At 38.0% G+C, this 72,089-nt stretch overlaps 1 protein-coding gene across 1 annotated transcript; it reads right to left on the reverse strand.

Moving 5' to 3' along the window:
- Positions 1-19,722: 19,722 nt before the first annotated feature.
- LOC109216304 (chromosome transmission fidelity protein 18 homolog) lies at positions 19,723-40,853 on the reverse strand. Its single transcript, XM_019380449.1, has 23 exons — positions 40,192-40,853; positions 38,926-38,987; positions 38,026-38,163; positions 37,610-37,879; positions 35,544-35,630; positions 34,842-34,943; positions 34,624-34,689; positions 33,721-33,831; positions 33,565-33,626; positions 32,642-32,686; positions 27,207-27,280; positions 25,302-25,369; positions 24,626-24,694; positions 24,401-24,501; positions 24,248-24,329; positions 24,060-24,138; positions 23,897-23,984; positions 23,665-23,818; positions 23,047-23,232; positions 22,859-22,918; positions 21,332-21,621; positions 20,191-20,293; positions 19,723-19,980 (listed from the first exon to the last, which is right to left on the reverse strand). The coding sequence occupies exons 1-23, from the start codon at positions 40,730-40,732 to the stop codon at positions 19,927-19,929; spliced, it is 2,892 nt and encodes a 963-aa protein (XP_019235994.1). The 5' UTR covers positions 40,733-40,853; the 3' UTR covers positions 19,723-19,926.
- Between the last annotated feature and the right edge of the window lie 31,236 nt (positions 40,854-72,089).

Below are 72,089 nucleotides of genomic sequence, written 5' to 3' on the forward strand. Positions count from 1 at the left end.
TGGCGCCGGCTGACCCTTAGCCCAGGCCTGATGCATCTCGGCCATCTGCTGCCTCAACTTATACATCTCTTCCCTCATTGCTTTGACATCCACCACGTCTACCTCTTTTGACGGGTCCATGATACTGGTATTTGATTCTTGGCCTGTCATGTTCAGTTTGTTTTTTGACCGGGTGTTGTAGGAATGGGTTGCCAGGATGCCAACCAACTAAACCACCTGCCTGGACTCATCATCAACGGCTTTGTTAGCAGTTAGAGCGTTAACAGATAGATAACCGCACATTTGGGGAATGAATGCACCTAAGCAGTTAACCATTTCTACTATGACTTCGCTTGGTTGCATGCGTCATCCCGGCTTTCATTTTTCTTTATTTGCCATGCCTTTCCTCTCATTCTTCCCTCGTGTTTTCCATTGTTTGTTTCTTGCCTTTCCCTCTTTTCTTTTGCTTTTCTCTCTTATTTGTCCTCTTTTCTTTTCCTTCTTTTTCTTTTGCCTTGGTTTTTCCTTGTTCCTATTCGCTCCTTTCCTCAAAATTGTTTTTCCGCTCTTTTCTTTCCTTTGCTCCCTTTTTATTTTCTCTTGTTTGCCTTCGTTTCTTTTGTTTGGTTTCTTATTTTCTTTTTGTTTTTCTTTTTCCCTCTTTTGTTTTTCTTTCCTTTCTTATTTTTCACCTCTTTCCTTTCATTCTTCTCTTGCTTTTCCTTTTTTTTCTTTTCATTTAGTTACGGTCGAATCCTATGGAGATTGCCTACATATCACGACCCCGCGTGAATCAGACCGAGCGTAGTTCTTGCAAACAAATGCGAAAATAAGGAAACAATTTTTGGGGAATTTTTCTCAATTTTTCGTTAATAACAACTGCGATTACAAAAGCTACCAGACTATTTATTTTTCTTTTTCTAAAAAAGGGGAGTTACAAAAACAGACTCAAAAACAAAAATACAGACTCGATTAACTAGGAATACATCAAAGCTTCAACCCCTGGGGCCCGCGGGGCATCACTCGGCATTGCCATGGGCCTGCGCAAGAATGAGAAGGTTTCAATGTCAACTGGGTCATCCTGGACAAGGAGTTCTAAGGGAAAGTGTGACTATTTAAAGAAAACTGACTTATTGTGACTTAAAAGAAAAGTGACTATTTTTCAAAAATTTTATTTAAGAAAGCAGAGACTTGGTTTTGCAAATACGGCCTCTCAGCACTTCCGGGAGGGAGATTTTAAGGCTGTGCCCGCAAACCATTTAAAAATGACTCAGGGTGGCTGTTCTTGCAAAAACAGCCTTCCGGCGCCCTTTTTGGGGACATTCGGCTTATTTTAAACAAGAATGGCGGCACCCGACTTATTTTGACAAAAAGTTAAAGTCTTGGTATTTTTGGCTATTTTTGAAAAAGGGTGGTTGGAAATGATGAGGGTTGCTACGTATCTCACATCCGGTGAGAATCAAACCAGCGTAGTTCGGTCAAATAAAACTAACTATTTTCGAAAACAAAACTCTTTTTTTTTTGGCAAATACACTATTTCTGAAAGCAAGACAAACTAACTTGAAAATAAAACTCTTTTTGTTTCTCTTTTCCATTGGGCAAACAAAACAAACTAAAAAAAAATACTTTTCTTTTTTCTTTCATTTTTCTCAAAAATCCGGCAGAATTTCGGCACTACTTGGACATTGATTTTTCTAATATAGGTAATTAACTCTCTACACTGCTATTTTCTCCTTTCCCCTTTTTTTTTCAATTTTTCCAGATATTCAAAGCCGGTCAGCATGCGAGTCCAAAACAGATAAATGCACAAGTAGGATGCATCAGGATGGTCCATTATTTCGGGTACACCTGTCCTAGACGGACCCAACCTGTAACGACCCGGCCGGTCATTTTGGAATTTACGCCCCGATTCCCCATTTACCGCTTCCCCTAAGTTCATTTCTGCTATTTTGATATGCCGGGACGTTCGGTATTAGGATTCGGAGTGTTTTGGGACACTTAGTCCCTAAATGAGAGCTTAAGTGTTGAAAGACGATCCGTAATCGGAACAGTGTGAAGAGGACCTCGGAATGGAAATCCGATGGTTCCGTTAGCTCCGTTAGGTGATTTCGGGGTTGGGAGCGCGTTCGACATGTTATTTGGAGGTCCGTAGCTCATTTAGGCTTGAAATGCCGAAGTTTGGATTTTTGAAGTTTCCGGTCTGATAGTGAGTTTTTGATCCGAGGGTTGTATTTGAATTCCGGAAGTTGCTATAGCTCCGTCATGTCATTTGGGATGTGTGTGCAAAATTTCAGGTCATTCGGACGAGGTTTGGTTAGGTTTTTGATCGAAAGCGTATTTGGTTAGAATTTGAAGTTCTTAGGCTTGAATCCTTGATTTAATCGGGTTTCCGGTGTTGTTTGGGGTGTTTTGAGGATTGATGCAAGTTCGAATAAGGTATTAGGTGGTATTGGTGCTTTTGGTTAAGGCCCCGGGGGCCTCGGGATGATTTCGGGTGGTTAACAGGGAAATTTTCTAAGTTGTTGCAGCTGGTATGTTTTCCCTTCTGGTATTTTCGCTTCTGCGGTTTGGGAACTGCAGAAGCGGCTTCCTCATCGCAGAAGCGATTATTTGGCTTCCCCTCAGAGACCGCAGAAGCGGATCCGCTGGAGCGGTCATGCGTCCGCAAAAGCGGAATTTCCCCCTTTAATGAGAAACCGCAGAAGCGGTTATTTTGCCGCTTAAGCGGGACCACAGAAGCGGTCCCTTGTCCGCAGAAGCGGAAATGTCTGGGCAGAAATAGGAAATTTCGAGGGTTTAATTTCATAAGTTTGAAAATCAATTTTGAGCTCGGGCAATGGCGATTCTGAGAGGATTTCGGAGAGGAGATTATTGGGTAACATTTCTATGATCCTTTCTAATTATATTCTATCATTTAGTAGTTAAATCCACCATTTAAATTCGAATTAAGGATCAAAAATGGAAGAATTTAGGTGAAAGTTCATTGTCTAAACTATTGGGTTTTGCGGGAGCATTCGACCTCCGATTTCTGAGATTTTTATATGGTTAGACTCGTGAGAGTACGAGGTTTCTGAAAATGTAAAAATTATTCGGTTCCGAGACGTTGGCCTGAGGGGCATTTTGGTCATTTCACCTATTTTCGCGCCTTAGCTTTAATTTCAATAGTGGAATCAGTTGTTTGCAATATTATTTACTATTTGTAATTTAATTGAATAGATTTGGGCCATTTGGAGTCGGATACTCGTGGCAAGGGCATCGTTCCCTAGTTGACCTCGCACCGGTTCGAGGTAAGTGGCTTGCCTAACCTTGTGTGGAGGAATTCGTCCCTTAGGATGTGTTAATTGGTAATTGAATGTCTTGTACGTGAGGTGATGAGCGCGTACTTGAGCAAATTGTTGAAACCCGGATTTTTTACTTGAATACTTGATTTGGATTCTTTTTCATATTTGCCTTACTTTACTTGCTTTTATAGCCTGTGCTAGCGTAGAAGAGCATGTTTAATTGATCCAAGCTGCCTTTTTGTTTAAATTGTCTTAACTGTGATTACGTGGAGCATGTTAGGCCAGTATTATTTAATGCCTTGTATTGTTGTACTTAAATTTCTGAATAATTCGTTGATGTTGGTTGCGCATTTATATTGGGACTACGGATGCGGATTCCGGGAGTTCCCCCTTGATTGTTTACTTTGGGACTACGGGTTTGATTCCGGGGAAATCCCCCTGTACTTTTATTTTGGGACTACGGGACGGTATCCCGGGAGATTCCCCTGCACTTTTATTTTGGGACTACGGGACGGTATCCCGGGAGATCCCCCTGCACACTGATGATTGGATTACGGGACGGTATCCCGGGAGATCTTTTGATATCGATATGAGATTTGGACTACGGGACGGTATCCCGGAAGTTCCATTGGACAGTTGAAAAAGGGCTACAGGACGGTATCCCGGGAGACCCCCCGTCGGTATTCTTGTAATTTTGCTGTATTTACTCTGTGTTTCTGTTTTTGTCTTGCAGTTCTATAATTCATTGATCTGTCTTATCACATCGTTGTGTTCATTAGTTTTCTTCAGACTTCGATACTATTAATATCTTGTTATTTTATTGTTTCTGTCTCAGTAGGGCCCTGACCTTTTCCTCGTCACTACCCAACCGAGGTTAGGCTTGGCACTTACTGAGTACCGCTATGGTGTACTCACGCCTCTTCTGCGCATAATTTTCATGTGCAGATCCAGGTGCTTCTGAGCAGGCGTACCGCCAGTAGCTGTCAGGGAGCGTATTGGGGACTTGAGGTATACATCTGCTACGTCCGCAGATCCGCAAAGTCTCCTTCTCATTTTATCCATAGTTGTTAGATGTTATTTCGATCCCTCTTTGTATTAGACTATTCTGGTGACTAGAGCAGTGTAAGATTTCTTATAGCCTGTGTTGCCCGTGGGTTTCCGGGTCTTGGAGGTTATTTCAGTATTTTGTATTAAAGTGTATGTGCCATGCGGCAACTGTATACATTACTCATGTTATTTAGCTTCGAATATAAATTTCGCAAATGTTGTTACTTCCGCAATGTGTTAGGCTTACCTAGTCGTGAAGACTAGGTGCCGTCATGACGTGTTCACAATTGGTGAACTAGGGTCGTGACACAACCCCTGTGTTGAGTCCCCTAAGTCATATGCACGTGATGCAAATAAGTGTTCCTACTAGGGATCCGGCATGAGGTCAAGTTATTCTAGGTTCAAAACCTGGGTATAGGTTCTAGACTGTGTACCCGAGCGGACAACTCGAGTCGAGGAGGGGGCTACGTACCGGGAACCAAAAGGCCATCCGGCTTAGTAACTTGTCCGGCCTCTTCTTATTTTAAGGTATGACACTAACAGAATAGGGAGTCTCCACCAGTGAGCACATCCCCGGAGGTGAGAAGAGAAGGGTTTCGCCACAGTTTATATACAATCCAGATAATATCAAAGCGGTAAAAAGCAACATTTTGCACGTTAGGCCCAAACATGTAATAAAATCAGATAATAAATAAAGCCAAATACAACAATTATTCCAAGCTCGAATTCTGAACCCTGAACCAAAGTTCTGGGTTCTTGTACCCAGCAGAGTCGCCAGAGCTGTCACACCTCCTTTTTCACTACACCCGCAAAGGCGTAAAGGAGTTTTTGCAATTAAAGGACAATCGAGACGAGATTTTTTTATTAAGATTCAGAGTCGCCACTTGGGAGATTAATGGTGTCCCAAGTCACCGGTTGGATCCCGAATCGAGGAAATTATTGACTCTGTTTAATAGTCTGCGATCCAGAAATCCGAGTAAAGAATTCTGTTAACCCGGGAGAAGGTGTTAGGCATTCCCGGGTTCCGTGGTTATAGCACGGTCACTCAACTGACATATTTGGCTTATTTATTTGATTTTAGTACATGTTTTGACCTATGTGCTTTTTAACTTTGAACCGCTTTTATTATTATTATTTTTAAAGAGAATTGCGACGTCGTGAAAACATGTCTCGAATCATGTCACATAAATGCACCCGTGATTTTTGGCACATTTCAACTTCATTGGGATTTGGATTTGGGTCACATAAATGTGCACCCGAGTTTTAGGAAGGTAATATTATTAAATACCGGGCCTAAAGAAACTAGCGTATTATTAACTTTGCGTGAGGCCATGAAACTCGCTAAACAGCGCGTCCCGAGGACTAAATATTTTTGAAGAAGTAGTTAAAGAGGGCCGCGCAATTTGTGATGTTATTTGGCGTGGCGTACCTCATTTATTTTAAAAGAAAGTCCTAAAGATGACTATATTTTCTATTAAAGATTGTCTCTAAAGTCTATTTAACTAACATTACTAGTAAATTGTATTGGGCTTGAAGATTAGCCCAAGAGTGAAGAAAGTCTGCCAGCTGGGGGGGGGGGGGTTTCCGCATTTAACTTCAAATCAGTCCACCAAATATTACCTATAGACTAGTTCAAAAGGGAAATCCTATTGGGCTTTCATCATGCAGCCAAGCCCAAGTTTCACTTACGCAAAAAGCTGTCTGGTTTTACTTCATGAATAAGCCTAAATGCAACGTTAATTTCAATTTAAGCCTGTTAAACACTTTGCTAACGAATAGATAGTTTACCCTAGCCTGAAATCTGCTAATTTTCAGCTCAGTTATCATGCACAAATCACGTGGTTTGCATATTGACCAATAATAATCTGGAAATCCAACAGTCTACATCTTAAAACATCTAAATTAAGATTAGTATCCAACAACAATAATTACTAGTATTCTCTCTGATTTTTTAACAAAACACGATAACAAATAAAGCTAGAGGAGAGGCCTTCAGTTTCGAGTGCCGTTGAGCTATGAATTCATTAATTGAATCCAAGCTCCTCAACAACATCCATGCTTCACAATTACTCTAATGTGGAATGTAAAGGCTAGTAACACAGGTTCAAAGTCATCTTACTAACTGTAAGGAATCAACTCATATCAGATTTAAACTAGTGAACAGAATGGAACCAATAAGAGCAACTCCAGTTTTAACAGTCCACTCATTACAATACCAAAAGGTCTAGGTCATTTAAATTTCAAATCCTACTACGGTATAACCTAACATTCAAACTAATGCATACAAGTAAACTAAATACGAATGTAACATAGGTAATATGTCGTTTATTCAATAATTTAAATACATTTGGTGATTCAGCTCTTCACACATCATTTGAGATTGAATAATACCTGGAAGTAGAATAGAAATGGAGGAGAAGAGGTCAGCTAAGACAATAATGAGCAGCAACAATAGATAGACGAGTAATAATAGCCCAGAAAACAGAATTAGCCAGTCCAGAAGTAAACCAGTGATTCCAGAAATGTTTAAAATCAAGCAGGACTGATATATCACCCAGAACAGCACCAAAATAACCCAAAAAAAACTTGAAAATGAACACAGAACACCTCTGAAACCTCCAGCAGACAAAATTCAACTCAAACTAGCTTAATTGGACTCAAAATCACTCGAAATCAGTCTTGTGAACCTCTGAAACCTCAGCCATCAGATTGTGAACTAGAAGATGTGGGTTGATTAACTAGAAATCGAAATTAACCTAAAGCTTTTCAATGGAATAGTGTTTTTTGATTTTTTGAAGATTTTTTGTTGTTTTTTGGTTTTTTTTGAAGAACTAGATCTAGAATTTAGATTTGAAATTCAAACTTGGAAACTCAGATTTTCAGAGAATGGATTTTGGGGGGAATTTTCAGGCTCCAAAAACTTCTGACTTAAGGCACTAAAGGCTGCCTTATATAGGCAAAGCTAAGGGGCCTATCAGATTTTTGATTTACCCCCTATAGTCCCTCTTTTATTTCAAATTTTAGCTGTTTAATCCCTTACTTCTTGACTTGTTACCCAAGTTACACCCCTAAGTTATAAAAATTCTGATTTGAAACTCATCTTGAATGTTCTAGAGCTTCCAATTAAGTTATTTGAAAGATTCCATGCCCTTGAACTACCCCAATTACCCTTAGCTTATCCTGAAATTACCAAATGACCGCCAACTGACCCAGCCCCCATAGTTAACTAAAATCCATATTATTCAGCTAAAACCAATCTGTAACAGAGCCTCTAAGAATCAAGGCTAAAAATCATTCTACTAAAATCAAAGAACAATTAACAGGAAATCCAATCTAATTTCTAACTAATAAAACCAGAACTTAACAAAATCTAACTATCACAAAACAGGATCAATACAACGAGTTAAACCAAATGAGAACACATTCAATTTGAAGCAAAACTTAAATCTAACGGGATCATCATGAATAGAGTTTAAGCAAAAAACTCAAACTAAAAAAAAAGGCAGAATGTTTACTACTGAGCCATGAACTATTGGACTAAACGAAGCTAAACAACTAAGACACACGAATTAAAACTGGATTTAACCTTAATCAGCATCAACAATTAAAGGAGAAAAAAAAGAAAACATAGAATTAAAAAGTGAAAGTAAAAACCAATAAACACGAATAAAATTGTGGACAAAAGCAGGCACCAATCACACAAATAAAACCACACAAAGTTAAAACGAAATTAAACAAAAACTAATCATAGAAACTCACTGATTCGACTTCAAAAATCCGGCTAACTCTCAAAGTTCAAATCCGGCCATCTCCGGTGAGACTTGAGTGCAAACGACGATGAATTCACCACGAGGGAGGCGAGGGGGTCACGTGGTGTCAATTTGGCAAAATTTGGGAAAACTAGGGTTTGGTCCGAAATTCGATTTAATATTCGAACAATTCTAGTGAGATTTGAGGGACGGGGTTTGGGGGATTTGATAGAGAAGATCAAGGCGGTTCCATGGTGTAAATTTGGTTGAGTTTGGAGAACTTCGAGTCTTGGCCGGAATTCTTTGATCCGATATTCGACGGGCTGGGATGGGATTTGAGGGAAACGGATTGTGGATTTGTAACGGGGAGGAGAAAAGGAATAAGGGTGTAACTTTGGACAGAAATGGAGGCCGACCGCCGCCGTGAGGCAATTTCTGGCGGCGGAGCACGGCGGCGTTACAGATTTTATTTTGGGGTGAAATGAGAGAGACAACACGGGGGGGAGGGGGGAGGGTAGGGGTAATCCGGCCATTAAATATTAATGACTCCCCAGTTCCTGGCCGTTGATCTGATCAACCTCGACGGCCAAGATCTTCCCCTGGATGAAACGGGGTCGTTTTGGTCACACTGGGAGACGGACCGGGTAGGGGGAATTGGGCCATGGACTGGGGGTGATTTTTGGCTTGGGCCAGGCGGAATTAATTGAAATAGCCCAATTCGAGTCAAAACAGCCCCTTCCTTAATGGTTTTCTTTTCATTTTCAGTTTTTTCTTTTGTTTCATTTGTATTTATTTTCTGATCTTTTATTAAATGCTAAATTAAAAACCAAAAAACAAATTGACCCTAAAATTATATTTCTTAATTTCCAATTACACTAACTCCTAATTTAAATGCAAACTAAGACAAATTAACTATAAATGCGAAAAAGAACCATTTTTGACATTTTCTTTATATTTTGTTTTGAAAACAACTTAACTACTAATTAATCCTAAAATATAAAATTAAATCCTAAATGCAAATGTCGAGTGTATTATTTTTTATATTTTTCATATGAATTAAAATGCGCAAATAAAATGCAAACAATTAACATAAAATATCGCAAAAATCCACAAAATTGCAAAATAATGAAAGAAATTATTTTGTTTGAATTTCTGGGAGTAATTCATATAGGGCAAAAATCACGTGCTCACATATGGCATGCTTGGAAGACCAGAAGGAAACTCATCGAAGAACTCCCAGACTACTGGTACCGAATCAGTCGCCGGGGACTCTGCAGTAGTATCCCAAACATAAGCTAGATAAGCCAAATAACCATTCCCGACCATGTGTCGAGCCTTCATAAAAGAGATAACCTGACTAGGTGTACTGACAGACGAACCCTTTGACTCCAATCTAGGCAACTCTGGCATCGCTAAGGTAACAGTCTTGGCATGGCAATCAAGGATGGTGTGATATGGAGATAACCAGTCCATACCCAGGATGACCTCAAAATCAGTCATATGAAGCAACAGAAGATCCGCTCTAGTCTCGTAACCATAGAATATAACCACACAGGACCAATAGATCCGATCTACAACCACGGAATCTCCCACGTGAGTGGACACATAAATGGGAGTGCCCAAGGACTCACGAGGAATATCTAGAAAGTTAGCAAACAGAGAAGACACATACGAATAGGTAGATCCTGGATCAAATAATACTGCAGCATCCCTACCGCGGACAGAGATAATACCTGTGATCACGGCATATAAGGCCACTATATCTGGTCTGGCCGAAAAAGCATAAACTCTAGCTGGAGCGCCACCTGGCTGGTCTCCGCCTACCTGACCTCCACCTCTGGGACGGCCTCTACCCACATCCCCTCTGCCTCTAGGCGATGGAACAGCTGGTGCAGCTATTGAAGCTGTAATCATGGGTTGCTGACCCTACTGCACTGCCTTGACCCGAAGTCCGGGGCAATGTCTCTTCATGTGACTAGGATCCCCGCACTTATAACAACCTCTCGAGGCGGTGGTCTTCTACCCTGAAGTCTGACCCTGGTGGCCTGAATACCTAGCGGAAGAACCCTGAAGAGTGAGTGGGCAATATCAACTCTCTGGCATGGCACTGAAATAGGCACGAGAAGAACCTTGATGACCGGAGTACCTACTAGAAGGACCCGGAATAGCCGGCGGTGGTAGAACTCTCCGGCATAGCACTAAAATAGGGCCACGCTGGACTCCCCAAGAAGGTGGTGGTGCTGAATATGGGGGCATGCTGGGCTAACCCCTCCCAAAATAACCTCTACCCCCAGCTGAGGCACATCTTAACTCACAAGAAAAATGGGACCTCTTGTCCCGCTGCATCTGCTCTCTACCCCTCTGACGGTAACCCTCAATCCTACGAGCAATCTCCACTACTAACTGATAGAGAGTCCCCATCTCAACCTCCCGAGCCATGCTAGCCAGAATACTAGAGTGTAACCCCGCAACAAACCTCCGCACTCGCCCCGCCTCAGTAGAAAGTATCATAAGTGCATGGCGAGACAGCTCAGAAAATCTCGCCTCAAAATCGGTCACTAACATCTGACCCTGCTCGAGCCGCTCAAACCAACACCACAACTTTTCCCTCTAAGAAGGTGGAATATACCTGTCCAGGAATAGGTGTGTGAACTGGTCCCAAGTCATAGGAGGAGAATCTGCTGGTCCGCCAAGAAGATAAGCCTTCCACCACCTACGTGCGCTGCCCTCCAACTGAAAGGTAGTGAAATCCACCCCGTGAGACTCTAATATGCACATGTTGTGTAGTCTGTCCCTACACATATCAATAAAGTCCTGGGGATCCTCATGTCGCTCACCCCCAAAGACCGGAGAGTGAAGCCTAGTCCATCTGTCCAAAAGTTTCTGCGGCTCGCCGGTCGCATCAGGTCTAGGCTCAGGTACACCCGCTGCAACTGGTTGAGCCCCGCCTACGGGTAGTGTACCCGGGGTCTGATATACAGCAGTTGTATGCTCAGGTGCCTGAGCAGTAGGGGTATGTGCTCCCCCTCCCTCCTGAGATGTGGCAGGGTCTGCTGTAAATAAACCATCATGGGTTATAGAATCCATGAACCGCAAGCATACGGCCCATAACCTCTTGCCCGGTGCTGACGTGAAATTTACCGGGGTTGGCTCTGCTGCGGGCACCTCGCCCTGCTCCTTAACAATGGATCCTCTATTAGATCCACTGGTGGTATAACTGGGGCAACTATTGGACGTCCTCGTCCCCTACCTCGGTCTGGTGCCCTCCCCTGACCTCTGCCTCGGCCTCTCGCAACAAGGGGAGTAGCTCCGGAGCATCTGTTGTGCGCGTTCGCACCATCTGTGAGAGAGTAAGAGAAGAAACTTAGTACATCATCAACTGCACGATAAGATACTAATAAAGAGTGGCTTCCTAACACCTATAGCCTTTCGAAGATAAGTACGAATATCTCTGTACCGATCCGCAAGACTCTATTAGTCCTGCCCATAACTTGTGAGACCTACGTGAACCTAGTGCTCTGATACCATGTTGTCACGACCCCAATTTCATTATAGGCCATGATAGAGCCTAACACCATTTTTAGGCAAGCCAACACTGATCAATCTACTGATTTCCACTGTTAGTATGTTCGCTAGGTAAATAGCATTCCTCATTGATAAAAGTTTTAGAAATTTACAGAAGTAAAGTAATTAAACGAAAGTAACTGAGTGAAAATCGAAGTCATAAGAATAAATCCAAAACCATAAGTCTACTGGTGTGAGTTCCAAGACCTGGTGTCACAAGTATATGAGCATTCTAGTAGAATATACAAAAGAATACTAGTCGACTGTCTAAAAAGGAAATAGACAGAAAACATAACAAAAAAAAGAATCCAGCTGCTGTAGGACGGCTCGAAAATGCAATTCATAGTGAAGTCTCGCAGTGCAAGTCAAGCGTGCGCGCTGGATGGATAACCAATTGCACCTGCCTCAGATCCTGCACATCAAGTGCAGAAGTGTAGCGTGAGTACATAAACAACATGTACCCAGTAAGTATCTAGTCTAACCTCGAAAAAATAATGACGGGGGTTGATTTCGACACTCACTACGGGCCAATAATATAATAATATAAAGTTCTAATTACACATGAATTATACAATGATAATAGAACTCAAAGCAGGAAATAAATAAAGAATGATTTCATTCATGTAAGGACCAAGTCATTTCTTTCATCTAAACCTTTAAACTTCATAGTCCGTGGAACAACACCAAATATATAAGGGGGTTCCAACATCGTTATGCACGAGTTATGTCGAGAACGTACGGCCCGATCCATATATATATAAATATACTGCGCACTGCCGAGGGTCAAATGGCTCGAACCATATAATATATCAATAAATCCTGCCGAGACGAACGACCCGCTCCCATGAGAGTAGTGAAAATTTACCCCGCTCGCGCAATAAATCAAGCAACAGTATCAACAAATTATGGTGTAAGCCTAAATCTACCCGAACATAAGCATGAATAGTAGCTACGCACGGAGTCTCGTCACATCGTGCGTGCGTATCCCTCACAAATAGAAGTACATATTGATTTAAGTTCACCTATGGGGTTAATTACCTCTTGCAAGGTTAGAAAAGAGACTTACATCGTCTCAAAGCTTACTTCCCAGTTCAAGAATGCGCTCACACCCTTAAGTCGGTGCCAAATCAATCCAAAACTAATCAAATAGTGTATAAACTAATCAATACATGCTCAAGAGTTCGCACTCCAACTATTAGAGAGGTTACTCAACCCTAAATGTAAGATTCTTAAAATTTACCCCCAGGCCCACGTGCCCGGATTCCGGAAATTTTCAAAGAAAGTTGTGACCCATAACCTTAGGAACATAAATATATGATTTTCACTAAGTTCCATAACCATTTCCGTGGTAAAATCCCATTTTTATCAACACCTAGGTTTTTCATCTAAACCCATGATTTTCATAAATTTTCATGTTAAAATCTACCCATAATCTATGCATTAAACTCACATTAGGTATAAATTACTTACCTTCAAAAGCTAGGTTGAAATTCCCTCCTTAAAAGCACTCAAATCGCCCAAGAGTGAGAGAAATGTGTTAGAAATGGTCTAAGTCCCGTATTAAATGAACCCTTCTACCCGGCGATTTTTGCACATGTGATGCATTGGCCTCATCTGCAGTCCCGCACCTGCGGCGAAATCCTTGTAGAAGCGCATTTCTCTTACCTGTCCAAGCTCCGCATCTGCGGACTAAAGGGGTCGCTTCTGCGCGCCCATCCACTCTTACGACCACCTCTCTCGCACCTGCGGTGGCCGGGCTGCCCTCATTGCTTCGCTTCTGCAGCTCGTGGCTCGCACCTATGGTTGGCTAAGTGCAAGTGCAATTATGACAACAATTGGGAGCTTCAATTGTTGCTTCCAATTTCCAACTTGGCCCGAGCCTCGTCCGAGGCCCCGCCCGAACATACCATAAGATTTGGAATCAGAAAACGGAGTCGCTCGAACTCTCAGAACTCCCTAAACAACATTAAAACTAAGAATCGCACCCCAAAACCAATTGAATCAAACTTATGAACTTCAAGTTCTTCAATTTACTCACAATACGCCGAAACGTACTTAAACTACTCGTATTGACACCAAATTTTGCATGCAAGTCTTAAATGATGTTACGGAACTACTCCTAGTCTTGAAATTTGGTTTGGACCTCGATATCGCCAAAACCCGCTCCAAACCAAATTTAAAGAACTTCTAAACCTTCAAAGAACTAACTTTCACTATTAGGCGCCGAAATGCTCCCGAGTCATCCAAAACCCGATCCGAGCATACGCCCAAGTCCGCAATCATCATACGAACCTATTAGAACCGTCAAATCTTGATTCCGAGGTCGTTTATGTTAGGTGTTTGCCATAATTTTCTTACCATATTTGGTTTTCCTATTTGATGAAGGAAAGGGCAACATGTTTACCTTAATTGGGTTTTCCTTCTTGTAGAAGGAAATTACAAATCTTCCATATTTGGCTAGTCCTTTTTTTAGGAAAATGTTTGGACTTCTATAAATTGAGGATCCTTCCTTCTCATTCAGTAGCATCCACAATGTAGCCACATGGGGTTAGAGAGTCGTGTTTAGGGGGAGAACTTTACGGGACAAGAGTTAGTATGTCACTTATGTTTGCCTCTTTGTGAGGTTGTTCTCTCGATATTTTGTACTCTCTTTTTATATAGTGGATTGCTCATCTCCACCAGTGAATGTAGGTCAGTTGATCGAACCACGTTATATGTTTGTGTCTCTTTTGGTATATTTCTCTTTGTTGTATGATTTATCTTCATTCAAGGTTTGCTTTGCTAGCTTCCGCATGACACCTGATTTTTTCGGTCCTAACAAGTGGTATCAGAGCCAGCTTCAAGCGAGGTTCAAGACAGGTTCATCTTGGCGGATTCAGTTCTAGCCGCAAAATATTTAACGATAATTGTGATATTTGTCAGAGAAATTTGACTAGTGTGCTACGCACGTTGAGACAAACTTTGTGGTGGAGATTTGGGGATGCGACATGTTGACGGCTATGTGAAGAAGGTGGATCAAGTTTATTTTGTCAGAAAATTCAGGCCAAGGGGGAGAATTGTTAGGTGTTTGCCATAATTTTCTTACCATATTTGATTTTCCTATTTGTTGAAGGAAAGGGAAACATGTTTACTTTAATTGGGTTTTCCTTCTTGTAGAAGGAAATTACAAATCTTCCATATTTGGCTAGTCCTTTTTCTTGTAGGAAAAGGTTTGGACTTCTATAAATTGAGGATCCTTCCTTCTCATTCAGTAGCATCCACAATGTAGCCACATTGGGTTTGAGAGTCGTGTTTAAGGGGGAGAACTTTACGGGACAAATGTTAGTGTGTCACTTGTGTTTGCCTCTTCGTGAGGTTGTTCTCTCGATATTTTGTACTCTCTTTTTATATAGTGAATCGCTCATCTCCACCTGTGGATGTAGGTCAGTTGACCGAACCACGTTATATGTTTGTGTCTCTTTTGGTATATTTCTCTTTGTTGTATGATTTATCGTCATTCAAGGTTTGCTTTGCTAGCTTCCGCATGACACCTGATTTTTTCGGTCCTAACCTCAAAACATTGACCGAAGTCAAACTTGGCCTTTTAAGGTCAACTTAAGGAACCAAATGCTCCGATTTAAATCCGAACCTTTCCAAATTCTCAAACTAACCATCCCCGCAAGTCATAAAACAGCAAAAGCACATACGGGGAGTCTTATTTAAGGGAACGGGGTTCTAGAAAGTAAAACAACCGGTCGGGTCGTTACACATAATATATTGGAAGTTCATGCACATGTGCACCAATCTCCAGTATATTATGCTGGAACTTTTCCTGTTACAGCAAAATAGTGGTTATTTTTCAATGACTTTGCAAACGCTGGCTATTTTTTAATCACCAGCCCAAAAACTGGCTAGCCCATGCTATTTTTACAACCTCACCAGTAGCATATCAGCTCCCGCTATATATATATATATATATATATATATATATATATATATATATATATATATATATATATACATATATATATATTAAAAGCACGAAGGCCCTTAGCGAAATGTTGTTTGCAACCATTTCCATCCCCGAGCATTTTTAATTTCCCATTTATCAAAAAAGACCACTATTGGTTCATTCGTCATCTAATTAGATAGATTAGATAAATGATCTAGCAATGATGGAATTTCTATTTTGTTTACCGAATCCTTTTAACATAAAGTTCATACAACACAAAATAGTCATTGATTATTTTTCTAATATTTAGACTTTCAAATTAATTTAAAGTTCGACTATTAAATCTTTCCTTATTTGAGTTAGGTAAAAAATAGTTAGGAATTATGTATAAGATTCTTTCCTTATTTAGATTACCTTTTTTAAGAATTATTAGTTAAGTTTTTTTATATCTTCTAAAACAATAGTAATTAATTGACTTTAGAAGTCATTATCCAAATTTTGAAAAATTGTTTATGAATGCGAAACAAAATGTGTGTGCCCGTCAAAGGAATAAAAAAATACTATATTAATTATTCTATTTACTTAAACAACGTAGTAGGTAGCTTTTAAGCATTTCAAAAAATACTGAGAATTTCTGAAAATAATTAAAACTCCGTTATTTTGGTTCTACCTTTTTACTTAAGCAAGAAAATAATAAAGCTCTAGCCAAGTCTTTAGCGTTTTGACCCAAAAAGAAAAATACAGAAATAATATAGATACTTATTTGCATCTAAAAAATAACAAATAGTACACAATTGGTGCTTTAAAATTTTAGCTAAAACTATTTTATTTTAGCTAATGTGGTGGAGTTCCAGCTAAATCTTTTATAAATTTGACTCGAAGAGATAAAAAATTACAATTGGATCAAATAGACATTATATCAAAAAAAATTAAAAATACAAATTGGAAGATGAAGCAAGAAGAACTACATAATTATACTGTAATAAATAAATTATTATATTAATGATTGAAAAATATTACATCTAATCAAAGTTAATTTTTTAATTTTTTTCATTTTCACGCGCCTAAAAGAAAGTGTATGTATCTATGACCTTTACTACGTTAACATCCATGAGTAACAACAATCAAATAGCCAACTTCGGCTAACTAAGACTACATTTTGTTTAGTATTGTAACAGATCTCGTGCAAAGTTTAGAGGATTTTTTAAAATGAGCTCCATATTTTAGCTCATAGATTAACAAGGTACTTTTAGAATCCATTGACGATAATTATTCCATTGCAATCTTAGACTGTTACTTCCATAAAACAAAGAAAGAAAACTCACTCCAAAATGAGGAAATAGTGATTAATCAAAATGTAACGGTTAAATAACTTCTTTTGCAATAGTAATTTAGTCTTTTCTAACATGTTGAACACAATTGATATGATATTTGTTATTGATCATAGAAATAAAATAATTGTATTTTTGTCTTGAGAGTTTTTTCCTTCGCTGAAGTTAGTTAATTAGGATCAATAATTTTTAGAAACTTAATTTTTTTTTCTAATTTTTATTTTATAACTCAAACACAAATTTTAATATAATATTTATGTAATTATCTAAAATTTTGTATTTCATCGAGATAGGGTTCACGCACATATCCTAAAACTAGTCTTTTAAAAGTTCTATACCTTGTAGGATCACAATTAACTAGTAAATCATGTGAAGATATAGAGTGCAACGGAAGAGGGAGAGACATTTTAACTTAAAATTTTTGGATGCAGATAATACCATCTAGGATAATTTCTTATAACAAGAAGATATAAGTGGAGAAAAATCCTGGTAAAAGTGATTTGATCTGCATATATACATGTGCTCTAATTCTAGCTAATTTTAAATTTCTTCCCACCCCGAAAACAGAACCAAACAGAAAATAAGACAGTAAAAATGAATAGCTAACTCGAATTGAAATAACAAGATTGTAGAAAAAATAGCTAGCTCGAATTAATGGATAAAAAGAAACAGAAAAAATGAACTTCTAAAGTTGAGTTGTAATCCTACAGGAGAGATTAAAGTCTCCACATATGCTAGTGCAATACATTGATCAACTTTAACTTGTTCGAACTTTGGTCTTTTTGAATCATAAATCAGGAACACAAACTCGATCAAATTTGTTCATCAAAATCAGCATATCTCCATCCTTACTAAAGCCCACAGGGCTGGTCCAATCTACGTACGTCACTCCAATGATCTACTTACTACAAGCTTTGTAGTAATTGGTATCCATGCGCATTCCATTCTTTTTCATACAATACCAAACTTTTGAATCTTTCATCAAACTAATATGAGTCGAAGAGACAGCCAAAATATTTTCTCCTACAGTAAATAGAGCTGGATTTTTCATCATTAGAGTCCCATCTGGATATATATTATTTCCTGAAAATTTTCATTTTTCAAACACAGACATTGAATAATGCTCCTCATGGGGGCAATATCATATGTGATTATATAAACAAACCCATCATCTGCAACCATTTCTCCCTCAAAGTAATCACATGGAGGTAACTTGCCAATCAGTTTCCACGAATATTTCAACATTATAGCCTGGATCAGTTATTATAACCCTAACTATTTTATAATCCTGAGAAGAAGAAACATAGCCTAAACCATACAAGTCCCTACTGTAAAGCTGCTCCTTCCCATCATTAGAGATTGGACTAGGGATTCTTCTTGATTCTCTGCATGATGGTCGGGTTCCACAGAAGAATATTGACAGAAGAGAAAACTAGAAGAAATAAACCATTGCAAGAATTCACAAATACACAAACATATATAGTGCACTAAATGAATGATTGATATCTGGAAAAAGTGGAAGCTCAAGATGCGAGACAACAGAATCATGTTGAAGTGGTGCGTCTATGGAGTAGCAGTCGCAATGGTCCCACCGGTTCCGGTTCCGGTTCCAGCAAGCTAAAAAGATTTTGTGACAATTTATATCATTTTGGCATCGGTCACGTACGGTGCTGCATGATCTGAGAACACCATGACTTGCAAACGAGTTTGAACCTTAGAAGTGATTAGACAGGAAGTTTTAGCAGTATATCAATGGTGATATCATGGGGTAGTTGTTTGGCTGTTTTTTGATATCAGAACAAATTTTTCGCTTTTGATATTGGAACACTGTCTTTATAAGTGAAGCGAGCAAACTACAAGGACTCTTATATCTCTTTTGTTCATTTATTTTACTTCTTTCACTCAACTTTGTCATGTGCCTATTTTTGCCTTTTCCTGGTGGGAGTTGGATTTCAAGTTTACCTTCTTTTTATTCGATTGAGCCAATATTTCTCTGTCAATTTGCTTTGATACTTCTCATCAATTCCCAAGGTATTCAACTTGATGTTAGGATATTAGTCAAAACCAAGATCCTTACCTCCTCCTATAAGTATAATATCTACTTTAATTCTAGAACACCAACAAATGAAGCGTTAAGAAAAATTTGCACTGGTATCTTAAATAAGGCGGAGAGTAGCATGATAATTTCCAGTATTCAATAGATGAAGGGAATAATGTGTTGCCATTTTATTTATTTAGTTATTTACTATCTTTTCGGTTTTAGCCAACTGAATATTTAAAAGCTTGTGCTGCAAAGAGTAAAGTTTCACATAATAAATCTAAAAAAGCACAATTTATTTGGAAAAAAAAAAATTCCTTTTTAAGAAAACGGATACTGATATTGCATAGTGTTCACTCAGTTTAGAAAAAGTTAAAAGAAATTCGCAGAGGATATTTGAGTCCCAAATAAGTGTGCTTTTCAAGTAGTAAAAAACTCAAGAAACTTTTCAGAATAGTACTCTCGCGTTGCCGTGACAGGAAGTTATAAGATATTACATGAATTAATCATGAAGATATCAATCGCACATAACATAAATATTACTACAATTTATTGAAACTTTCTCGAAACAAAGGTTAACGTGGAACCTTACTTAAATAAGTTGCATCTTGACTTTAATGCAGCAGGCAAGCAACAGTGAAGACATATATACAAGATGGGTGTTGATATGTGTGCAGCAATTGTGAAGACACTCCAAATTAGTTAATATTCATTATATAGTTATTCTTTATACTTTTCCCTTTTAGTTCAAACCAAATTAAGATATATGACATTGCTAACAAAATTTGAAAAATGCAAAACCAGCGGACAATTTGAGGATCATAAACTATTAAGATATCTTTCCACTGTAATTTTTGTACAGGCTTTGATGCATTGATAATTTGTTTTACTGCATGAAATACATGGCAGGAGTTCTGCTTTTTTCTACCCTAGAAGCATATTAATCTACATTTAACTGCTATATTAAAAAAATAAAACACTTTAATAGTATAATACAGCACTTATATCACTGAAGAAATTCGCGAATTCTTACTGGTCTCTTGACTGCATTGGTGTACCCCTGCATAGAATGAACAAACAAACTGCTGAGATCAATTGTCATTCACTATCCAAAAGCCAAGTCGAATCGTGTATATGATAATTAACTAGCATTGCTAAAGCTAGATGGCACTACAAGTTAAGACGGGAGACTTTATTTGGAGATCAAAGATATGAAAGATAGTACCATATTTTGGATAGTCAGGATAGTAAATGTAGATTGATTATATACCTCGTTAAATTTAAAAAGCAAAGGCCGTGAATCCCTCTCCGATTTTGGTCCTGGTTTAGCACCATTCATATCTTGAGTAGCTTTGCCACTTGGCTTCCTAAACCTGTTTAACAGAAAATCACCATGAGATACGTAGATGCATTTACTTGCAATGAAATGCCGGAACATGCTTCTCAGCTGACTATAATTTCTCCCAAAGATGCATCAAGCAGCATGAGATGAATCTAAACAAGGCAGATGCATTTACCCAGAGATAAAATACATCAAGTGATGGCCAGTGGCGAAGCCACATGCTTGACCACCCTTCGTCGAAAAATTATACTGTGTACGTAGGTAAAATATTACGTTTTAGATGTATATAACACATATTGAACACATTTTGTCGTAAATTTTTTACTTTTTTTTAAATTTGAACACCCTTAAAGAAATTCCTAGCTTCGCCACTGGTGATGGCCTCCTACTGAAGTGAGACGTAATTATTGCAACAAATATTGATCCATTAAGCTTATTGAAAAGAAAATAGTTATGGAGGTGAAGAGATCAACCACAGTACATAAACAGCAAAAGGTTTTAAGAACAGTCTTTTTTATTTTGCGTGCGTAAGCAAGCTAGACAGCACAGATATTAACAACTTTGATTAAGGCTTGCCTCCTCTTATCCTCTATTACAATTTTCAAAGGTTAGCTTGTTCCTCAGATGTAAAAGGGTAAAGGTATGCAGGCTTTTTCAATACTTACTATTGGGTCGAATATTCTGGCTCATTCTGCTTGATTATACTTACTTAAACTGCACATGAGGTAGGTCAAAATAAGACAAGTTTGGTAACGATGGGTGGCTATTTCTAGGAAATGAGCCTCACTTGGGACTTTGAGTCAGATATACGTTTAACTAGGATCTATCTAGCTGGTACTTATTTTTTTCCACTAATAATCTAACTACTTGACTGAATTTGTTCTTTAAAACCCGTGTGAAACAGAAATGAATTTGTTCTTTAAAACCCATGTGAAACAGAAACAACGAGAGGGGAATCTGTCCTGCCTCAAATTTATCATAACATAGTCAAACTAACGTTCATAATGATTCAATTACTTTCAAATAATTGATTCCAACAGAAGATAGATGAATGTAAGGCTAATAATACCTGTCAAAAAAGGAACGAGAATCGACAAAAAGTTTCTTCTTTCCTTCAGGCAAGCACATTTTTCTGCTAGCTGCGGTACCTCCACCAGATCGTTTATTCTGACTAGAAGCGCTAGGCAAGTCATATTGCTTTTGCCTAGAGGGGTCTCTGAAATGTATTGTTTTATCCAAAGAAGCTGATGCTTTAGACGGTGTACTGCTATTCCCGCACCTCAAAACATCCTGACTTTCCACACCTGTTAGTGGTGAGTGAAGGTTGATACTTCCTTGCAAAATTTTTTGCTTTTCCACCTAAAATAATGTTCCACATGTAGACGAATATATGACATAAAGAAGATCTGAATTCTGATAATGAACCACAAAAGCAACATAATCGAGAAGTCTGGAAATCACATGGGTTACTGGTGATGCTAATTGGATAATGAAGAATCTGGAAACTAGACACGCACATCCATACAAAAGAGGGAGATGGAGACTTAAAAACCCCATAAAAAAAGGAGATGCCTCATAGGAGAAATTACCAAAAGCAGAGGAACAGATGAAGTGCTCGACTTGGATGAAGATAATTGTGACAGACTGAGTTTCAAATTCATTTCTATTAGCACTGAAGTTTGTGTCACAATATAGGAGCTCTGAAAACTGCATACTTGGTTATATAGGATATTTCTCATTAAGGAACCTCAATGAGAAATATTGCAGTTCTATTAGAATTTGCATTGTTTCAGACAGCTAATTTGTACGAATAAACTTTGGAAATAAACCATTTCTCATTAATATCAGAACAACCCGTACATTGAATACATATGCGGAAAGCTGCTCCGCTTTCTTGTCCTATAATGGTCGATCCTAACCACACTCTCTTAGCATAAAGCATTAAAAAATTAAATGTTTCAACAATACTATTTCTCTTTTTCTTAAAAGAGTGAGTGTGTGTGTGTGTGTGTGTGTGTATATAGAGAGAGAGAGAGAGATTAGAACATAGATAGATAGATAGATAGATAGATAGATAGATACAGATTACACCTATCAGTCTGAGTTCAGATTTCAATCGTAGGAGGTACTTGGTCGATGCTCTCCACTGAAAAGTACTAGAAGTACATATTTCCTACTGATATAAGAATCTCTAATAAGGCTAAAAGACTCCTAAAAATGCATAGGACCTAAAGTAAACATATGAACATGACTAAAATATATTCCCATCTAATTGGTATCACATATATATTGTGCCTTATCCTTCACTAAGTCGGCATTGATTCCAAGACATTTTAGATCTTATGCGACAGCTTCCTTCCTAGTTATATGATTAGTCAATGTCACCTAATGATTGACAACATCAATGGGTAGATACTGTACATGGAGGACTAATCCTGCTACCACCAACTCCTCCCCAGAGATCCAACCCATATTCACTGATGTGAGACAAGTTTTGGTTCTATATACGTGCCAAAAGTGAAATAACTTGGTTTTTTACAGCAACAGAGTGCACTAAATTTCACCAGCAAAGAATTGATAATGCTCCTCTACTTACCTCATGTACCAAGACCAGTTTCACAGCCGATGCCAGAACAAGATGACAGGAATTGTAACCCTATCCAAAAGCACCAAATCAAAGAGAAAACAGATGAAATCTTAAGTTCTTCCATTTTGAGATGATAATGGGATATAAAGATTATTGAAAACTAATTTCCTATTGTGGGTACAGTTGACCATCCTAACCTTGAAGTTCATAAATTCACCAACTGGGGGATCCAATGAAAGCATTGATGCGTCTGAAGCACCATATTGCATACCCAGTGAAGGATGAGATTTTATGTTCTTGTATGTCGTGGCATAGGAAACCATTATATTTACTAACTGAGCCAGATCAGCTTTTTCTTTCTCTGAGAGTAAATGCAATGCTACCTGCAAAGGATGAATATATCATTTCCAATTCTCACCAATAGGTGAAACCAAGTTCTCACTGCAACACATGTAAAGGAATAACCAATTCGGCCTAGCTTCCGCAATAACTATAGCCTAACCATAAATAAACAGAATTAAGCAGAAGACTAGTAACCTAAAAGAAGCAGTAATCACAAAATCAGTTCTAAAGAACGAAATGTTTTCTTTCCCATTCTGGCGAATATCTTTTCAGAACTCAAAGGTTTAAACACTGCTATTTTTACAAATAATAAGTAGACAAAGTCTGGGTGCAATCCCTTTCCAAATATCATAATGGACAAAACCCTAGACAACACTATCCAGAAGTCAAAGCCAAAAGCAATTTATGTGTAACTAAAATGGAGAAGGAAACTTGAGTGCAATTAAACCAACAGATACTTCAACAAGAATTACCGGTTTCAGTGTTGGTGGGGACAGTATATGTAGGAATGGAGAAATCAAGTCTTCCACAAAGGATTTAGTTGACAGATGCCTAGAGATGCATGGTGATATCTTGTTCTTCCATGAATGTAAGATTTCCTTCTTTTCTATTGACATTGTTCGATATCTGCAGTTAACGGTGATAAGAAACAACAGTCACCACTGTCAATATTCAGGATGAGCATCCAAGGAAAGCTGGCACTACCTTTGGAAAGACTTAGGCCATTCAATATTTGGTTTTCCAACTTGAGCTATGAGACTATGTATAGATATTGCAAGAGGAGGCTGATAAACTGCAGAGATAGAAAAAAAAAATATATTAGAAAAATATTAAGTTTCAAGCAAGTAGATGGTAGTATTTCATTTACCTTGAAGGGAGAGATGTTGAGTGCGCATCGTGTATTGATGAAATATATCAGAGCAACCAAGAATATCCGAGCATTTGACCTTCAAGATAAGTGATTAGCATATATGAGATATAGCAAAAACTAGATGTGGAAGATCAGATGAAGCTAAAAGAACAAGGAAAAGCAATTGCAGTACTCGATCCACTTACTGTCTTTTGCATCACAGGGTCTGTATAATGGAGTTGCAAAATGTTCTCATGGATACCGTCCAAAATTAAGTCATAGTCACCACTGAAGAATCACCAAAGATTAAACTAGATAATCCAGAACTTCAAACAAAGGTATTCCAAGTTTTCACCTACCGATGAGATATTAGAGAGTGCAGTGTCTCAAAGTCATTCGACATACTGCTGAAGCAATTTAAAGATTTCTTTGCTTGCTTTACTTTCCTCTTTTGCAAAATCTTCAAAAAATAATAATAATAAACAGATAGAGGGTCAAAAGAATGATCACGAAGAAAAAAAACAAAAATATATCATTAGAAGTTAGATAGAAGTAGAACTTGCAGATATAGACAGTTTGCTTACTTCTTTCCAAATATCAAAAGCACTTCTTGCTGCATCCTTCCGTCCAACAACTTGAGAACTGAGCTCCAACTAAGTTTAGAAAGAATGCATTACTCATAAAAACAGAGAAGATAGAAGGATGCGCAAGAGAAAAGCTTCAATAACACATTAAGGACCCTAATTACAGTGAAATTTATCGTAAGACAATTGAAATTTTCAGTCATAATATAATGTAATTGGAAGCCGCCTTGATGGCATAACCTGCTTTCTACTTGAATTTGAAATTTTTTCAGAAGTTGAATGCATTGTGCAGCAAAAGAAAAAAAAAATATACTCTACAAGAGAGTCCTTAAGATATTACGATGGGTCCGTAGAAATTAAATAATGGCTGTGGATGAACCATGAAATTAAATACCTAGAATTCAAATAATAAATGAAGGGTCTGATTATTCAAAAAATAATCAGAGATTTAGACAATGAGCAGATGTTACATGCCGTTCAGATAATATAAGTCACGATGGCAGAGGCAATATTTTATCTGATAAGCAGACTTTCAAACTCATCCTTGATGGAAAGCTAGTTGCAAGAAAACAGATCTTACACGTCTTAATACCATGATTTTCTACCAATTCTCAACCTTTTTCCTCTATTGGACTACTACCACAAAAAGAAAAGCATGATAACTATAAAGCCATACCACATTAAGAGTCTCCTTCTTCTTGTTAAGAAACTGAAGGGTGTTCAGGCACGATCTTATGTCACATTCTGGAAAAATAATCAGACATCAGTTCAAGTTGCTGATTCACAGTAAAACATACTTCGTAAGATTTAACAATTCAAAGTACAAGAAAAGGAAAATTGCAGGACATTGAGTAAATCAGCAATTAGAGCAGCTGAATAAATATCCAATGAGAAGACCTGTCACTAATTCGAAAGAAGATTTTGCAATCTATATCAGTTTCCCCCCACCAGAACAACAATTTATTTTTATGACATAGACCAGCAAAGTAAGAATACCATCTATAAATATATATTACAATATATATATATATATGTGTGTGTGTGTGTGTGTGAGAGAGAGAGAGAGAGAGAACCAAGATGATGTGCTCAAAAACGTACAGGAAGGTAACAAAGGCGAAGAAGGAATAGAAAACAAAACGGAAAAACTAAGGTGTGCTAAAAATTGCAAAAACTCTTCAACCTTGCTGCACATTCTTCCATGCATCAAAAGGTGTATTCAAGTATTTGGTATCAGCATGCATCCGGTGTCTCTACATTTTCGAAGCACCCAACAATTCTATCATAAAATTTGGTGAGGCACAAGTTCCCCTAACCTTTGTTTTATCAGCTCCCACCAAATAAATCATCTCAGAAGGGTGGTATAACCCGCTGAATCCCAAAATATGTAGAAAATAAACCAGGGGTCCTTTACACCATTTAGCAGGGCAAAGAGACATATAACTGAAAAGACTCCCTTCTCATTGTCTTTAGCAAACAAACTGCCTGTTCCCTCCCATATAACTGGGAGCTTATACCGACGTGTGAACGAGTCATAATCGTGGATTATAATCATTACTAGCTCTGCTAGTGACATCTGTGGTCACTCCATCACTACTGTTGGACATAACTGCAGATCCAAGGCATTATTCTCAACAAACTAAAATTGTGTAGGAAACGTATCTCTTAGATAGATTACCAGTCCAGAGATCACCACAAAACTTAACATAGCAGCCATCATAAAAGAAGAAGAATAACAGACTTAAGTTGCTCAATCAGTTATCCATCTTTCTCATGAGCAGACCACCATAACCATTTTCCCAGAAAATTTTGAGTTGGTTTCTTCAGCCCCTTCATACCAAAGCCACTGTGTCTGAAAGGTCCGAGTATCTCATGCCGTTGAACAAATGCTTAAATTCATCTCACATGCCTTTTCACAATAATTCCCTCCTAGCTTTACCAAGTGTTCAGTAACTGATGTAGGTAGTGTATATAGAGAGGAAATGGCAATAGTACTGAGAACGCTGTTAATGCGAGTGATTCTGCCTCCATTAGAAACACTGTCTCTTCCGCAATCTTTCTCAAACTAATTAACATCAAACATATAAAGTTTATTCCCTGAATATAGCCCCACAAAGGTAGACTCAAATAGGTAATTAAGATATTCTGTATACAGGTATTTGCATATGTGAGTAAGCAAGTGTATACATCACTTTTCAATAGTCCTTTTGGCAGCCCCTCCACTTGTTAATAATTTATCGTGCATCAGATACTCCAAATAAATTTATGTTTCGGGGGAATTGCAGCCTAGGATGATCATTTCAATTTCGTGTGAATGACAATCGGAACTTTTTCTTGCCACAACTACGTGATATTGGAAGTTCCGAAGGCCAGCCAATAGGCAGGTAAAAAGTGCTTAAATTCCCTAAACATAGTAATCTAAATGTTTGGTTTGAACTTTTTCTAGCACTTTATACATGTTATTTTTGCGAGCTTTGAACTCAATGTATATCAATTATATCATTCGATATTACACCACATCTCATCAGAGAAATTCAGATTTCATAATTGATATCTGCAAACAAAACGACGGAACGGCACTCACCAGTATACTCTGCTAGAGCAGTAAGAGCGATGGAGCTTGTCTTCACTCCTTCTTTGTTACATATATATTTGAGCCTACAAAAGTAGGCTTTGTTAGATTTATGCATATCTTTTGAATATACTGGCACTGCTAAATAAAAACAGATTGTTCTATGACAGGTCTAAACTAAAGCAAGGACAACTGAAAATTGGAACAAGATAGGTGCTTATTAGCAATATGTGTATACTTCTTAAAACATAAAGGATTCATGGAATACGTGAAAGTGTCAATACTTTTTGAGTTATAATTTGGAAATGCCAATCACCCAGTTCCCAGACCCCACAATGTGGGATTACACTGGGTATGTTGTTGAATCACCCAATTGATCATATACAAGAAATAAGAACACAAAACAAAAGTGAATCGGCAGAATACTTTTGATGCTTTATCAAATTCTTTCAATTACCTTGTCAGCCAAGATATAACTTTCCAATAGTATCGACAGGAAGAGTTATACAAGTCATTAGCATAGCATGACTTTTGAGAGAGCTACACCAAATAGAGTTCTCGTTTGTCAATATGGTAGGCTAAGAAGCCCTTGGAAACATAGGACTCCCAAATAAATATCGTAACGCTTGTTTGATAGCAGCATACATATAGCAGAAAACATTCTGACTTGAAAGTTTGGATTTTTATTAGCCCCCTCAATCTGCGTTATCTTAAACTCCATTCAAGTGAAATTTGAAATCCTTTACAGGCCGTAAAATTCAATCAGATGCATATCCTTTTGTTGATGTGTAAGAATTTTGTAATGGTCATCTACATATATAAATACCCTCAAATTTGTCTGACAGGAAGTCCTTCCTTTTTGTGACTGTATGACTAACAATCATTGGCTTTTAGATATTTTATCTGGTTAACTTGGACAAAATATTAGACTTTGGCGAGTTATAGGTGTCAAATCTCCTAACGATTTAAAATCTCTCATTTCACTTGGGACCATGCATTCTGTAAATCTGAAAGATGGCTTATGCTTGGACGTTAAATCGGGTCTCCCTGTAAACACCTTATACTCTACCTGTAATTAACAAGGTATGGAAGAATCAAATTGGTATATTATTCCATGTAGTGATACATATATATACATGTACATCAGTGCTAACTAAGGAAAAAAAATAAAAGAGATTCCTACAAATCTGCTATCTATATATGGGTTATGTACACTACTAAGAAACAATTTATGTTCATTGTGTAAAGTATCTAGGTTCATTCTATAACAGTCCCCCCAAACTGGAGCATATATATTGATCATGCCCAGCTTATTACAAAGGTAATCAACTCAAGTGCCATTCAATGCTTTAGTGAACAAATCAGTTACCTGCTCTCTTGTCTTCACGTAGCCAGTGGAAATCAAGTTCTCTTGTATCTTCTCACGAATAAAATGACAGTCAGTTCTTTCATGATACAGTGGATTTGAGGCAATATGGAGTGCAGCTTGATTATCACACCAGAGTTTTGATGGAGTAGGATGCTTCAACCCAATTTCAGTTAAAAGGTGATGTATCCACATTATCTCACATGTTGATTGTGCCATAGCTCTATACTCAGATTCTGCACTAGATCTAGATACAAAATTTTGTTTCTTACTTCTCCATGATACCAAGTTTCCACCAACAAATACACAGTAACCAGTAGTAGATCTTCTATCAATCTTGGATCCAGCCCAATCTGCATCTGCAAAACAATCAATGCGAGAATGACCGTGATTGCTGTATAATATGCCAAGTCCAGGAGCTCCTTTTAAGTAACATAGGATCTGCTCCAAAGCCTCCCAATGTTTAACTGTGGGCACGAACCTGAACTGGCTAACTATACTCACTGCAAAAGCAATACTTGGACGAGTCATAGCGAGATAGTTTAATCTCCCAACTAACCTCCTGTATCTATCTGGATCATTAAATGGATCGCCATCATCTTTCATAAGATGCAAATTAGGAACCATTGGCGTACTGCAAGGCTTGGCAGCCAGCTTACCAGTTTCTGCTAGTAAGTCAAGAATATACTTTCTCAGAGATAGAAAAATTCCCTTCTTGCTTCTAGTTATTTCTACTCCCAAGAAGTATTTCAGTTGTCCCAAGTCTTTTGTATGAAACTTAGTATGTAAGAAAGACTTGAGAGAAGAGATTCCTACATAATCACTCCCTGTGATAACAATGTCATCCGCATATACAAGGAGAATATATTCAACTGTTGATTGCTTGTAGAAGACAGAATGATCACATTTGCTCTTTTTCAGCCAAAATTCTTGAACTGATTTACTGAAATTACCAAATCAAGCCCGAGGACTCTACTTCAAGCCACATAAGGATTTCTTCAAATGACAGACCTTGCTACTTGCCTGAGCAACAAAACCAGGTGGTTGCTCCATATATACATATTCATGTAGATTACCATGAAGAAAAGCATTCTTAATATCCAATTGATGCAAAGGCCAATTCTCAGAAGCAGCTAGAGAAATGAACAAGCGAACAGAAGTAAGTTTGGAAACCGAAGAGAAGGTGTCTGAATAATCTACCCTATAAGTCTGAGCATACTCCTTAGCCACAAGTCTGGCCTTAAGTCTCGTCACAGAGCCATCAGGATTAACTTTAACCGTGAAGACCCACTTGCATCCCATTGCTTTTTTTCCACTGGGTAAATCCACTAAATTCGAAGTGTGGTTTTTCTCTAAGGCATGTATTTCCTCAAGCATTGCTTCAGACCATCCAGGATGATTCAAAGCCTTCTTCACCATTTTTGGTATAGAAACAGAGTGTAGAGACAAAATCAAAGATCTAGATGTCGTAGGAAACAAAATTAGCAATAGAATATGTGGATTTGCAAGTGCATATACCTTTGCGAAGAGCAATTGGAAGGTCAAGGTTTTATGGAGGGTCAGGTGGAGGCAAATCTAATGATGAAGGAACTGGTGCAGAACATGTGTCATTCGTCTGTTGCCTCCGCGAGTAAACTTGAACAATTGGCGGTCTTGCTAACACAGTTGGAGCAGGTGCTGAAGGCAGAATAATGGATTGGTGCTCGATGGAACTAGGAGATGGAGGAACATCATCTCGTTGTTCTGTCACAGTGCGAGTAACCTAATATACTAGCCATTCATCTTCCTCCCCCTAACTTGTAGAAATGGGAGGTGCATAGAAGAATGGTGTAGTATCTGAAAATACCACATCAGTTGACACCAAATATTTGCCAAGTTCAGTAGAATAACAGCGATACCCCTTCTGAAGGCGAGAATAGCCAAGGAAAACACACTTCAATGCCTTGGGATCCAACTTGGTAATAAATGGTCGAACATCTCGAACATAACATGTGATTCTAAATACCTTAGGTTCCACAGGAAATAATGCCTTGTTTGGGAAAAGGACACTGTAAGGCGCATCACCACCAAGCACAGTAGATGGCATGCGATTAATCAGAAAGGAAGCCATAGAAACCGCATCAGCCCAGAACTGTTTAGGAACCTTCATTTGGAACAAAAGTGCCCTAGCTGTCTCAAGTAGATGCATATTCTTCCTCTCAGCTACTCCATTTTGAGAGGGTGTATCAACACATGAAGATTGATGTAGAATACCATGTTGTCTCATGTACGACTGAAATAACTCTGACATGTATTCTTTAGCATTATCACTCCTTAGAATACGCACCGGAGCGTCAAATTGAGTTTTGATTTCAGCATAGAAGGCAGAAAAGTGAGTAAACACTTCGGAGCGGCTCTTCATAAAGTAAATCCAAGTCATTCGAGAAAAATCATCTACAAATGTGACAAAATACTTATGCCCAGTTTTAGAAACAACGGGACATGGTCCCCAAACATCAGAAAGAATTAACTCAAAAGCTGACTCAACTCTTTTGTTAACCCTTGGACTTAACAAGATGCGATGGTGTTCCGCAAATCGACACAACTCACAATCCAGTGAAGAAATATTCTGAAATTGAGGACAAAGCTTCTTCAACAAAGGCAGAGAGGGGTGTCCCAATCGACAATGTGCTTCAAAGGGAGACCCAACACTAGAGCATGCAATAGACCGTGGCTCCCATTCATCAAGGATGTAGAGATCACCAGATAAATATCCTTTACGAATAACCTGTTTTGTTGTAATATCTAGAAACAAACAATGATCGGGAAAGAATGCAACACAACAATTAAGGTCTTTGGTGATTTTACTAACAGAAATCAAGTTAAAGGCCAAGTTTGGTAGACTTAATACAGATGACAAGGTAACAGAGGAAGTTGGTTTAACAGTCCCAGATCCAACACTGCTACAAGTTGATCCATCGGCTACAGTAACTAGAGAGGGTGCTTTATGTAAGCGAAAACTAGAAAAAATATTTGGATTACATGTCATGTGATTTGTGGTACCTGAATCAATCACCCATTTATTGGAAGATGTGATAAGACGTGTTTTATCTGACCCAACAAAGGCAGTAACTGAAGAAGATTCCTTAACTGATTTATGATTTTGAAGGAATTTTAGAAACTCACCCGAAACCAAGATTGTTGGATTGCATTATTATTCTTTACCACCATTTTTTTTCTTTGAACAAACCGATTAAATAAACAGAGGTACCCAAAGCTAAAAGATACCAAAACATATCTCTGGTAAACACGAAGTCAACAATCTATTTAACAGAACTCCACTCCAATAATCCTCTCAACCAAATCAAAGAACCAAACAAACCTGTCCCCAAATCAAATAAAATCAGAGACCAACAAAGTTTCTGATAAGGGAAGACCCAACAGATAATATCAAGTCTCAAATTGTAACAAAGCGTCTTACAAGAAAGACTCAACAAATACCAATTCACAAGACAAGCAATCAGATGCAAGAGTATTGTTCCACGACTACTTCAGTATCCCGAAAACAAACCAAACAGTAGAAGAACTCAAACCTGACCAAAATTGGTGTAATACAACCTTGTCCGAGTCTGGTCTTCATAAAAATAAGGTTCTATTATCAGAGGATAACCAACAATCGATCGAAAACATCAAGCTGATCTCGGAGAACAAAGTTGGACAGAGAATGGACCACACACGCACCTCACATGTCTGCCGGAAAGTTTTGGTCAACTCCGGCGAGACAAACTCAACTCCGACGAAGCCACATATGTGGCTCTGATACCATGTAATTAACAAGGTATGGAAGAATCAAATTGGTATATTATTCCACGTAGTGATACATATATATACATGTACATCAGGTGCTAACTAAGGAAAGAAAATAAAAGAGATTCCTACAAATCTGCTATCTATATTTGGGTTATGTACACTACTAAGAAACAGTCTATTTTCATTGTGTAAAATGTCTAGGTTCATTCTATAACACTACCAAAGCAGTTAATCATGCAAAAAATGGAAAATAAATTCCAGAGGATTCATCTGATAATTTAGTAGCAAGTACCTGTTAACAACACGACTTACAGTTGGTTGGACAAATACATGAACCCTGCAATTCCAACCACATAAATAAGTACTTTGTTAGTTATGTAATTAGATATAATATAGAGAACTGTGTGAAATTATCCTACAGATAATCATTAACATTTGACTAAAAAAGGTATCAGGGTCATACACAAATAGACTTCATACGTTACCAGAAGAATCTAACCAAATGATCTGCATAATTGATCCCAACTAGTTTAGGGGTGGAAGTTTAGTTGATTGATTAAAACTTATTGAAGTTGAACCTCTTTTCTGAAAAATCTAAAAAATAAACTTAGGAAATAGTTTAACCGAAGAGTCCTTCTATGTCAGTCTTGTTTCATTATAATCAGATAGATATCGAGGATGCTTTCTTCCACATATTACTTGCTAAGGAAGTTTATACGGAGCAACCGAGAGGCTCTGTAGCACACACGGAGTCTGAACTAGTGCATCAATTGCGCCATTGACACACACAAAAATTGATTGGAATATGAGGAGAAAGAAAGAAGGAGAAGAAAGAAAAGATTAACCTTGAAGACACATGGGGATCACATAGGTGGTCGCACTGGTAAAGCAACAAAATCACTTGATTTTTACAACCCCCTGGATTTGACCCATGAAAATTAATTTATAGAAAGGACAGTAGGTTTCACTTTTCCTGAAACATCATCTATCTCGAAGGGTGTCAAACAAAGACAAAGCAGATACTTACCAGAAAGTAGTGAAGTAAAATAACATTGAAACAAAATCTATATTTTCAATGTTCCATCCTCCATTCTTCTATAAATATCATATTTGTCTGTCATGGCTTTCTTCATGGACCTACTATTTAGGTCATATCTCTAGATGCTAATCTATGTACTTCAATCTGATGTCTTGTAAAATTTAAGCATTACTTACTTTGCTACCTGACGCAAAGGCCTTAAGGCAGGAGCATAAAGGTCATTACAAATGCAAATAACCTGCAAATGAAGCACATCAATTGACACTTGAGAATGCCATGACTACAGACAGGTTAATATACAAATGAGCATTCTTAGACAAATCCACTCTTACAGGTCTTAGCAAAGATGCTTTTTGGTGCCTCTTTTTTGATGACTTCTGCCCAGCATTTCCTCCTTCAGGTTCATTTTCTTTGCTAGCACCCAATTTTCTTTCAGCAGAAACCTGCATTGTTAAAGTACACATTATTATTCTATCAGAAACATGCATTTGGATAGGCTGTCTACATCACACCCTTTGGGGTGCGGCCCTTCCCCAGACCCTGCGTGAACGGGGGATGCTTTTGTGCACCGGGCTGCCCCAGAAACATACATACTGTCAAGGAAAAGATACAGGTCGACTCAAACGTTGAAATTCACTTCAGATTACTTGTGAAAAATGTATGGTGCCACAAAGCACTCCATATTACTGATATTATCTTTCTATCAAGTTCCTACAGACTAACTTATTATAGTTAGCAGTACCTAGGACTAAAAATCTTACATTTCAATGAATTAGTTTACCCCCCCCCCCCCCCCAAAAAAAATAAAAGAGAAAAGAAAAGGATCAATGAGTTATTAGCTGATTTATAAAACTTGAACATATCCTTCTCCAGAAAAGAGCAAGTCGAACATATCTGTATCATTCAAGCTGTAAAATAAATAGCAAAGTATACGTGCAAAATATATACTCAAAACTAATTAGCAGTAGGTTCAAACGACCTTAAATCAATCTATGTATGTTCAATTGAAGTTCTTCACAAATCTTAATTTTTTATACGTCTAAAGTTTTGAATATGATACAAGCAAGAGGGGTACGTGGTGCTGAAAATGGCCCAAATCGAGCCAGTCGTATTACTGTAGCTCAATACAAAAAAAATCACGCAAGGTTTTCCTACAGCTAGAAGTTATTAGCAGTCATACTGGGATTACTAAAATTACCAGGGTGAAACAAATCAAAAGCAAATACGAAAATTACCAATTTTAGTATGACCTCTACAGCTCCCTTTCCATCATTAAGAGCCCCATCTATTTCATCAATAACCTAGACAGCAAAACATGAATCATGATTCAGAAATAAAAACGTAGGTTCAGCTGAGAAAGAAATGAAAAAATCGAAAATATATTCTGACAAAAATTTGGGCTTTGAATCATCAGAGGAAAATTTAAAACCAAAAACCACAACAATAAACTGACCAAACATTTGGGCTTTGAATCAGCATTTACAGAGTTCATTTGAACAACATCGTGTATTTTAGCTTCAATACTGGAGGATGATCGATCATCACTTGCATTAATCTGCAAAGGAAGCATTTCAATCAACAGATAAACAGACACCATTACTTCAGATTAAATTGCTTCGGAGGATATGTAAGGTTGGAGGTGGGTATGAAGGCATTTTGAGTTTATGTAGCTCATATTCAGCAGGGAAATCAAGTTTAGTCATCAACATATCAACGAAACTTGAGAATAGCCAAGCACACACTAGAATGCAGGCATAGCAAAGGGCATCTGCTGGGTACGGGCTGCTAGTATGTAGGTCAAGTTGAATTGCACATGTTTTCTTTCATCTGAACTGATTTAAAGAAAATAAAATTCCCGGGAAAGTTCTTATCCAAAATAAGAGACATAAACCACTAGCACCCAGGGTTGTAGCATATGTAGAAATTTGGTCTAGAGTCAAGTAAACTTGTTATTCTAGCACATACTAAAGAGTAGAATAAAATTAAATGACCTTTTCAGATCCTTCATGGCAACAAATTAATTCATCAATGTCATTTGCAATGTGCTACAATCTCTCACCAGATCTCTTTAATTATTACAATAATAAGATCAAAAGGATACAAAGTTCAAATGAACAACTATACGGGACTGTTTGAAATGAGTGAGTTACAAGACCTCAACCACTCGATACCCACAATGCTGAGCAGCAACATGTGCAAGTGTTGTTTTCCCAAGCCCAGGAGGACCGCAAAGCAAAAGTATCTGCAAGCAATTGGTTTCTCACAATTTAGAAAAATCAGAATAAAAATGAGAAAGAAATAAGGAACTAATAAACAGAGAACAAGCAGGCGATAAGTATAAAACTTATTATTTCCATATATGCAATATGTATTATACAGGATTGGGGAGAATAGTGGCTAACTTCCAATAATAGGAATATAACCAAAGATGCAAAACATGAAAGTGCATAATGAGAGATCATCTGGCATCTGGACCACTAATCTAGGACTGCATTGAGAAGTAGAGGACGGCTATTCAAGGCTTTCAAGCGTCCTTGTCTACCTTCTCAACAAATCAAAGCTTATAAAGCCATATGTGAATCAGCAATTTTCTATGGTCCACCTAGACAACCTTCCAGAGACCACTTTGAACTTAGCTTGAAACACCAACCTGCTACAATGATAATATCCACTTATCTACAGCACATAAATAAATATTCTCTCTGTTCCATTTACATGGCACTCTTTTCTTTTTTCAGTATGTTCTAAAAAGAATGACATTTTTTTATATTTGACAACTTTTTAGCATTAATATTTCCATTTTATCCTTAATGACATGTTGTTGAGAGAACAAAGAACAGATCGCGTCACAGGGCGATCGACTGGGAAATCCAAGTGAATAACGTCTCCTTCCCTTTGTTCTTGTTTCTTAAATGCCCTATTTTTTATTAATCACTCAAGCTCATTGAGGGAGCTTGAAACCTTGGACCTCGTTGAGAAAGAGAGAGCTCCAGATCTATGCAATTCTCTGATAAATCTGCTTGCCCACTTTTTAATTAGTACGGTCCTTTAAATAGGACTAGCTTATTAAAAAGAATAGGGCGATTCATTGGGAAAACCAAGTCCACTAAAGTCCCACTCCCTTTTTTCTTGTTTCTTGAATGCCCTATGTTCAGTTAATCATTCAAGCTCATCAAGGGAGCTTTAAACCTTGGACCCCATTGAGAAACACAACCAAACACATGGTGAAAAAGTAAAGGACAGTTGGTGAATCAAAAATAGGAATGTTTCAGATGATTAGGCAGAGTATGACTTCAGATTAGCCGAGCTTGATTTGATCACAAATTGTTGGACCACCTACCTCAAAAACTAGAGCAGAGCCAAGATGATAGGAAACAGCTGTCAAAACTCAAGAAAATGACATATGAGAGACTGCTAAGTAAAGAGAGATGATCACCAATCACCAAGTGCAGAAGCAATGGCAGACCCCTTTCCCCCACTCCCCAGGCACTCTAACAATAATAAAAGGAAAGTATCACCTAGTAGTAAAGTCTCTCTTTTTTTGTTTGAATCAGTAAAATTATTATTCATAAAGGTACCAAGATGGTACAAAATAAAGTACAGGACTACAGAAAGAACAGAACATACTGCACTACATCACATAAGCAACTACATCCTCTCTCCTAACAAATCTAAGAAATCCATATATTGATCCATACTCCCAATATTCCTAAGAAAAGTCTCATTGAAGAAGAGGAAAAAGCCAGCAGTTCAATAAATGGCAGGAACAGTTTCTAGGTGTGGAATTGTGGTGTCAACTCATTGCTTATCTTATGGCTTAGTGGTTTTATCCATCCTTCGTTTCATTGTTGTCTTATAGCTTAGAGGTTTTACCATACTTGGTCTCATCGCTTGTTGACTGCATCATAAAGTTACTAATATTTGAGAAGATGAATATTTCAAAAGAAGACAGATAAACAGTTCCTACAATAATATTGTGGAACATGAAAAAGAAGAGAAGATCAGTATCTACTCTTCCATCATATGCTTATATTTAAAAAGAAATCAGATCAAAGCAAGCAACAAAGCACACCAGCTAAGGATCATTTCAAACAAACTATAAGATTGACAAGGGAGGGATAACCTAGTAGTAAGGGCCATGCAACTCCAACCATAAGGTTGGGGCCCTTGGGGGTCCGAGTCACCAATGGAACAAAGTGGAAAAGAGCCAGTTTGACTGACCTTTTGTTCTGGAGGACCACCTTGTCTGTGCTTCTTGTCCCAAAGGTCCTTAATTCCATTCGAATCACTATTCTCTGGATGCAAATCATTATGAGCTCTCTCATTGTCTATTCTGGGTTCTCTGGTATTTCCAAAAGAACTCCTAGAAGAACGTCTTGGATGTTGTATAACCGACGAATGCCGTTTCAGAGAAGACAAGACATCATCTGTAGTACTTTTAATTTCAACCCCAAAAACACAGGAATCCCATTGCTTCAACCACATTAGTACCTACAAAAGAGTGACCAGAAAAGTCAAAACCCAAAGCAGAATATCTATAAGGAAACACCTAAAAAAATGATAGGTGAAAACACTTCAATTTTTTAAATGTAAATACTAAGTAGAACCCATTATAAGAATAAATGAATATGCAGTACCTGACGATTTGTTTGCTCATCACTGAGAAGCTCTGTAAATGAACTAGGAGCATATTTATCCACCCAAAGTTGCTCATTCACCACAGTTCCTATTGGGAGATTTGCTTCGTTTAGATCTTCAGAACTAGCTTCCAGGGCCTTTAAGACAAAGGAGGAAAATTTTCAAGGAGGAACAAAGCTTACACATAAAAAACACAGAAAAATTGTCAGAAACTTTAGCTGCAAGGTTAATGGTTCATTTGAAAAATCTCCAATCCATCCAAAGGAACTAGGGGGGAAGGCATAGAGACAACCAGTGAACGGACAAAGATATTATCCCTCCTCCTTCAAAAGCAGTGACACAAAATGAGGAAATACTATTAGCATATTCAGTGCACTAACCCTCAAATTTGTATGGGCACAATAAAATAACAGGGAAAAATCCATGGAGAACTAAAAAAAGAAGGAAAATGATGCAGGACTTTCAGAAAGAACTATAATTGACAGGATAGGGAAAATACCTCCTTTCATCTTCTTAATAGTAGTTTATAGTTGAGAATTCTTTTCCTGTTTTCCTCCATTTTCATGTACAAGACGTTTCAAAACTGTTGTGACATTTTCAGAGATTCGGGAAACCTTATACAGAAACTCAACTCTTGTGAACTGATCGTGTTTCATTTCCATTTCATAGTACTACTTGTTATTATTTATTTCAGTGATATGTATGCGTTGAATTGTGTTCTAATCATGGACTTCAGAAGAATCTGTATTTATCATAGAGAATTTCAATCTTTCTTCTGTTTCGATTTGATAAGATCATTCAGAGTAAATTTAGCTTTATAGTGGAGACTGATTTGAGCACAGTTGATAGATTGATTGATTGAATGATAGTGAGCATGGCTGGTCTAATAGAAACTGCACCTTTGTGAATTGGGCGTGTTCCACTCTTTGCATTAGGACCCTGACAGGTTCCTGAATAAGACCTGTAGAACATCAGCACTTGCTTAGACATTCAGCCAAAATTTGGAGATTTCAGTAACAAAGATGGAAAGACAGCACAGAGCTTGTTAACAAAATGTAGAGGATGGCTTATTATGTACAGCACAAAGATGATTTGGAAGTACTTTCACATTAATAAGCTTTTAGAGTAGGTAGCAGAATGCTCGATTAATTCCAAAACCAGATCGTATGAGAATTTCCTTTATGCCTGATACTTAAGAGGACGGCTATTTTGTTTCAGGCAATGCAATTTAAGATCATCTATATAGGTAGTTAGGAATCGTTTACCCCTCTGCTGCCTATCTCTCTCTCTCTCCGGTCTGCATCTCTCCCATATTATCGTGTCCCTGTCTCTGTCCATAAATGATGATTCAAAACATATGGATTATCCTTAATCCGCTATGACCAAAGGTCTCATGGTTACCATAGACAATTACAACAGACGCTTAAAGAGAAAGTTTATATGGTCATATGTAAAAACAGCACTACGTAAATGTTACATTTCATAACTGAGTAAATGAAACATACAGCATCCCCCTTTACTTGATAATCATCCAATTACACTAAGAAAACACTGAATGAATGGGCAAAAGAGTTAAAAGAACGCATAAAAAAGAAAAGAGTACGTGACGAAAAATTCATCAGCTTGCATTTCAATTCCCTTTCTTTTTTAAAAATTCTGACCATAATCGAAATTCACTTATCCACACTTCCTTTTTGCATTGGCAACTCTCTTTGCCTACTCCCTCAACAAACCTACAGCAGAAACTTTAACCCAAAAATTTATGCATCTTTAAACAGTCTACTAATACCAAGACACCAGGACATCGAATCCATTAATTAGCTTATTTCCCTGTGAAAAGGAGACAAAAGAACAAAGTGAATAACTAGTCAATCATACTAAATTATCGATTGAATAAGTGCATCCAATCCATTCTAACTAGGAAAAAATAGGAAAAATTAACTTAGCATATGCACATGACATGGTAAGTGAGGATAGAGTTCAAATTCCATGCACTATTTACACAATCAGGTCACTTGTTAGGTAATTACATGTGAACCTCTTAGATAATCATTATTGTTAATCTGGTAAAAATGGTAACTAACTTTTTATCACACGTTAAGTTTTTGATATTTATAAAAGGCAGAATTATTGATATTGATAACAAAAGAAATGAACTTGCTCACCTATAGAATCACGGGCCTTAACCTCCAATTTCTTAACCCTTTCATTTTCAACTCTACATATCTTAGCATAAACCCTCTCACCATCCAAACCGGTCACCGGTACACAATCCCCGTCAATCTCTAACGCGTACTTCGTCAAAATCTTCTCTTCCGGTTCAACCAGCACCACTGGTTCCTCCTCCTCAGGTTGCTTCGGAGGCGGCGAATACCTAAGCCAATCCTCATCCTCAGTATCCTCCAATCTCTCAACTCTATTCCTCTTCTCCTCTGTTATGACTACTTCATTTAAATCATCGGACAGGAACCGTTTCTTACCACTGATCTGAAATTGGGGTTTCGGTAGTGAGGGCATTGGCGGAAGTGGGAGAGTTGGTTTCGGGTCGGATTGGGATGGAATTGGCTCGGATCCGAGTTCTGAAGGTGGGGACGGAGGTTGTTGAGGAAAATCATCTTCGAAATCGAGGTCATCATCCACGTCGTCGTCAGGGTAAGAGGCGTTGGCTTCAAGCCATTCGAGCTCAGCTGCATCTGGAATCTCCATATCCGAATTTTCACACACACACACACTGTCTCTCTCTAAAATGTTTTTTGCTTTATTTTGGCGGGAAATGAGAAGGGAAAGGGGCGGCAAGGAATGTAAGTTCCGTAACTACCCTCCGCATATTCATAAGGATAATTTTTCTGAAAAAAACAGGTTTTATCCTCAACTAGCTATACGAAAAAGACATGTGGTCAAATGATATCGCCATTTTTCAATGGACAAACTTAGTTTTTGCGATTACTTTTAAAATATTTATAAACTATTATGACTTATAGACTTTTTATTTATTTGTTAATATAAAATTTATTTTAAAAACTTGAGAAGTTTATATCGTGAATTTATATCAAAAATTGATTACTTTGACCCCTTATGTCATAGTGTAGCTTGTTATCTATGTCTTCACGCATCGCCTTGGCCTTGCATTACAGCCAGGCTTGCCACACGCCTATAAAAGTTTAAAAAATAATTAAATAAAATACTCAACAATGGTGAGATTATTTGAAGTGAATTATAAACTTAATGACAAATATATTTTGCTATTTTAAGCTTATATAACGTTCACATCCAAAATTTAAGTGTCTCAAATTTGCACTTTATTTCAAATTGTCTAAGATATTAGTCTTAGTTTTAGGCCGAATTTCACTACGAGCATCCATCTTTGTTTTACTCAAAAGTAGTTTCTTTGCTCGACCAAATGCTAGTTTTATTTCATCTTACAATGAATATTTCTCTTTCGTTAGTCCCACAATTAGTTGTTAATTGATAATAGAGCCTTTGAGTCGTAGATCTTAACACAAACAGTATAGACTATAAAGGATAAACTTTTGGTGCCACGAAAAATGTTGGACATACTCAACTAGACTTAAAGTTCATACTGTCTAGCAAAAAAACTTACTCGCATCTTATGTTAAGTCAAATCAATAAATGCGTGATATGTATGTGTACATAGTAAATAAACAACTAGCACTTAATCATGCACCTTAAGTATATTTTTCTCACGCTATATTACTTAATTACGAAAAAGTCCTTAGCGAAATGTTGTTCGCCTTTTTACCCTTTAAATATGGATTTCACACTAGAAAAAATAATCATTCTATTTTCCTAATATTTAATAATTAGAAATTAATTAAATTTTTGCTAATTAAGTCTTTCCTTATTTGAATTATGTACGGAAGTCCTAATATCTATGACTTAAAGCCAACTAACATTTTACGTTATATATAATTCTTTCCTTTAGATTCTATTACTTGAACACAAAATAAGTTAAACATGTAGGGAAATGACACCGAAAAATAACGATAATAATACTACAATAAAATTATTTGTGAGCGGAAATACACCAACTGGCTTGAGTCGTGCTAGACACTGTCCTAAGAAACTATTTCGGCAATGTGAAATGTTTCCCCAGGATTAAACAAGCCCATCTCTAGTTAGATAGAGGATACAGGAATCAGCAAAATTAAATAATAAATCCAGCAATTTGGAAGAGAAAGAGCAACTAATATCTTATGCCAATTAAAATATTATAGAAGAAGAAATTAGAAGGAGAGAGACGTATAGGAGGGAAAGAAGAAAGAAGAATTTCTTCTTTGCTAATGATTAGCTTTTCTTGGTGTTTGATGATTGAAGAATGATGGCCTAATCATGGCTATTTATAGGCCTAAGGAAAGCTTCTACACAAGACAAGTGTTTTACTTACTTGTCAAATTTCCTTCATGCAAGATGACACTTGGACAAAATAAGCCATTTGTCTATAGCTTTTAGAAGGCTTACCACATGTAAAACTCTTTACATGCATATTGACACTTGGTTTAAGGCATTACACTTGGACTCATTTATTTTAAAAATACTACCACAATCCCCACATATTTTTAAAATTTATAGGATAAGAATAAAGTAATGAAAGAATTGACTTGCTGGATTTGCATGGTCCAAATGTAATAGGTTTGGTGTCTTCTGGACTATGAACCAAACTTAGACCAATAAAATTTAACTCACAGAATTACTGGTGAAATATAATATTTCTATGAACCAATAATTCTTATTGTAAGTCAGAGATTTTATCAATCACATCTTGACCTCGGTAATTTTGCTGTTCAACGCGGTTTTGCGCCCAAAAGGCCATGCGCGTGCCTGGTTATTCATGAGAGCACTAGAGACTAGGCCAAAATCTCATAGGAGCGGCCCACTCCACTCTCATATAGGTGAATTCATCAAGTGTATACTGCTTTTAAATACACCACCCATAAGGACTATGAATTTCATTAAGAGTTATAACTCAGCCTCTCAATTAGTAGCAGTCAAGCACTCTCTTTTAGTGCATCGGTGCCAATATCGACTTGTTATTACCCATATGAACCTACTTCATGGGATCTCCAATCACATAGGTTGGGTTACCATCTCTATTGACAACATGTCGGCCTTAACCCCATCTCTTTTGAGGTTTGAAGAATTAATTTTCTTCCCACAGGTTTAGTCAGAGGATCGGCCAAATTAATTTCTGACTTCACATAATCAACGGAAATTATTCCATATCTCAGCAGCTGCTTTATGACATCATGTCTCAATTTCATGTGTCTACTTTTACATTTATAAGATTTATTCTTTGCTATAGCTATTGCCGCTTGGCAATCACAGTGTATAGACACAGGAGGCAATACGTCCTTTATTAAAGGGATATTAGCTAAGAAGTTTCTTAGCTACTCAGCCTCTGAACCAGCTAACTCCAGAGCTACAAACTCTGATTCCATAGTCGATCTAGCAATGATCGTCTGTTTAGCTGATTTCCACGATATTGCACCACCGCCAAGGGTGAATACATAACCACTAATGGATTTTGTCTCATCTGAATCAGAGATCCAGTTTGCATCACTGTACCCTTCTAAATTAGAAGGAAATCCACTATATAGGATACCATAATTCATGGTTCCTCTCAAATATTTCATTAGTCTAACTAATGCAGACCAATGCTCTCTGTTGGGATTATGAGTATATCTACTCGGTCTACACACAGCATAGGCTATATCAGGCCTTGTAAAATTCATTAAATGCATCAGACTCCCAATAATCTGAGCATATTTAGACTGAGCAACTGGGTCACCATTATTTTTTTCAACCGAGAGTTAGCATCAAAAGGAGTGCTCACATATGTGACATTAAAATATTCAAACTTCTTAAGAAGTCTCTCAACTTAATGTTCTTGTGACAATATTATGCCATCTTCACTCCTTATAACTTTAACTCCCAATATCATATTTACTTCACCCAGATCTTTCATATCAAAATTAGAAGACAAAAATAATTTAGTACTTTGCACAATATTTAAACTTGTACCAAATATAAGCATGTCATCAACAAGTAGACATATTATCACATGATCATTGTCTACCACTTTAGTATAAACACATTTATCCACCTCAACCGAAGAAAAACCGTCTCTCGGTAAGACTTGTTCAAATTTCTCATACCACTGCTTAGGAGCTTGTTTAAGGCCATAAAGAGATTTAATTAATTTACAAACTTTATTTTCTTGTCCAGGAATGACACAACCTTCAGGTTGAACCATATAAATCTCTTCTTCTAAATCACCATTCAAAAAAGCAGTTTTGACATCCATTTGGCGGATAAAAAGCTTACGGATTGAAGCTAAGGCAATTAAAATTCGAATAGAAGAAATTCTAATCACTGGTGCAAATTTATCAAAATAATCTATATTTTGTTTTTGAGAAAAACCTTTTGCTACTAACCGAGCTTTATATTTATCTAAAGATCCATCAGGATTAAATTTCTTTTTGAAAATCCATTTACAACCAATAGGCTTTGCACCAGGAGGTAAATCAGTTGAAATCCATGTATTATTTTTCTTAATAGAATCAATTTCAACTTTTATTGCATCTTTCCAATATTTAGCATCTGAAGAAGATATAGCTTCAAAATAATTTGATGGTTCATTATCGACAAGAAAAGTTTGAAAATCATTTCCATATGAAAAATATTCTTTCCTCGGGCTTTTACTCCTTCTCAATTCCTCATTAGAGGTAATTTCACTATTTGTTTCAACAGATGTATGAGAAATTTTTTCAGATAGTGGAAAAATATGTTCAAAGAATTCTGCATTCTTTGTCTCAATTATAGTATTGCAATCAAGCACATCACTTTTCAAAACAAGAAATCTATATGCAGCACTATGTTTAGCATATCCAATTAGCATGCAATCAGCAGTTTTAGAACCTATTTTTCTCTTTTTAGGTTCAGGCAAAAGAACTTTAGCAAGGCACCCCCACACTTTTAAACATTTCAAATTAGGTTTATAACCCTTCCACAATTCATAAGGAGTTTTGCTTGTTCTTCTATGTGGTATTATATTTTGTAAGTGACATGCAAATAAAATAGCTTCACCCCGCAAATTATCAGGAGCATTAGAACTAACTAACATAGAGTTCATCATCTCTTTCAATGTTCTATTTTTTCTTTCAGCTGCTCCATTTGACTCTAGTGAATAAGGCGGAGTTACTTCATGAATTATTCCATTCTTTTCACAAAAATCATTTAAAGATAAATATTCTCCACCTCTATCTGATCTAATTCTCTTGATTTTTCTACTAAGTTGATTTTCAACCTCAGTTTTATAAGAAATAAAAGCATTAAATGCATCATCTTTATTTCTAAGCAAATACAGCTTAGTATATCTAGAAAAATTATCAATAAAAGTCACATAATATCTTTTAGCACCTCTAGTCATAGTCTGCTTTAAATCGCCTAAATCAGTGTGAATTAAAGATAACAATTTAGTTTCTCTATTTACAGAAAAATAAGTCTTTCTTGTACTTTTAGCTTCAGCACATATTTCACACTTATTAATATTACTTGAGTCTAAACCAGATATTAATCCTAGCGACTGCATTTTCTTTATATACGCGACATTAACATGTCCTAGTCTAGCATGCCACAAAGAAATTGACTCAACCATATAAGCAGAAGAAGATGCATTTTCATTGCTAGTATCAGAAATATTAAGCACAAATAAACCATAGTTACAATATCCATTGCCCATAAAAATATCATTTTTGGTCAATACGACCTCATTATTTTCAAATGACACCTTTACTCCAACTTTTCCTAATAACCCCACAGAAACCAAATTGGTTTGGATATTAGGAACATGCAATACATCACTCAATGTTGAGTTTTACCAGATGTGAGTATGAGAAGAATTTTTCCTTTCCCAAGAACACGAGTTGGGTGTAAGACAAAAATTCATTTTTGTTTGCACAAATGTGCCTAGTAGCACCAGAGTCTATCACCCAATCTCTCACACTGGCCACATTATTTATTTGGAAAAAAATGACCGCAACAATTATATTATCCGCTTTAGTCAAATTTAATTTTGACTTAGCGAGATTGTCATTTATCCCAACTCTACTATTGCATTGAGGTGTATTTTTCTTGAAGGTTTTAATATTAGCATTGGATATGTAACCATGTCTGTTCACATACCTGTGTTTGGACATTAGTGTCTGCAAAAGTTGTGGATGCAATAACGTATTTGCAACACCATGGATATCTGGCAGGACAGCTGGAACAATAGCAGTAGAGACAACAACAAAATTGGTAGCACCATCAAAAATTTTCGTAGTAGTATTACATGCCATAGTTTCTTAGATTGTAGGGAAATGACACCGAAAAATAACGATAATAATACTGCAATAAAATTATTTGTGAGCGGAAATACACCAACTGGCTTGAGTCGTGCTAGACACTGTCCTAAAAAACTATTTCAGCAATATGAAATGTTTCCCCAGGATTAAACAAGCCCATCTCTAGTTAGATAGAGGATACAGGAATCAGCAAAATTAAATAATAAATCCAGCAATCTGGAAGAGAAAGAGCAACTAATATCTTATGCCAATTAAAATATTATAGAAGAAGAAATTAGAAGGAGAGGGACGTATAGGAGGGAAAGAAGAAAGAAGAATTTCTTCTTTGCTAATGATTAGCTTTTCTTGGTGTTTGATGATTGAAGAATGATGGCCTAATCATGGCTATTTATAGGCCTAAGGAAAGCTTCTACACAAGACAAGTGTTTTACTTACTTGTCAAATTTTCTTCATGCAAGATGATACTTTGTATGGGTCAGAATCCGACCCCACGATAATTAACGAAGCTAGTCCCGTATAAGAAATCCTGGGGGTCCTCGGAAGAAGCTCCGCTGAATGTAGCAGTGAAAAGCTTGGTGAACCTGTCCAGCCTCCACAAAGCATCAGCGGATACAGCCGCTCCATCACCGGCCTGTGCAACTACCCCCGGCTGATCCGCCACAGCTGGCTGACCCGGTGGAATCTGAGTGTGGGGAGCTACCTGCTCCGGAGTACGTGCAGCAGGAGTCTGGGCTCCTCCTCCAGCCTGGGAAGTGGCTGGTGCTGCAGGAAGCAATCCTGCTCGGGTGACATTCTCCATGAGGCCAACCAATCGGACCAAGGCGTCCTGAAGAACTGGGGTAGCAATAAACCCCTCTGGGACCTGAGCTGGGCCCACCGGAACTGTCTGAGCTGGGGCCGGAACCTCCTCGTCAAGGCCAACCTGAGGGTCCGCCACTGGTGTTGCTGCTGGTGGATGGGCCCTACCCCTACCTCGGCCCCTAGCACGGCCACGTCCTCTGCCCCTAGCGGGAGCTGCCTGGGGCTCGGACTGCTGATCGGAGGATGAGGAAGCGCGTGTTCTCGCCATCTGCGAAAGAACAGAGTGGAAATTCAATCAGCATTTAAGAAACCAAATCACACGACAAGAAAGAACAGATGAGAGATTTTCCTAACTCAATAGACTCTAGGGAACAAGTACAGACGTCTCCGTACCTATCCCTCAGACTCTACTAAGTTTGTCCGTGAGTTGTGAGACCTATGTAACCTAGAGCTCTGATACCAACTTGTCACGACCCGGATTTCCCACCATCTGAGTCGTGATGGCGCCTACTCGTGGTAGCTAGGCAAGCCAACTTAATTCCCTTTCTATCACTAGCAATTATCTTTAGCCGTTTATAACATCAATATAGAACATAAAATCTAATAAGAACAATAGCGGAAGTCTGTCTTAAAATGATGAATTTAAAACGCGGAATAGTCAAAAACAACCTCTACCAAGATTTGGTATCACATTACTCACGAACCACTAAGAATAAACTAAATACAAAGGTCTGAAAGAAATATAATAGCTGTCTGTCTCGAAACAAGGAGGCAACAGTCTAAAAGAAAACAATGAGAAGAGACGCCGGGCCTGCGGACGCCTGCAAGGCTACCTCAGTCTCGTGAATATGAAAGCCTGCTCCCGTACTACCGCTGCTGCTGCTCCTCAAAACCTGGACCTGTGCAAAAATTGCACAAAAGTGTAGCATCAGCACAACCGACCCCATGTGCTGGTAAGTGTCTAGCCTAACCCCGGCGAAGTAGTGACGAGGCTAGACTGGACACCACATAAACCTGTGCAGTAGTAAATATACAGCGGAAATCGAATACAAAGCAATTACCATCATGGGAGGGGAAACATGCTATGGGGAGTTACAATAATAACAACAATCCAGAGTAACAACTAAAACAACTTAGGTTCACAGTGAACAAGGAATCAATACTCAAATGTAAACACATAGCCTCAATAATTGTTGCGGCGTGCAACCCGCTCCATAATTTCCATTGTTGCGGCGTGCAACCCGCTCCACAATATCATTGTTGCGGCGTGCAACCCGACCCATATCACTTATCATATATCATTGTTGCGGCGCGCAACCCGATCCTCAATATCATTTAACAGTCCGACTCCCCAAACAACAGTCACAATAAAGGGGCATAAAAATAAGCAATATTTGACAAACATCCCGGCAAGGGAAAGAATTCAACAAATGCAACCAAACGTCCCGGCAAGGGAATAATCAACAACGCTTTCTCTTTCTTACTTTCCTTATCTTATAATTCACTTTACTATTTTGAGCCAACGCTCCAAAGAATCAAGTCATTTCGTATACTTTCAATATTCGTATCACAATTCGAGCCAATGCTCCCAGGAATCAAGTGATCATATTACCGTTCACATGTTATTCACAACAACTAGAAATCCTCCAATAAACACGGAGTTCACAACCAAATCGTGATAATCACATTATAAGGACTCACGGTCATGCTAGACACCAATGTATAGATACTCGTCACCATGCCTATACATCGTACTCGATCACATAGCAATTAACAACAAGATTCAACTCCTATTCCCTCAAGCTAGGGTTAAACCAAACACTTACCTCAAAGCCTTGAAATCCACTTAATCCTCAACTATTGCTTTACCTCGCGGTTCCACCTCCAATTCGCTCGAATCTAATCACAAATTGCTGAATTACTTTAGCAAACACTATATGAATTAGTTTGAATGCATAAAAACGATTTTCCCAAAGTTTTACTCAAAATTTCCCAAAATGCCCCCGGGCCCACGTGGTCAAAACTCGAGGTTCGAACCAAAATCTGGTTACCCATTCCCCCACGAGTTTAAATATATAATTTGTTTTGAAATCGGACCTCAATTCGAGGTCCAACTTCCCAATTTATAGAAAACCTAGGTTCTACCCAAAAACCCCAATTTCACCCATGAAAATCCTTGATTTCAAGTGGAAAACATGTTTAATGATGTTAAAAGTTGAAAGAATTGAGTAAAAATCAACTTACAGAAAGCGCTTAAACAATATATAAGACTTGTACCGGGCGTCGGAACCAAAATACGAGCCCAATACCACAGTCTTTTAATCAATTTTCATTTCCATTTTCCTTAATGATTTCAGAAAAATAATTTCACAGAAAAATTCATTTCTCGGGCTCTAGACCTCGGAATTCGACTCCGGGCACATGCCCGAGTCCCATATTTTTCTACGGTCCTTCCGGGACCGTCCAATCTCGGGTCTGGGTCCGGGTCCGTTTACCAAAAATGTTGACCGAAGTCAACCTTAAACATATTAATATCAAAATTCTTCAAATTTTTCACAAAATTCACATATTTCAACATAAAAGCCTTCCGGCTACGCGCCCGGACTGCGCACGCAAATCGAGGCAAGTAAAAATGAGGTTTTCAAGGCCTCGGAAGCACGGAACGGATGAGGAAACAGGTGATGACCCTTTGGGTCGTCACATTTACTTACTTACATATTAAATTAAAACTAAGAAATATAATTTAAGAGGAGCAATTTAACACACTTTGACGGGAATATATACTTTAAAACTTAAAATTAATTATGTCGAAATAAATAGGAATATTAGATTTACTACAAAGCTACAGTAAAGAATTTATTATTCTCAAAAATATAATTGTAAATTAATTAATAATTTAAATTAACTAATAAGTACTTTTGAGTGGTAGCATAAACTGTCTTTAAGCTTTTAAGCAAAAGCTAAAAAAGTTTGTTTCTCTAAAAAATAAGTACTTTTGATAGTTTTAGGATATGAATACCCATATCGAAAATTCATATTAAACAAACCAATTCGTAATAACTTTCTGGATTATAATTATCTATTAAATTTTCACTAGAGTCATTTATCTATATTATATAACAGTAAGCTAAAGAATAATTAAGTGAGAATACTTTAAATTATAAGATTATGTGTGTTGTTGGAAGTAAGGTTTGATTAAAAAAATAAAAAGGATATTTTCACATATTTAACATCAATGTTGAGATTAAAAATAATATAATTTTTATAAGTTAAGCTATTGTTTTGTTAATATTTGCTTGAATATTTACGAGGTCCAATAGGAATAAGATGAAACTCATATTAGGTACTTAAGCAAACAAAATTCATCAAGGTCATCGAGAATACTGAATTATCGCATGATATTTAAGTATATAAATCAAGATATTATTATATTAGGTCCGAGCTACTAAAATAATCGCACAACTCAAATATTACAGTTATGATAAAATATTAGAGTACTTTTGTATGATATAATTTTTTTCTTTATTAAGTTGGCTAAGCATGATCAGTATTCATTATTTTCAAGAGCTTGTGCTTTTTATAATTTTATTTATAACTCAATCACATATTTTAATAATAATTGTATAATTTTTAAAATTTCAAAATCATTGATATGGATACACGCGCAACTTAACACACGTGCCTTAACACTAGTTTAGTGTAAACAGCACATGTGAATAACTATATTTAGTGTTACTATTATCACGAGGCTAACCTAGTCGCCGATCTGTTGGGGAAGCAGGGTGCTTCTCGTCTAAATAAATGCTTATGAGTTATGAATAAGAAGGTTCATTCAACGTTGCCATCAAAATTGTTTGCATTGCTTCAGCATCAAAAACCAAGCATTGATTTTGCGTTAATTATTTAATCTTTGTTATTATTTGTTTAAGAGATTAGCTTTGCATTAACTGTTTAATGTTTGTTATTATTTGTTTAAGTTATTTTAATACCATTGCACATGCCTATTGCTCGATTTGAGCTGAGAAAGGTTTTTTTGCTAATAAGGAAATGGCTCCATTAATATTATAATAATATGGTTTTTAATTCTTTTCAGCTATATTAGTTTCAAGTGTTTACCCTAAAATTTAAATAACAATTAAACTTATATTGTGATAATGATAAGAAACGATTTAAGCCTCGATTTTCCTATAACCTCGATAATTAGTGATGTCATCCTCGTGACGTAAGCGATAGAAGTGACCGAAATGTCCCGTCGATACAATTCCCCGAATCATTAATGCGCGTTAGTGGGTGGTCGGCCACTAGTGTCGTCGAACCGTCACAACAAAACTATAAATATGGATTCTTTTTGTTAAATCAAACTTTACTTTCATCTTCATCAATTCTTCTAAGCTTTTAACTCTCTTAATATTTTCTCTTTCATCACTCCTTAGGCCATCTCCGCTAGTTTCGAACCACCAGAACTTACTACTTTCCTCTTTCTTCAACTCATATAATAGCGAAAACATCCAAAACCGTTCCACAAAAGGAAAAAGCTTCCTCTTCTTCTTCACGTTCGGCCGGTGATAAAACACCGGCGGAACCGCTCCCTGGGAGTATGTTCTCGGCCTGTGTGTTCTTAAGTCTGACTTCAAAGTCGAGAATCCTCCATCGGTCCCTGGTCGATGTGAGCACGTATCGAGGTATATTTGCTCGATAACAGTGGGATATCTCGAGGAGATAAAAAGGGATTGCAACCGGGGGGACAAAGTTGTAGAGATCCCTTCTCCCGAAGAAAGCATTACTACCCACGTGGAAGGGTTTCTAAGTGTTTACACTTACCCCTTCACGTTGGGTCCCCTCGATCCAGTTATCATAGACTTCTGCAAGAAATACCAAGTGACCCTAGGCCAAATTCACCCTTCTTTCTGGCGCATCGTGATCATGCTGCGGTTTTTCACCAGCAAAGTCGAGGGGCTGCCGTTCACCGTCCACCACCTCATCAGGTTATACAGTTCTCGAATCATTCGAGAGTTGATCAAACTGCAACGTCGGGTGACAAGGCATTGTTCTTGAGTGTCGACGAGGACAAGGACCGGGGGTGGATGGGTCAGTTTGTTCGGGTAAGGACTTGTGACCTTATCCCGAAGGAGAAAATGCCATTTCCCGATAAATGGAACCCGAAGCGTAAGTAACATTCCACTCGTTAATTCCCATGTTTCCATTTTTTGCTTTATTTAACATCTTCCTTTGTCGTGCAGCGGTTGCTTGGATGCCTCGAGCAGTTCCTGACCTCGAGGACTGGGTTCGGAAGTTAGCTTCGACTCCCTCCTACGCTGAGCCTGTTGGCGCTACTTGGCAAAAGGCAAATAGGAAGCAAAGTAACATGTTGAGTTTCCCTCTTCTTATTTCTGAGGCGTTGATTATATTTCTTTTTCTTACTTAGTCCTTTTTGTGCAAGCCTGAACAAAGATGTAGTGTTGAGGCCTCCGAGTAGCGGGGAAGAGGCTATAGCCTCGATTCCGAAGCTAGGGAAAGATAATAAGAGGAAGAGGGTCTCGACGTCCGAGGACCCCAAACCCAAAAATGCAGCAGCTCGAAGACCCAGAAGGAAAGTTATTTCTCTTACTGTAGAGTCAGTCAAAGGCCGAGGGAAGAAGAAGAAGAGGATGACAAGGGCGATGACTCGACGCTGGTGATTTGAGTAAGGAAGATTGTCGAGACCACCAAGTCCTCTAAGTCGGCGGCGGTTGTCGAGACCCTGCCTCGTGATGAGGAGGTTTCGAAGAAAGATTCGGGCAAAGCCCCCGAATCAACCGAGGTCGAGGTTATCCCTCGTCCAACAATAAATATACCAGATGGGGCTGGTTACGAGACCCCCAGACCTGACAGCAGGTCATTCACCCTCTCTACCGGCTTTTTCCGAGGAGGCCACAAGGGATGCTCGGGCTATAAGGACCCTTGAAATAGGCGGAGTCCCCGGTGAGGAGGATCCCTTTCGGGATTGCTTTACCGAGGTTGATGATGCCTATAACCTCAACGACGCATCCAACCTCTTCGAAGAGGCCCAACACCTTCTGACTCGAGTAAGTGTTAATTTCGTTGATGTAATTTTCTTTCACTTTTCCTTCTTTCTGTCTAACTTCTATCTTTTCTCATACAAGATTTCTCTAAGTCATGGGTTGACTTAAGCCAATGTGAGGTCGATCTTCAAAGGCTATCGGAGGAGAGAAATGCTCTCAAGATCCTCTGTGAGCAGAACGATGAGGAGATCAGGGACCTCCGAGCTGACTTGGCCAGGTCCCGTAAAGAGGAAACCGAGCTGAACGAGCAGGTAAATATCTTTTGAAAAATTACGGGCTCTATCCAAGGGTGGAAGCTAACGTTTCGATGTCACAGTTGCAGCAAAAAATTGAGAAGATCGAGCTATTCAGGGAGGAGGTAGATCAAGTTAAAGCTGACTGCCATAGGTGGAAGGAAGGCATGGACCGCTTTGTTGTGGAGAAAGAGACCGCCTTGGCTCAATTGTCATCGGCCGAGGTTCAACTTCGGAATGCTAAGGAGAAAAGTTCAGTTCAGGCGCTCGAGGCTGAACTTGCTAAGGCCCAAGCTGAGGCCGAAAAAGCGAAGGTCCAGGATGACAAGTCAGTGGCAATATATATGGCTGATGCCGAGGCTGCCCAAGCTCAGCTGTGGGAGGCTAGTGGTCGAGCACAATGGACTGCTGAACTAGCAAAGTTCCAATGTCGAAGAGAGACCCTCGAGGAGATTCATGCCCAAGGCTTCGATCTTTCTGAGGAGATAGCCCAGGCAAAGATGCACGAAGCCGATGCCAGGCTATTGGCCTCTTCCGATGATGACGATGACGATGAAGGTAGCAAGAGCGGATCCAACAATGGTGAGGGGCCCGAGGAGGAAGCTGCCCCCGGGGAAGTAGTCACGCCCGAGAATAGCTAGGACTTTTGTACTTTTTTCTTTTTTTTTGTAGGACCCTTGTGGGTCCTTCGTAAATACTCTTGTTCAAATATATATCAAAATATTCCCTTTTTGAATTTTTTCTCAGTTTTTTCCTTGTGATAATTTCAACCTGCTTTGCCTTGTAAAATTTTAGCATACTTTATGCCTTGAATAATATGTTTAAGACTTCAGTTTTGGGCAACTTGACCGAAGCCATACTAATATTCTTTCATAGTCGAGTTCGAGTAAGACTCAAACTCGAACTCGAAGTAATAGAACCCTTAGGTTTGCATTGAGTGAGAACGGATTGTCGAACTGTAGTCGAGTGAGTTTTTACTCGAGCTCGAAATAGTGAAACCCTTAATTTTGAATTGAGTGAGAACGTATTCTCGAACTCCAAAATGTAATGGCCCTTAGGGTCTTTGAATCGAGCCGATATGGCCTTAGAAGAATGGCTTTTTCCCCTTTTCGGCTTAAAGACTTTATACGAATTTCATTATGCCTTAGCATGGATTTTTTACCCATTATGTTTTTTGAGGGTTTAATATTGATTGAAACCCCTTTACTTTTTATGCCTTATCATAAATTTTTATTTAAACAATTCGATACCTCTTAAGAATTTTCGAGGGCTGATATTTATCGAAGCCCTTTGATTATTTTGTCGAGGGTAGCCCTTTTTAACGGGTTTCAAAGAATTCAAAGGCTTATTTTTATTGCGGGATTCGGACGTCTTCGAGCCGCGCTAATTTAGCCGTAGCCTTTGGGTATGCCTCTTGGGCTTATTTTCCCAATAACACTTCGAACTTGTTCAAAGTGTTAGTCCCCGAGAATGGTAGCCTTGGCCTATAAATCGAGGGTTGTCTCTTTGAGGTCTTACAGTTTCGAAGTTAGATAATTCGAACATGTTGATTGTTTACGGTAGCCTCGAGTATGGGGTTGATCGTTCGAGATGTAGTTGCACTTGGTCCTTGAGCCAGTTTTCACAAGAAATCATAATTATGGAGCTTGTAAAGTAGAAATTTTCATTAAGGCGCAAGATATTTTGGTGAGGAAAAGCGTACATGTTTTTCCATTAGGGCTTGAATAATCTATACGGACACGGTTCATTCGACCATTTGGCCCATTACAAAGTTTTCCTACCGAGACCCCTTTGACACGAAGTATTTTCCTTGAAAATATAACATCCATCCGAGGGTGATGCCCCTTGGTATTCAAGGTTTGATTGTAAAGAAACTCCGGATACTCTAAGTCATCACGAACAAAGGTTGTCTCATTAAAAACCTTGCCGGAAAAAACCCATTTGGGATAAAAACCGATCGAAGGGAAAAAGAGTGCAACGCGTACTTTAAACTTCGATACCTTCGCTCGAACACCTAAAAATAAGTTAGTGTAAAATGTTAAATGAAAAAGGAGAAGGTCATACCTTAACAATAATATCATTTGAGGAGTGAGATGTTCCAATTGTTTGGTAGTTGCTCGCCGTTTATCGTGCCAAGCTTTTAGGATCCCTTTCCGACGATATCGAGTACTTGATATGGTCCCTCCCATTTTAGGCTGAGTTTTCCTTCACCAGGGTCTCGAGTGTTGAGGGTGACTTTTCTTAAAACCAAGTCCCCGATTCTGAAGTGGAGAAGGTTGGTCCTCCGATTATAATACCTTTTAATGCGTTGTTTTTGCGTGGCCATTCGAATAAGGGTGGCCTCTCGTTTTTCATGCAGTAGTTTGAGGCTAGAATTCATAACCTCGTGATTTGATTCTTCCGTTATGTATCAAAATATGGCGCTAGGTTCCCCGACTTCGATCGGAATCAAGGCTTCGGCACCATATACTAAGGAGACGGCATTTCCCCCGTACTAGATTTGGATGTTGTTCGATATGACCAAAGGACTTTGGGTAGAATTTCTCTCCATTTTCCCTTGGCGTCGTTCAACCTTTTCTTCAGATTCTGAATAATGGTCTTGTTTGTTGATTCGTCCTGTCCGTTTCCACTAGGATGATATGGTGTTGATAAGATCCTTTTTATTTTGTAATCTTCAAGAAATCTTGTTACCTTGCTGCCGATGAATTGCTTTCCGTTGTCGCATACAATCTCGGCAGGTATCCCGAATCGGCATATGACGTGATCCTAGATGAAGTCTATAACTTCTTTTTCTGTGACTTTTTTGAAGGCATGTGCTTCAACCCATTTAGAGAAATAGTCAGTCATAAATAAAATGAATTTAGCTTTACCTGGGCCCGATGGCAGAGGGCCGACGATATCCATCCCCTATTTCATAAATGGCCATGGGGATAAGATCGAATGAAGTTGTTCTCGGGGCTGGTGGATCATTGGTGCATACCTTTGACACTTATCACATTTTCGAACGAATTCTTTATTGTCCTACTCCATATTGGCCCAATTGTATCATGTTCTGATGATTTTGTGAACTAGTGATTCGGCACCGGAGTGGTTCCCACAAGTACCCTCGTGAACTTCTCGTAGGACATAATCGGTGTCCCTTGGTCCCAAGCATACTGCTAATGGTCCATCGAACATCCTCCTATATAATGTTCCATTCTCAGCCAATATGAATCGAGCAGCTTTTGTTCGTAGAGACCTTGATTCCTAAGGGTCCGATGGGAGCTTTCCATTTTTCAAATACTCAATATATTTATTCCTCCAATCCCAGGTTAGACTTGTGGAGTTTATCTCAGCGTGACCTTCTTTGATTACTGATTTTGAGAGTTGAACGACAGTCCCCGAGCTGATTTCGTCGTCCTCGACTGATGATTCTAGATCTGCAAGGGCATCGACTTCACTGTTATGCTCTCGAGGTACATGCTGCAGAGTCCATTAATTCTTTAAAATGATGCAACGTTACCTGCAGATTATCCAAATACCTTTGCATTCTATCCTCTGGAACCTCGAAGGTTCTATTCACTTGGTTTACTACCAGTAGGGAGTCACATTTGGCTTCGATGACTTCAGCTCCAAAGCTTTTAGCTAGTTCGAGATTTGCAATCATGGCCTCGTACTCGGCCTCATTGTTAGTCAACTTAGAAGTTTGATACATTGCCTAATAGTGTTGCCCGTGGGCAGCTTCAAAACGACGTCTAGCCCGAACCCTTTCACATTCGAAGTGCCGTCCGTAAAAATGGTCCAAACCCCCGATGATGTACCCGATTTTAACAAAAGTTCCCTTTCGACTTCGGGTATGAGAGCTGGTATGAAGTCGGCCACGAAGTTTGCTAAAATTTGAGACATGATGGTCGTTCAGGGTTGATATTCGATATCATACCTGTCACACCTCCTTTTTACTACACCCGCAAGGGTGTAAAGGAGTTTTTCCAATTGAAGGACAATCGAAACGGGATTTATTATTAATATTCAGAGTCGCCACTTGGGAGATTAATGGTGTCCCAAGTCACCGGTTGAATCCCGAACCAAGGAAATTATTGACTCTGTTAACAGTCCGCGAACCAGAAATCCGGATAAGGAATTCTGTTAACCCGGGAGAAGGTGTTAGGCATTCCCGGATTCCGTGGTTCTAGCACGGTCGCTCAACTGTTGTATTTGCTTTTATCTGATTTTAAAACATATTCTAACCTATGTGCCTTTTATTTTAACCGCTTTTATTTTATGTCTTTTAACAAGAATTGCAACGTCGTGAAAATGCGTCTCGAACCACGTCGCACCAGTGCACCCGTGATTGTTAACACATTTCGACTTCGTTGAGATTTGGATTTGAGTCACATAAATGTGCACCCGAGTTTAGGGAGGTAACTTTATTAAAATACGCGCTTAAAGGGGCTAACGCGTTATTGCCTTTGGGGAGGGCCGTGAAATTCGCTAAGCGGCCTATCCCGAAATCTAAGTTTTTATAAACCGTTATCGAAGCCCCCGCAATTTGGCGAGGCCCGTGTAATTTTATTCATTGAAGGGCAATCCTAAAGCAACTATATTTTTCATTTGTCTCTAACAGCACAAGAAAAGTCCTAAAGTTTGTTATTGAACTGAAATAAATCGAATGGTAATTCTGTGTCAAGGCTACCCATTGGGCTCTGAGATGAACCCAACGAAGGAGTACTATACCCATGCTCTGCTAACAAGCTGCCAGTAAGGCCTAGGCCCAAGTCCAAACGTGAGGGGACTTAGCACGGACTTGGGCCCTCGTATCAGACCTCTTGAGGCCCAAATGTCCTGGGAATAGGCTATTATACAACTCTAAGAACTCTCACAAACGGGTTAATTAATTCAAATCAGTCCTGTTGATGATGCATGATTTAATTTAAGTAAAACTACTGATATTAACCACTGACATGCAATTATTTTTTTTTCTATGTTGAAATAATGAGCTTAAGGAAACGAAACAGATGACATCTAAACTGGTATGCTGATATTAACTACTGTAATACAAAAACTGTTTGAAAAGCACACTTTAGCTTTGAAATGGAGATTGAAACGGGCTGATCTCTCAATCAATTATGTATTCAAACCTATTCTGATTTTCTATGTTTAACAGAGTGCTAAATTGAAACCAGTACCAAACTATACTAATTATACAGCTGATCGCCACAATTAACAGTTCAAAACAGTCCCGTTAGGTACAAATTACACAGTCCGAGTTTCATTTAAACATAGATTTAAGCAGACTTCATTATGCAGTACATATCATTAATATCTACTTAATTACAAATGCATCGTCCAGCAAACAATCAGTTGAATATTTTCGTTTCATGCCCAATCTCGATACTACATCAATTTTGGAGTCCAAGTGTGTGTACCTGGTGAACAGAATGGGGGAAGAAGAAGAGAGGATCAGCAGAGCTCAGAGAATCCGCAAGGGTAATCCAACAGTAACACAGCAATCAACACAGCCAATTTTTCAGCCCAGAAGTGACTCAGTAATTCCAGAAATATTTTAAACCAAATGAAACTGATGTATCAACCCCAAAACAGCATCCAAATACCCAGAAATGAACACAGGAAAGCAAACACTCAAACTAAGATCACAGTTGACTCGAATCTCCCAAATCCACTGCCTAGATGACTCAAACTGTCTTCAATCCTCAAATATTGAACAAAACCCAAGGAAATTCAAGTAGCTTTCATCCTATACGAGCTAGGGAATTGAATTTAATGATTAAATCTGAAAATGACCTAGATAACACTAATGTAACAGTAATTTTTTTTGGATTTTTCTATTAGATTTCTATTGTTTTTGGATTTTGAAGGTTTGAATTTCAAATCAGATCTGAAATTGGAGAGGACGTTTTGGGGGGGGATTTTGGAGCTCCTAAAACTTGTGAATCAAGGCAAATGAATGCCTATTTATAGATGAACTTAGGGTCCAACTTCAGATTTTCCCTTTACCCATTAGTCCCTATTTTAATTCTATTTTTACCCTTTATTTTCTGACTTGTTACACAAGTAACTACCCTAAGTTTACTGAAATCTGCACTATAGTCCATCCTAGAAGGTTCTATACCCATTACAATTCCTATTCTACCCTTACTTTACTTCAACAATTACCAAATCTGATTAAACTACCCTTTTCCCATGCCTAAACTACCCTTAGCATCCCCTGAAATTACTGACCAAGTTAAACTAGTCCATCAGCTATAACCAAACAATCTATTTCTAGGGCTAATCAAACTAGACAAATTAGCTAATCAAGAGGTTGGAACAATTAAAATCAAATTGCAGTAAACAATTATGAGTCGACTAACTGAACCTAAAATCAGACCACTTAAAACGTATATGAATACTGGGAACAGTATTGACATGAAGAACAAAACTTAAGCTAGATCCTGAACATGGAATTACTAATGCAATTACTGAATTAAACTAAACTAAACTAATTAATTACCACTAACCAATAATAATAGTAAAGGATCAAATACTGAAGAAAAAATTGAAACCAAAAGTGCCCTAAAGAATTTAAGACTATCCAAACATATTTAAACAACCAATTAAACTAATGTTTAACACAGGGTTAACCAAAACAAAAGCTAAACTAAAAATAAAACAATTGCAAGAACAGAATAAATAAAAATATATTGAACCCAAAACTCAAAACAGAATCAATGGTAGAGAAGGAAAAAAAATTTAAACGAGGAAGAAAGAAAAGAACAAACTCACTGATATGCCTTCTCTTGATCGATTCTCGAGATTGATTGTTGTTAATGTTATATGTTTATTTTGTTAAAATAAACATATCACATTACCAAAAATCATCTGAGTACTGAAAAACTCCCAAAACAGTGTTGACTTGAAAACCCTAGATCTAAAAATATTAAGGTTTCGCTCGGATTTGAAAGATTCTAGTTGCGGATTTTGGAAGAGGAGAGTGAGGGGAGTGTATGGTGTTAAATTGAGGCCATTTGGTGGTGGCGCCGCCGTGAGCGGCGGAGGCGGCGCCACTGTTTTCGAATATTTGAGCAGATTGGCTAACATTCGAGGGAAAATATTTGGGGCATTGGAAAGAGGAGAGGAAGGCGGTTTAAGGGTGTTTGTTTGGAGGCAGTTGGAGCTCCGCCGCCGCCGTAGGCGATTTCCGGCGGCGGACAGCGGTGGAGGGTGGTGGCCTGAGAGTCTCTAGGGTTTGGGGGTGAGAGACGGGTGACGAGGGGGTAGGGGGTGCGTTTGGACATATATATATATTAAGCGACCCTAGCTTCCTGGCCGTTAGATCATGAAACCTCGACGGCCAGGATTGATTAAGGCCAAACGGGGTCGTTTTGGGTGGTAAGTGCGACCGGACCGGGCTGGGTGATTTGGGCTGGACTGGGAGACCGGGTTTGGGAGAGGGGTTTTTCTTTTGTGCTGGTTATTTTGACTGAAATGGCCCAATTTGGGTTCTATATTAATCAACCCTCTTTTAATGCCTTTTTTTTTCTTTCTTTCTTTTTTTATCTGTTTTTATTCAGCTCATTTTCTGATTTTCATTTTTATATTTTGATTTTATTAAATGCTAAATTAAAATGTAAACTAAAACACATTAAAACTAAAAATGCAAAAAGGACCATTTTGATATTTTCCTCTTCCTAAAAATAACTCAACTACTAATTAATCCTAAAAATGTGAAATTAAATTCTAAATGCAAATGCCAAGTATTTGTATTTTTTATATTTTTCATATGAATTAAAAATGTACAAATAAATGCAAACAATTAACAGAAAATAACACAAACTTCATAAAATTGCAAAGAAATTATTTTGTTTGGAATTTTGGGGATAATTCATACATAGGGCAAAAATCACGTGCTCACAATACCCACCGAGTTTGACGGCCTATTTGGCCAATAAGCCTGACAGTTCGGGCTTATGTAAAACATTATGAAGTGGGTAAATGGTAATCACACATATTGGGTGACATTGAAAATACGATTTTAACTTCCTGGAGATTAGAGCAAGCGCCAATTTTTCTAAATGTGGATATCGAGTTTCTACTTCTCTTAGAGTTCGACTTACATAATAAACAGGAAATTGGCGTACCTTGATCTTCTCGAATTAGGACACGACTTACCCCGATTTCTGAGACCGCTAAGTATAAGTAGATCTGTTTATCTGCCTTTGGAGTATGAAGCAACGATGGGCTTGAGAAGTATCGTTTTAATTCTAATGCATGTTGGCATTCCGGGGTCCAGGCGAAATTGTTCTTCTTTTTGAGTAGTGAGAAAAACCTATGGCTCCGATCTGACGATCTCGAGATGAATCGACCTAAGGCAGCTATCCGCCTTGTCAGCCTTTGTACGGCTTTAATGTGGTCCACGACAGTGATGTTTTCGATAGCTTTGATTTTATCGGGGTTGGTCTCAATCCCCCGATTTGACACTAAGAAGCCGAGGAACTTGCCTGAACCGACCCCGAAAGCACATTTCTCGGGGTTGAGCTTCATGTTGTATTTTCTCAGTATCTTGAACGTTTCCTGCAAATGTGTCAAATGGTCCTCTACGCGCAGGGACTTAACTAGCATATCATCAATATATACTTCCATTGACTTACCTATTTATTCTTCAAATATTTTATTTACTAGGCGTTAGTAGGTAGCACCTGTATTTTTTAGCCCAAAAGACATTACGTTATATCAATATGTGTCATACTTAGTGATGAATGAAGTCTTTTCCTGATCTTCCGGGTTCTTTTGAATTTGGTTGTACCTGGAATAGGTGTCGAGAAAAGTAAGGATCTCGTGGACGGTCGTGGCATCGATCATACGACCGATGTTAGGCAGAGGAAAAGAGTCTTTGGGGCATGCCTTGTTTAAATCCTTATAATCTACACACATCCTAAGTTTGTTCCTTTTTTAGGGACTACGACTACATTTTCTAACCTTGCGGGATATTTGACTTCCCGAATGGATCCTATTTTGAGAAGTTTAGTTACCTCGTCCTTGATGAATGCGTGTTTTACCTCGGACTAAGGCCTTCTCTTTTGTTTCACTAGCCTGAACTTCGGGTCCAAACTCAATCGATGTATTGTTATCTCTGGTGGGATCCCTGTCATGTCTAAGTGGGACCAAGCAAAACAATCCATGTTATCAATAAAAAATTTAATGAGTTTCTTCTTGAGTTCGGGGGTTAACCCCATACCCAGATATACCTTTCGTTCGGGCAGGTACTCGATCAATATAACATGTTCCAGCTCTTCGACTGTTGATTTGGTGGCTTCGAAATCTTCAGGAATAACGAAGGTTCGAGGGACCCAATAATCGTCATCTTCTTCTTCTTCCATTCCCTGCTTCTCCGATTCAGTCGAGGCTGGTGGCTGTGATTGCTATTTAGCCTCCTGTTTTCCTTTGACGTCCGATCCCTTTGACGTCGAAAGTGCCGATATTGATATCACCTCATCGACCGTGAACATTTCCTTCACACCATGCTGCTCCCCATATACTGTTTTTACCCCGTCCGGCATCGGAATTTCATCATTTGGTGGAGAGTTGAAGGGACTGCCCTCATATTGTGAATCCGGGGCCTCCCGGTAGGGTCTTGTACCTCATGTCGCTCTCGATTACATGGAACTTGGTTTCTTGAATAGTTCCATCCACGTTCACCGCTAGGATGATCTTTCCTTTAGTTGTTTCGCTAGCCATGTTGAAATTGTTCAGGACCCGAGATGCGGGCACGATTTGGTCTGGTAGGTCGAGCTACTCCATGACCCTCAATCGGATGATATTTGCCAAGCTACCTGGATCCACTAAAACACGCTTAACTTGAACTTTATTCATAAAGATACACCAGAGCATCATTGTGAGGTTGAGAAATTCCTTCTGCTTCCTCATCGTTGAATACGGTGCCTTCTGGCACATAATCTCGGCTCCGTTTTCCCCTAGTAATTGATACCTTAGTGCATTTGAACACGGGCCTTTGTGGAGTATCGACCTCGCCGACGATCATATGGATCACATGTTGCGGCTCTTCCTGTTCATTTTTCCTATTGGTGTCCCTTTCTCTGAAATGATTCTTGGCTCGATCACTTAAGAACTCTCGAAGGTGGCCCTCGTTGAATAGACGGGCTACCTCCTCTGTTAGTTTCCTGCAATCCTCAGTTCTGTGGCCATGTGTGCCGTGATACTTACACATCAGATTGGGGTTTCTTTGGGAAGGATCGGTCTTTATGGGTCTAGGCCATCTAGTATCTTTGATTCTTCAAATTGCCGATACAATACATGATGCGTAGACATTAAAGTTATACACCGACAATCGAGGTGCCTCTGTGGGATCGGCATGATTATCAAAACCACTTCTGCTCATGAGTCCCCGAGAACTCTATCCTCGATCACTTCTTCGATCATTTCAGGTGGGATTGCATCCAGGGCTGCCATTCCTGCGATCTGTGATGTATGGTTGATATCGGTCTTTGTTCGACCGAGGTTCCTTATCGATGTCCCTCTGATTTCTGGTTGCGGACCTATTCAGATATACGGACCCGAAAGGAGTTCCTAATTGGTCATCCTCGACCCTGATCTTTGATTAGTACCGATTATGTACATCGCCCAGGTCACTTCCGGATATTCAGTCAAATTTTGCTTCAGTTGACGTGACGCTATCGAACTTCGTTCATTCAACCCCCGAGTGAAAGCTTGAACAACCCAATCATTTATGACTGGTGGCAACTCCATGTGTTTCATTTGAAATTGGGACACGAACTCCCTAAGCATTTCAGTATCCTTCTGTTTTACTTTGAAAAGGTCTGATTTCCTTGTGGCAACCTTTATGGCCCCGGCATGTGCCTTTACGAAAGAATCCGCTAACATGGAAATTGAGTCAATGGAATTCGGCGGTAGATTATGGTACCAAATTATTGCCCCCTTCGATAGAGTATCTCCGAACTTCTTTAATAAAACAGATTCGATCTCATCATCTTCCAAATCGTTGCCTTTGATGGCGCATGTATAGGAGGTAACATGCTCCTTGGGGCCGGTGGTCCCATTGTACTTAGGTATATCCGGCATACGAAACTTTTTGGGAATGGGCTTCGGAGCCGCACTTGGAAGGTACAAATTTCTTCGAATCCATACCTTTCAAAATTGGTGGTGCCCCGGTATCTGATCGACTCGGAAGTTGTACGTTTCCACTTTCTTATCATTTGCCTCAATTTTCTTCTCTCTCGTCTCAATTCGTTTGGTGAGTTCCTTGAGCATCTTCATTATCGCTGGGTCAGTCACCGATTCACTGGCATTTGGCCTTTCTGATACTGGCTCAATTCGGCGGGCGGCTTCCGGTTCGACCCCACTCGTAGTTCGATGTTTATTTTGTAGTTGTGCAATAACGGCTTGTTGAACCTATAGCATTTCGAATATCACTTGGATATTGACTCCTCCATCTCCTCCGCCCTATGCACCTAGGCCACCAGATCGGCCTTCTCTGCGTACACTCCCTTCGGGGTCCGCGCCCAGATTCACATTCAAAGCGATGTGTGAACTGACGTCGATTGGGTTTGCAACCGGTGCTGCCCCGAGATCAGCTTGTGGCATCTGGATCCTGGAGCAATTACATTATCGTTTCCCCCGTGAAATCCGAGGCCATTGTCACAATGTGTGGGTACAGTTTGTGAGTTTGACATGTTTTTAACCCGTAAGTAAAAATACTTGACAAGAACAAGCGTAAAATAGTGTGTGTTATCAGAATCAGTATTGAATAGTCACTATTATCCTTAGCCCCACTGTGGGCGCCAAACTGTTTACCCTTAAATTTGGATAACAATTAAACTTATATTGTGGTTTTAAGGATATGTGATTTCACCCAATACCAATTGAAAAATGAGAAAGTAAATGACTGAATTGAACTAAAAAATAAACCAAACTAGTGTATAAGCTGGACCTCGACCTCGAATTGAAGTAATCTCGAGGTGATAGTATAAGAGCAATAAGAATGAATATTTCTGATGAACAGTATGCGGAATAATAAGCAAGAAAGAAATGATTGTATAGCTTTTTCTCAGTGAACAATGATGATTACAAAATGACTGGAATTCCTCTTTACATAGTAGAGGAATCCTAATTATGGTATACTTCTAATTATATAAGGAAATTGTATAAACAGCTGATTAACCGTTACTGATTTGATACGTTCCGAGATTCATGCCACGATCCTCGACCAATCACGGATATCTCGCTATTTCCGTCACAAAGCTATCTCGATATTACTCGAAGTATATCTCTTCTGGCTTTGATTGATACTAACCCCGATCTAGAAAGAGGTTTCGATTTCGCTCAATGTCTCAGCTCTCCAATGCAACGTCCGAGTCTTGATTAAATAGTGAAATCGGGTAGCCCCGATTTTTACCGTATACAAGTATGGTAAAAGTCTTTTACATTTGTTTAGAGATGCCATATACGTAATTTAGGAAAACCTCCAGCTAGTGTTATTAATAAATCAATCAATCTTATATTACTTATGTATAAGACTATAAAAAGCAAATTCATGAAAAGATTCTTTAATTTAATTAGAAGTAGAACTTATTGCTATTGTGTTTCATGTAGTAATAGTATTTCTGAGTTAAATTGAAAACAAAACATAATTATTGCTTTTTAAAGAAAAAAGAAGAAGCAATGTAACTGATATCCTACTCTCATCCCCAAGAAGAAAAAGGATACGCGGTGTTGGTGTTAGGTGTATTTTAATATTAAAATCAAATATTAAAGTGTATTATTTTTTGTGAGATACGGCTATAAATTGGCAAGAGAACAAGATATTTGCGCCTCTGCATGAATAATATTTACTTCATTTCTTCTTTCTTTTTACTATAATTACTTGTAGTTTCACCGTCAGGCGCGATATGAGAAAACTGCCTCTTAAGAACATTCTTTCCACACAAGATGACAAGAAAAACGCAATTTTTAAAGTTAGTTTCACGTATAATAAACCATGATCCTAGTAACAATTGTTGCTCAAGCCAAATAGTATGATTTTGACATCAGAATGCCTAATAACTTTCCCCGTGATATATTAAATGATTAAGAAATCTTTGAAAGAGTAAAAATTAGAAGTGTTTAAGTTTGTTCTGCAATCTTGTTGTCTATCCTTGGAGTATCAAACTCCAAGTATTGTATCAAGATTTCAAGATACTGTATTTCATATTTTCCCATTACACCAAAACCCGACCTTATTACATATGATATGAAATTACAGTGATAGAGTAGGTTCCTTACCATGTTTCATCTCCAAATTACATGTGCAGAATACAGTTAAACTCCATAGGCTTAATAATCAAATTTGGGCAAAATACAAAATTAATTTCATTCTCTAGCCTAAAATGTTGTATATATAAATACTAACATGAACAATTACATCCTTAAAGTATCAATACTAACATAAAACGTCCTTCAAGTATGAAAAAGTTAACATATTACATCCTTCTGTTAAGATCTGTCAAAAACTTAAACGAAGCCTGCAAAAAATGTGCATCTTTGGGTGTGTTTGGTATGAAGGAAAACATTTTCCGAAAAATATTTTTCAATTTTCCCATGTTTGGGTGGCTTAAATGTTTTGAAAAACATTTTCCTTATGAACTCATTTTTCTCCAATTGGAGGAAAATGTTTTCCTTACCAAGAGAAGGGAAAACATTTTCCAAAACACCTTTTCAACCTTCCCCACCCTCACCAACCCACCCACCCACCCCCTCCCGACAAAAAAAATTATTTTTTTACCTTAATTTTTTTTTTTTTTTTTTGCAATTTTAAATTTCTGTTTTTTCGTTTTTCTGCACCACAACCCCCCCTCCTCCCCCTTCCCTTCCCCCCCCCCCCGCTACTAATTTTTTTTTTGTTTTTTACTTTTTATTTGTAATTTAAATTTCTATTTTTTTTTCGTTTACTGTCACCCCCCCTCCCCGCCCGCCTCGCCCCCGCCCCCCACTCCCCGAAAAAAAATATTTTTCAGTTTCAATTTTTTTATTTATCAGTTCAAAGGTTCAAAATTTTACAATTCCCAAATTATGAGTTCGGAGATTTTTTTTTTTTGGGTTTTTCACCCGGTGTCCGGTGCCCACATTGGGGCCCGACCAAATCCGGATTCGCGCCGGAAAGTTCCACATTGGGGGGGTAAAGCGCACCCTAACAAAGGCGACTCCATACCTAGGGGTTCGAATGTATTTGGAAGTTTACGGGTTCTAAATTCGTCGATTTTGAAAGTTTAGCGGTTCGAAAGTTAATGAAATTCGTGGGTTCGGAAGGTTATTGGTTTGAAAGTTTTTAGCTTCATGTTTATTATATCTAAATTATTTATGAATACTCTTGAGAAGTCATTTTCCTTAATGTGCGTATCAAACACCAGAAAATGAATAAGATTACCACTTATTTTCTAACACGGAAAATATTTTTCGTTATACCAAACACACCCTTTGTCTTACTCCCCCCAAAGCTCTGCCTATTAGTTAAGCAGTTTTTGACTTTCTCCTTTCCCAATTGGATTTTTGATGTTCGGCCAAAAATACATATATTTAATTATTATTGCCTCATATTCTAGTACTTTTAATCGTCATTTGAGTATTAAATATATTATTTTGTATTTAATATTTTATTTTAACTGTGCATAAATAAAGCAGTGTGAAGATCAAGAGATTTGAAGTAAAATTGAATAAAACGCAGAAAAATAAATAAAAGAAGAAGACAAGGGGGGACGCCGTTTGATCTTTGTCCCCCCAAGTTTAAGACAAGAACACTAAGTGAAATACAAATTCAAAGAGAAATACAAAGAGATTTTTTCTTTCCTATACCATATATGAAACCTTATTATCAAAAATGTTCATAGTTTCTAATTTACCCACCCTGTCCATATTTTTTCAACAGTTATTATACCGATCATTAAATACTAATTAATAGTAGCTGAATCTTCCTAATTTGTCGAGCTAAAATTGAGGAACAGAATATTCTAAAAAGATTTGGCGTAAATCAGATCAAATCATATTCTTCCAGATATTCCTATTTAGGCGCGCTACAATTATGGAAGTAAATATTCTTTTCCAGATATTTTTACCATTGATAGCCATTAAAAAGCTTGAAAGCTTTGAATTCAAATTTGGGTTTTCGAAAATCATTATTTGTTTGGATTGGGTGTTGTTGAAAATAATCGGGAATATGATTTGGAGTTTATATCTCAATTTTGAGGGGTTTTGGTGAAGATGAGACTTGGTTTTGACTGAAATTCAGATTGAAACTCGAAGAAGAAGAAGAAGAAGACATATTGCATAAATTATAAATTGTAGATAAATTGTAGATTATTTGTATTCTGATTGTAGATGCTTTATTTTCTGTTTTCACAAATAAAAAACGGCTAAAACTTCTACAAATCTTCTGAAAAAACGTAATTATGTCAACAATTACAATTATGCTACAATTGGATGGGAATTGGGATATAAAAATTCAATGTATCCATTTTGTAGATAAATTATAGATTATTTGTATTCTAATTGCAGGTGCTTTGTTTTCTGTTTTCACAAATCAAAAACGACTAAAACTTCTACAAATCTTCTGAAAAAATGCAATTATGTCGAAAATGCCAATTATGCTACAATTGAAATGGGAATTGGGATATTAAAATTCAATGTATCTAGTTTGTAGATTATTTGTATTCTAATTGCAGGTGCTTTGTTTTCTGTTTTCACAAATCAAAAACGACTAAAACTTCTACAAATCTTCTGAAAAAATGCAATTATGTCGAAAATGCCAATTATGCTACAATTGAAATGGGAATTGGGATATTAAAATTCAATGTATCTAGTTTGTAGATATTTTGTAGATTATTTATATTCTGATTGTAGATGCATTATTTTCTGTTTTCACAAATCCAAAACGACTAAAACTTCTACAATATCTTCTGCAAAAAATAGTCTTACAATTTATCTACAATTTATGCAATATGTCTTCTTCTTCTTCTTCTTCTTCTTCTTCTTCTTCTTCTTCTTCTTCTTCTTCTTCTTCTTCTTCTTCTTCTTCTTCTTCGAGTTTCAATCTGAATTTCAGTCAAAACCAAGTCTCATCTTCACCAAAACCCCTCAAAATTGAGATATAAACTCCAAAACATATTCCCAATTATTTTCAACAACACCCAATCAAAACAAATAATGATTTTTGAAAACCCAAATTTGAATTCAAAGCTTCAAAGCTTTTTAATGGCTGTCAATGGTGGAATTGCTGCTCTCTTGTCTCTTTGAAGGTTTGTTCTTCTTCATTGAGAAAATTTGAAGCTGAAGGTAAATGTGTGTATGAACTTTGAATATTTGACTTCAATTTTGATGAACTTTGTTGTTCTTCATTGATGAACTTCAACTGGAGTAAAATGGGAACCAACTTTGTTGAAGGGTTTCTTCAATTTTCTGTGAATTTAGAGGAAGAATTTGATTTCAGAAGATGGAAAATGGTAAAAAGAAGGTGGGTATGGGTAAAACGTGGGTGGGACTAAGGGGTTAGGAGAGAGAAACGTGCAGATTCCTTTAATTAAGGAGTAAAAAATGGACAATTAATTATACCCTTAATTAATTATGGTATAGAATTGGTAATTTGGTATACTAAGTGTAATTAAGTCAAACCTTAAACATTGAGGGTAATAAGGTTTCCTATGTGGCATAGGAATGTAAAAATCTCAAATACAAATGAAGGCAAAAACTTACCCGGGAAAGACAATTGAAAGACCAGGCGTTCTGAATTCGGCGCTAAGGCCAGCCCCTCGCGCTGGTCTGGACGTCGGGGCGGGACTTTCCCTATTTTGTTCAGGACAAGGTTATTTTGGTCCTACATAGTCCCAACTCATATAAAAGAAGTTCTAAATCTAGTTTGGAGGAGATCGAACATACTTTGAAGGAGAATTGACGTGGAGGAAGACACACAACACTTGGATGAGGCTTTCAACTAGTTTTTCTCCTCTTCTCTTCCTTTAATCTCATAGTTTATTAGTTCTAGAGTTGTTGGGTGCTACATGAATATTGTAGTTTGAAGCTTGAATTGTTATTATTATTTTATCATATTGGTTTATTTATTCAATCTTGCGCTTAATTATTTGATTGTTTGATCACCAATTGAATACTATCTACGAATATAGGATTGAACTCGGGAGAAGATATTCTAGATTGCATATAAGATTGAGTAGAGCAAGATCTTAATTCTGGGGGGGGGGGGGGGGTAGGAGGGGGAGGAGGAGGGGGGGGGGATTTGCGATTAGGATAGGAATATACCTAATCGCTTTGCTTGGTTACTATACATGAACTATTAATGCGATTTTGTTAATTCTAATTCCATAGGAATATACGCGTTAGATTAGCTTGAATAGGCGAATAGTACTTCGGGAGAAGGCTACGAGCAATATTAACCTTGTCGACCAATAAACCAGATAAATTAATTAGACGATTTAAGTGGAAAACTCAACGGGATTGTTAGCTAACCCATAGCTCTAGAATATTCACTCGCGTTGAATTTGTCTTTAAGCTTGTCGTTGTTTTCTTTAATCTCTTAATTTGTTACTAGATTAATTTTAGTTAAATATTCACACATTAGGATTCGCTTGAATGATTAATTGTTTGGTTTATTTTAGTTGATAGTTAATCATAAGTCCCTGTGGGTATGATATCTGGACTTACAATCCTATATTCCTTGTACGACCACGTATACTTGCGTGTGCATTTGGGAGCAACAATTTCTATGCTAGAGTATGTTTGCAGAATTGTCCACAATAGACTTTAAAAATTTAGCATTCTTTGCCACACGAAAATTTGAGAATTTAATTAGAGTAACATGTTGTTTCATCTGTCCCTCTACTATTAACAATTGTTTAAAAATGTCCTTCGTTATACTATCGGGCCAAAAGACTCCTTACCATTACACTATTAAACAAAATACCCCTAATCAGACGGAATAGACGTGGCGTTGATTTAAAGCTCATGGTCATCTGGTTCTTTTAATAATCCATATTTGACTGTACCCGCTCTGGCCCACATACTTGACCCACCCTTTCTCCAACTAAATATAGAGCTCAGAACCCTATTTCCGTCCCCCTAATCAAAGAAAAGTCGTCTCCTCTCTATTAGTCAAAATTCATAATTGTAAAACTCAAGATTCAGTCTCAAAGGTGGGCTCAATATCCGATTCAACTGCTACATCGAAGAGGAGGTGCCATTGTAGGGAGATCGCCAAGAACTTCAGATCAACCACACATCAAAATTCGGTAAGGAGATTCTTTAAGTGTGCTAAACTTGAAGTAAGTTTAATTGTGCTTGTGATTCGTTGTTTGAAGTTATTATACAAATTTCCTAATTGGTTGTTTTTGTTAGAACGAGTCGTGCGAATATTGGGAATGGCAAGACGAAGCCTACCCGGACAGAGCGTTGATAGAAATCCACAAGTTGCAGTGTAAATTAGATGCTACTAATGTGACAATCAATATGTTTGAATCAATTGTTTGATACGTGCAAAGTTGAAAGAGACAAATTGCTGGAAAAAGTTGATGTATTAGAGGTTGTAAAAAATATTGAAGTGAATAAAGCAAGG

Source organism: Nicotiana attenuata, unplaced genomic scaffold (assembly GCF_001879085.1).
Source record: "Nicotiana attenuata strain UT unplaced genomic scaffold, NIATTr2, whole genome shotgun sequence".
Classification (NCBI taxonomy): domain Eukaryota; kingdom Viridiplantae; phylum Streptophyta; class Magnoliopsida; order Solanales; family Solanaceae; genus Nicotiana; species Nicotiana attenuata.

Coding starts and splice junctions, on each gene's coding strand:
- LOC109216304 (XM_019380449.1), bottom strand. CDS start 40,732: ATGGAGATTCCAGATGCAGCTGAGCTCGAATGGCTTGAAGCCAACGCC. Junction 38,164..38,925: donor AACACGCCCAATTCACAAAG/GTGCAGTTTCTA, acceptor TTTGTCTTAAAG/GCCCTGGAAGCTAGTTCTGA. Junction 27,281..32,641: donor GTAAGTCGTGTTGTTAACAG/GTACTTGCTACT, acceptor CTACTTTTGTAG/GCTCAAATATATATGTAACA.